At 41.1% G+C, this 71626-nt stretch overlaps 4 protein-coding genes across 5 annotated transcripts; 1 reads left to right on the top strand and 3 right to left on the bottom strand.

The window, feature by feature from the left end:
* Positions 1-19988: 19988 nt before the first annotated feature.
* Positions 19989-49451, bottom strand: ergic3 (ERGIC and golgi 3). 2 transcript variants are annotated; one of them, XM_078249245.1, is made up of 14 exons: positions 49267-49451; positions 48373-48443; positions 46082-46169; positions 45861-45980; positions 45325-45421; positions 43712-43877; positions 42175-42232; positions 37678-37692; positions 35687-35718; positions 35181-35277; positions 26778-26842; positions 23776-23912; positions 21173-21228; positions 19989-21012 (listed from the first exon to the last, which is right to left on the bottom strand). In XM_078249245.1, the coding sequence occupies exons 1-14, from the start codon at positions 49352-49354 to the stop codon at positions 20933-20935; spliced, it is 1170 nt and encodes a 389-aa protein (XP_078105371.1). In that variant the 5' UTR covers positions 49355-49451; the 3' UTR covers positions 19989-20932. The 2 variants fall into 2 exon arrangements, with proteins under 2 accessions (XP_078105371.1, XP_078105372.1); XM_078249246.1 differs by lacking the exon at positions 37678-37692.
* Positions 29229-32125, top strand: romo1 (reactive oxygen species modulator 1). The gene is made up of 3 exons (XM_078249247.1): positions 29229-29365; positions 31048-31178; positions 31869-32125. Exons 2-3 carry the CDS (start codon positions 31048-31050, stop codon positions 31975-31977), a joined length of 240 nt encoding a protein of 79 aa, XP_078105373.1. The 5' UTR covers positions 29229-29365; the 3' UTR covers positions 31978-32125.
* A 2824-nt stretch (positions 49452-52275) lies between the features above and the next one.
* LOC144516324 (homeobox expressed in ES cells 1-A-like) lies at positions 52276-56154 on the bottom strand. The gene is made up of 4 exons (XM_078247532.1): positions 56034-56154; positions 54380-54588; positions 54054-54155; positions 52276-52566 (listed from the first exon to the last, which is right to left on the bottom strand). Exons 1-4 carry the CDS (start codon positions 56152-56154, stop codon positions 52372-52374), a joined length of 627 nt encoding a protein of 208 aa, XP_078103658.1. The 3' UTR covers positions 52276-52371.
* A 3474-nt stretch (positions 56155-59628) lies between these two features.
* cyc1 (cytochrome c-1) lies at positions 59629-66194 on the bottom strand. Its single transcript, XM_078249244.1, has 7 exons — positions 66075-66194; positions 63761-63951; positions 62966-63092; positions 62575-62732; positions 62293-62453; positions 60707-60807; positions 59629-60317 (listed from the first exon to the last, which is right to left on the bottom strand). The coding sequence occupies exons 1-7, from the start codon at positions 66153-66155 to the stop codon at positions 60213-60215; spliced, it is 924 nt and encodes a 307-aa protein (XP_078105370.1). The 5' UTR covers positions 66156-66194; the 3' UTR covers positions 59629-60212.
* Positions 66195-71626: the final 5432 nt, after the last annotated feature.

Raw genomic sequence — 71626 nt, 5'->3', positions numbered from 1 at the left:
GGATACAATATACATGAAATAATAATAGGATAGAATACAAGAACAAATATTTAAAATATATACAAAACATATATAAGTTGGGAATAAAAAATGTACAATTACTTAACTAGTATTGATAAAGATGTAGATAAACCTATTGTGCAAGTTGCACTTAGTGCAGTTGTGATGTCCATGAGTCTTATCTAACAGTCAGTGATGAAGTGTTAAAAAGTTGTATTGCCTTCGGTAGGAATGATTTCTTGTAGCGGTCCGTGCGACATCGAAGCTGTCGGAGCCTCTTAGAGAAGGTGCTCCTCTGTTAATAGGCGTATGAATAGGCTATATTTGGGTCTTTTTCGAAACTTTCCCCTAATGGGATTCTTCTTCTGGGATCTTTTTTTTCCTTACTCAGGACATATTGAAGATACAAAATCAGTTGAGTTTGCTTCTGTTGCAATTTGGCCTACCTTTTTTCATAAAATGACTGGTCCATGGGTTTGGGTGTTTGGACGTGGGTTGTGGAGTGGTAACCCTAACCATGTTTCACTAGCTTTGTAGAGATTTTCAAATGTAGAAGTCTTTTAACTTGAAAGACTCCTCATAAAGATGTGAAAGGGGACTTGGACATGGGTTTGTATTTGAGACTTTCTGGAAACCCCATAATGTGCAACACAGGGCTCAGATTTAACAAAAAACATCTGTCAGCAGTCTGACCACAGCCGGGCAGACACGTGTACAGACTGTATCCTTGATATTTAAAGGATATTGAATGAATTTTTTTTTAAATATCCAAAATAGACATGTATGGTTTTGGAGAAGCCTGAACTTCCCTCCTCAGAGCTGTAGATGCCGGGCTGACTGACTCACTGCACTGACTGAGTCTGCTGCCTTCAGTTCCTCCACAAAAAAACAACAAATGAACAGGAGGAATTAAAGAGTCAGGAGTGACTCAATTCCTCATCTGTAAATATAAAACAGCGTGCGGTGACATTATGAAATGAAGCTTAGACTCAGCGGTATGCAGGTTAGAGTTGAAAGCTGTATGTTTCTTTTTGGCTCTTTGACTTTCACACTAAACATTTTACAAGCAAACCAGGCATTGTAAACAAAAGTTACATGACTGGCAAGGCAGCTCATTAACTGAAGAAACCTTCCACCATTGTCAAACTGAACGGAAGGGGGAGTTTTAAAAAAAATTGTTTAGACAGTGTTGCAGAGTAGACTGTATAGACTGTATAAACAGTGACACAATGTTAGACTACTTGTAACCAAAAATTAAGCCAGATTTATTTATACAATTTTACACAGCAACCAGGTTTGCATCAGAGCTTCACAGAAATTACAGAAAGAGGTAGGTGAAGAGCGAGCACCAAACTCACCAAAATCTACAGCACGTTTTCAGAATCAAAATGGGTGATACAACAGATACATGCACAACATCAGAGAGAGTAAAGCCTACTGTATGAATAAAAACATGCTTAAACTAAAGGGGCACTCGGAGAACGCAGACTTCCGCCAAGGCATGCCCGATTACAATGTTATTTTTTAAAGTGCCCATATTATGCTCACACTTCTATTCCATCTTTGTTGGGAGTCGCACATGCGCAGTAGCTAGGTAAGGACTACTAGCTAGAAGCTAGCGCTGTTAGCGGTTAGCCACCTCGTTCTCAATGGCAAAACACTGCTACAACACACACGAGTTCACCCTAATCTACAAAAGAAATTGTATAGAACTACTTACATATCCCTCGTCTGCAGGTATTCCACGCAAAGTTGGAAGTGCGCCCTCGTTTAGAAGAAGTCTCCCGGCTAATCCTGCCTTGTACTGACCGAAGTTGGAGAAACAGCTAGCTGATGTGGTATTAGCTAAAGGGGTTAGCACACACCAAATGTTTCGGCCAATGACGTAGACGGCCCTGCCGATTTTGAACAGCTCACCTGGAGACTGAAGGCAGGATACATTCAGAAACCCGTATCTCACTCAAAACAGCATGGCTGTTTGTATGCGTGTGGAAGCACCAAAGACACAAAATAACACCCCAAATCCCAGAAAAAGTGATTTTTTTTCATAATATGGGTACTTTAAATGAAAGTGAAAAATGATTTGTGTATCCGCATGGTGATTCGGATTCAGAGTCCTTCTTTGGCTCACGCTGAAGTTTTTCCATAATCCTGCTGATAAACGAACAAACTGAGCCAAAAACATTTTTGGATACCTGGAACTACGATACCATACACTTAACATACTGCCAACTGTTTTCCAAAGCTACAATAAGTTTCGAGCCCCACTATGCAGCTGGAAGTCAATCTGTTGGTCTTTCATCACATGTGAGTAAAATATATCAGTATTGGACTTGATTTGGTTTAGAGTTTAGACATTCATGGTCCCCGCCCCAGAGGATGAATACCCAATGCCTTTTTTATATAATGCCATCAACAGATCAAAATCTATCTATCTAAGCTGTTCTTTGGGCCTAAAGTTAACATAGCACTTTACTAGACATTTTGTTTTCTGGGGTGTAATGAGCATTACAGCTTCACAGGGCCCCTACATTTTAACAGCAAAACACACAATGTACTGTAGGCTTTCTTCATGATGCCCATAACAAAAACTCTTAAATTTGCAAATAAAAAACAGAGTATACTTTTTTGACTTAAACCAATGACTGAAAGGAAGGAAGGAAGGAAGGAACCCAATGTGCTACACTTTGCCAAACCACCACTATGATCCATTAAGCTGAGTTTTTGTCGTGATTTCCATGAGCTTATAAAACTCAGCCGTAGTGTGAGTCACAATGGATCAGAAGCAGACTAATGCCTGGAAAATAAATCAGAATAAAATGATGGTGGACTATTTGGTGAGTTTTGGTTCATGTTAGATATTTTCCATTTTGCTGCGGAGGAAATGAGCCATCTTCAGACAACACGATGAATCATGTCCAGATCTTCTCTCTCTGAGGGAAGTACGCTAATTTCTAAGACTGTCTGCATCCGGTTGGCAGAGGAAATCAGTACAAGAAGTTCATCGCTCAGTCACCATGTCCAAAATCATTTCAGTCTACTTCTGTTCCCTATTTTCTATTCAAACAGACCTCCATTGGGTTTAAGTGTGTGTGTCAGTTAAGCTTAAAAAGGGGCTGTCCATCTAACACACACACACACACACACACACACACACACACACACACACACACACACACACACACACACACACACACACACACCAATACATGAATACACCTGTGTTTTTTTGTTGGGTGGGATGAATAGGAGCACAATAGCTCATTTTTAACCTGCAGGTTCCTAAACAGTTTAATGTAGGGCCGGGTATCGCCAATCATTTCCTGAATGGTCACCAACTGCTCTTTTTTTTACACTGCATTCTGGGGATTTCTTAGAAAGCTAAACCTTCAGTACACTGGAATCATTGTCTTACTCTGGCGGACTGGAAAACCTCCATGTAAGCACTGAACTGGTCATTTTCATGTTAAAACTTTTTTTTCTCAATGTCTAGATTACATGTTATTGTTGTTTAACAGCATACAATCACTACATTTAAATCTGTAGTTAGGAGCTGCTTCACACTGAAATATAATCATTTACATTCCACAGAAACAACCGTTATCTGTGTCCTGGACGTCCAAAAAAATTTCACTTTTAAAACAAATGAAGTCCAGTTTTTACCTTTTTTTGTCTAGAAGTCTTCGGAGCTGCAAATCACCAAATATGTGCTTATTTTTGGGCATTTCAGCTCCTACTGAACCAGGGAGAGACACACCTAGAGTTCAGATAGGAGAGAAGATGAGGAGAACCTTGATTGATCACTGGCAGACAACCCTAACCCTTACTTACAAAGGAGTTAACATTACGTTTTAGTTCAGTTTAATGGACCCAGTCACTGTTCTGGTTTCAGTTCTGCTTCACTAACCAACACATCTGGTCAACATAACCACTGACTATGCCTTTTCCCTTTTCCTACCAGCAAGCGTGTGTGTGTGTGTGTGTGTGTGTGTGTGTGTGTGTGTGTGTGTGTGTGTGTGTGTGTGTGTGTGTGAGAGAAAGAGAGAGAGAGAGAGAGAGAGAGAGAGAGAGAGGGGTCCACTGTGTGTAAATCCCAAAGCTAACATCTGTAGCTGGTAGATCCCAGCTGATAGAGCAGCGGCTCGCACTGATGGCATCATAATCCAGAGACAGGAAGTAGGTAGATGAGTGTGTGAATACAGTGCCAACACACACACACACACACACACAAAGCTGACATAGAGGGAGAGTATGTACAAGCGGGCCCTTTAAACCTCAGAAGCGGTCATAGGTTTAAGTGGGTAGGTCCAACTATAATAACAATACTTAAAAATTGCAGTCCGTGAAGACAGCGATGTTATGTTGACCACACACCACAACAGAAACTCTTTATTATTGATACAGAGAAAAATTAGTGAGCCCGTTAATAAAGATGGACGATGGAGAAAAGCACTGGGGAAAGTCTGAGGGTCAGTGCAATCCGAAGTAAGAGTTCTTCCACGTAAACATTTGATCTTATCTCAGTTGTTTAAACATATAATTCCTGTAAGTACGTCAGCTTCTTGGAAGCTGGAGGAGTGCTGCCAGGATGGGAAAGTTCTCCAGTCTTACCGAAAGAAATGATTATTAAATGTTTATTTATTATGACTCTTAAGCCACTCCTCAGTCACTACACTTTGCATAAACCTGCATCCTGGACTATACACCTGCCAATTGCACATACTATGATTGTTTGTTTTTTGCACATTTTGCACTCAATCCATTTAGCCTCTTTTTTCTTTCTTCTTATGTTAAACAGCTATTTTGTATATATTTGTTTCAGTATTTATTGTATATTTCATAACAATGTTCAATATGTGTGTTTGTTTATGTATGCACCAACCACCAAGGCAAATTCCTTGTATGTACTTACTTGGCAATAAACCAGATTCTGATTTGGATTCTTCAGCATCATAACTGAGTAGTTGATGTAATTAGAACGTTTTCAGATATAAGAGGCTCTTTTTACAAGATTGCTGTGCGTTTCTGTTCTCTAAATTTTTTAAATGTTGCACAACAATTTGTGCAATCATCCTAGCGGGAAATGGGAGTTAGTATTTGGCAAACGGACAGAGTACAGCAATGGAAGGACAGAGTACGCTCAGTTTCCATTTGGGTGTGTTGCAACTGTGAAAAAAATAAACTCAGCTTAAAAGCCCACTTAACTCGCTTTTCCTGGTCTTTTAACATTGCACTATGAGTTGCGGCCAACAGCTACACCAGTTCTCCTCACTGTTAAATAAAACATGATTTTAATATCATAGCTCACGCTGATTTCAGCTAAATTGATAAATTGGTAGAGCTGGATACAGTGTGGCCAATCAGCCATGCTATCCAATTTCCCCCCAGAGAAGAAACAAAGAGAAATTCACCTGCAGCCCAAAAGAAGAACCTAAAGAACCTGCTTGGTAGACTAGTTGACACCAGACCCACTCTCAGTTGTAACTGAGAGTGGGTCTGGGCAAGGTTCATTCACAGCCGATTTCCAAATTGGCGTCACCAACAGACGCCGCTCAAATGCCTCTGGGCGCAATTGGATAGTCCTTCAACCAATCAGACCAACGATCCGGGTGACATAGCAGAGACAGCGGCATCAACGAGTTGCTGCGCTTCGTTGGCCGTCATGTTGAATGTAAACAAAAAGCTGCTCGCCGTCGCTGCGCTATTGTCATCGTGTAAACCGCTGAGGTTGTTGGTGCCTCGATTTGGAAAAAGTTGGAAAAGGGCTTGAATGGGCTCTTGGCAAGACTGACTTGCTAAGCAAATTTCAAATTTGCCAGAAGTTCGTCAGGGTTTTCCCAGGCTACCTGCTTGGTTCTTTTGGGGACTGATTGTTAAGATTTGCAAAGAATACGTTTACGGCATTTATTATCTAACTGGGACGTTTGGGGACCGATTGGTGGGATTGCTGTGGATGAAGTACCCATGGCAATACACTGGTAAGAGCAAATTGCATTTAACCATGTATCCAGCTAATCAAATAGCTTGCGTTACTGTTGTCCAGCAAGATAATGTGTTTTCAGTTTTGTTGCTGTGCAGTTGTATGTTTCACAGCAAAACAAATAATAAATCATACAGGAGAGAGAGGCAGACTGTGTCCTCAGTGGAAACACATTTATACTAGGTGATAATTGACTTCTGCATGTTGGACTAAAGTCAGAAAGAAAGTCAGAATAATGAACATGAGACAAGGAAAACTGAAATGAAAACTAATGGCGTTTTTCCATTACATGGTACCTGCTCGACTCTACTCGGCTCGACTCGGCTTGGCCGTGGTGCCCCGTCCTCCATTTTCCATTGCAGATTTAGTACCGCCTCATGCCTGAGGTGAGCGTGACTGGTCGTCATAGCGACGTCGCAGGAAACTGCCGTGTCCTAACGCGACGCATACACAGAACGTCGAAGGTGTGTTGTTTTTGACTCTCGGCATGTGGCTGTTGCCACAGCCAGAAGACAAATTCAGTTTCAAAAGAAGCTGGAGGCAGCAAAAAAAACACACCACTGGCTAAACTATTCAAAAATGGCGGGTTTGTTCAGGACACCCCCGTCTGTCGCTAGCAATGATGACGCAGTGATTAGTGACGATTGTCTCCGACCAATCAGTAGTCTGCAGGTCTTCACGTCACCTTTTGGTATCGCCTCAGCTCGCTTGGAACCTCGGCGGAGGTGGTACTAAAAAAAGTACCTGTTAGCAGGCACCAGTACTAAAAAAAGTACCTGTTAGCAGGTACCAGGGACTTTTTTTCATAATGGAAAACCAAAAAAGGCGAGTCGAGGCGGGGCGAGTCGAGCAAGCACCATGTAATGGAAAAATGCCATAAGTGGGGCTGGGTATGGAACCTCAGTACTTTTTTGGTACTGACTGAAATGTGTCCGTAGAGGAGTGTCAAAAACTTCCAAGTGCCGAAAGCTGGCCTTGAATGTCTTTCTTCTTTCTTTCTTTCTTTCTCCTTTGATCACATAGTTTCTGATTAAAGTCAAAATGTGCAAATTTTAATTCTGTGCAACTGTTAAACTTTTGAGAAGTTTGGTTTCTTTTATAAGGAGGTATTAAAGGTTCTGCTGAATAAGTAGGATTAAAAAAAAGTATTGTTTTGGTATTGGATACTGAAATTCAGGTATTCTATTGGCACCAGTACGGACAATTCAAATGAGGCCCCACTGAGAGCTGGATCCGTTATCTACATCTGTCGTTCCCAAACTTCTTGGCCTTGGGCCCCCTTAAAGCAATAGTTTGACATGTCAGGAATAGGCTGATTTGCTTTGTTGCAGAGAGTTAGATGAGAAGATCAAGACCATTCACATGTTTGTGCGATAAATATGTAGCTACAACCAACAGCTAGTTAGCTGAAAACAGGGGGAAACAGCTAACCTGTAGCTGCTCAGCGTGCTAATTGTCTCGCAGGTAGTCATGTGGGTGGAGCTGTCACATTATTGCAAATGTGAGCACCTGGGCCTGACACTCTATCAGCACTTCTACCTCTACCCTTCTACCCATGTGCTAGGGTTTGCTTTCTTCATCATTTTGCTCTCAAATGTTCACACACGCCACATTCTTCACATCACCTGACTCCACTTATGACCACATCCCATGCTTCAAATTGAATGCAGAGCAAACCTCAGACCTCAGCTCCTCCAAATCTCCACTCCAACCCTAACCCAAAGTCTAAATCCTGCACCCTCTAAATAAACCAGAATCCTCAACTTCAAATTAAATCTCAACCCTAACTCTAGGCCAAACACATTTTAAACCAAAACAACCCCCAGAAACGAACACAGAAACCAAAACCTCTAACCTAAAGTCTATCTCTAAACTATAGACCTTAAAATCATTACCCCAAACCCATTAACCCTCCACTCTAAGTCCAAAAAATAGACCCAGAGACCTAACCATAAATTGAACCCGACACAATACATTAAAAAAAGAAATATCTTTAAATCTTGAAACTATAAAGTAAACCCTGATCTAAGGTTGGATTTACATCCATAGTGCACTTAAAGTGACTATATGTAACTTTCACATGTTTCTGAAACTGTGTAATGTTCCATCTGATGATCATAAATGACCTGTATGGGCGCCCGGAATATATAATAATAATAATATAGAGGTTCACTCCTCGATGCAGCGGAACAGGGTTTGACTCCGACCTGTGGCCCTTTGCTGCATGTCATTCCCCCTCTCTCTCCCCTTTCATTTCTTCAGCTGTCTGTTCAGCTAAATAAAGGCCGAAAATGCCCAACAAAAGAATCTTTAAATAAATAAAAAATGAATGACCTATAACAAACGAGACTAACAGTGAAAAGAACGCTAGTTTTATATAGTTTTTATTAATGCCTCTGCCCGGGTCTGATTTTCCCCACGAAGTCCCAAAATTATTTACGACAGGTAGACGACGCTACAGTAACACATTCTGACCGTTCACAGATTTCGGTGTAACACCGGAAAAGCCTGTGTTAGTGTATCCAGCCAAGTAAAAGGTAGCAGGAGGTTTCTTTATATAGGCCTAATTGTATTCTAATGTTATTTTAGAAGTTATCTGCTGTAGTTGTGGCTGATACTGGGGCAGGACCATTACAGAAAAGAAGGAAATTAAACAAAGAACAACTAAAAGCTAAAAGGGAAAGTGACAGACGACGGCGAAACCTGAGGCACACTCGGTCGGGCAAGGGTGGACTGGCCATCTGGCATACCGGGACCTTTCCCGGTGGGCCGCCGTGCTTTTTGGGCCAACCGCAGACACTTTTTGTCCGGCCCATAAAAGTGGTAGGCCTAGATCGTTGGTCAAAAACATCACATAGGCTAATTTTTTTTTTTTTTTCCTGACAGACGCAGCCCATGAAACACGTAGCTCAGCGGCCCATTGGTTGTTTTCTAGTTGACACTGGGCTGGCCCAATCATATCTTTAAACAGCACCCTCTTTGGGATTTCTGGATTTCTGTCTGAGCAAAACATTTAACGCAACCTCCCGCTTACGCTAACTCAGTATTCTACAGTCAGCAATACAGCACCGTAAAGACCATTTACGACAGCAAGTCTGGTAAAAACACTACAGCTTTTGTCCAAAGCGGCCGCTAGAATCAACACAAACCTCCACAACAGCTCCAGGGGCATTGCATTGTGGTGGACCCTGACCTCGGGCCCCTGTGTAGAGTCATGTATGGACTGTTTTTCGATTTTCGATTGCTAGACGACAGTGGGCACAACTGGAGTAACGTGTGCAAAACTCGAACTACAGTCTGCACAGCAGCAGTTCATGTGGACCAAACTCTAGTTCGTTTTTCATTGCTTGAACACAGTTTTCCAAACTCTACACACCTATCCCATGACTTTAACCACAACCTGCACAACACTGTGGATTCACAGCACTTTGTTCAAAAGCTAACACACTGCTGTCAAAACTGTTAACCACACACTCAAAACAGAATGGATTTCAGTGTGGTGCCTATCAAACACTGCTGACTGCAATGATTTCCTGTTTTACACCTGTTAGTGACACATACTGTATATACAGTATATAGGGAAATCTCATAAAGCCTTTTTTTGGAAATAAAGAAACACCAAATAAGAAGGAAACAGTTATACAGTACATTGTACCGTTTGAGAGAAACAGCTAAAAGAGCAAAAGATACCAATATGTCCAGGTAAGATGTCTGAGGTTACATACACAGTTGTGAAAATTTGAAAAACACTTCCTTTACTATAGTAAAACTGCGCACTTATTGTTTATTGTTTAAGTAATGGAGGTATAAGCAATGGGAACACCCCGGTCATTTGTATTTCTAGAAAATGTAGGTTCATGGCAAGAGAAGACATCCAATTTACCTATTTACTGTAGGTAAGCAAACTGAGGATTTTCATTCATTCTTGTTTACCTCAAAACTAATACGTCTCCATAACAGCAGGCGGCGCTAATCTGTATTGCCGCCCAAAAATGAAAACCGGCAGCTGATTGGACGAGCGCATCACGTGGGTCTGGTTTCTCCGGAAATTCAAAGCCAGACTGTCATGGCGGCTTGTTCAGAATACGATCTCATATTTGACTAAAATAGTTCACCGAAACGTGTTTCTGAAAACATTTTAAGCGAGAAATAGGCCATGCAGTTGCTGAATCTGTCTTCATTTCAGATCGACAAAGGTCAGTTTAACAGATTTTCATCAGATTTTGAGAGACTCTAGTCACGCTTTCCGCTCCCCATTTCCGGGTTAGCACTCTACCAATCCGATTGGTCAGAGTCAGAGTCCGACTGCCGGCAGTGCCCGCCTTCCGATTCAACATGTCAAATCGGCCAAAATGAAGGCCGATGGCCCCTTGGACGGACGACGGCACGGAACACACCAAACAGACTCGAGTCACCGACCTCGCCAGATTATGGGCTTAGTGTGTCTCTGGCTATAGGCTCGTCAGGTGTTGTTTTTGATTCAGCCATGTCCTTGGAGCTCCACTCTAAACAATTAGTTAGGAACTGTTTCTTCCAACTGAGGAATATTTCCAAATTAAGAACATTAGAGTCAAAGGGTGAGTTGGAGATGATCATTCATGCTTTCATTTCCTCTCGTTTAGATTACTGTAACAGTCTCTTTACCTGTTTGAGTAAGAAGGAGCTTTACCATCTCCAGGCTGTTCAGAACTCTGCTGCGAGGCTTTTAACTCACATTATCAAAAGAGCACACATCACGCCTGTTTTAGCGGCACTTCACTGGTTACCAGTCCAGTATGGAATTCAATTTAAAATCCTGGTCCTTACTTTTAGAGCCCTGCACGGTCAAGTTCCTCCCTACATCTCTGACTTGATCCAGCTTCATACTCCCACCCGTAGTCTGAGGTCATTAGGTGAGAGGCTATTAGTGGTTCCCCGCACTCAGTATAAAAATAGAGGGGATCGATCATTCCAAGCAGTGGCTCCTAGGCTGTAGAATGACTTCTGTCGAATCTTTTAAAAAGCAATTGAAGACTCTGCTCGAGGGGTTTTTATGGTTGGTTGTTTTGTTTTCTATTTGTAATTAAATGTTCTTGTATTTTAATTTGTCGTATTGTATTAGATTTTATTGTGAAGCACTTTGTGATTTTTATCTGTGAAAGGTGCTATACAAAATTACTGTAGTTTGAGTTTTGCACATGTAGCTTCAGTTGTGATCACTGTCGTTTAGCAATCGAAAAAAAAACTGTAATGCAAAATTAAAGCTGAACTTAAAGTTAGCACGTGAAACTGTGAATCTGTTCTGACGTATTCTGTTGTCTACAACATGGCAGACACATGAAAACACTGTACTGTACTTAAGGACAATTTGGAGGTACTTTATTTGAGTATTTTCATGTTATACTACTTGTAATTAAAAGAAATATTGTATGTATATACTTTATTTATTTGAAAGTTGTAGTTGCTAGTTGCAATGTGAGACCAGCGGCAACATCACAATACTGATTACATTTTGATTCAACAACAACACTAATCCAGTAACATAACAACACATTATAACTCTCTGACATCTAATGAGTACTTTTTTTATTTTTACTTCACATTTTGTGGATAATACTTCTGCACTACTGAAGTAAAATTATGAATGCAGGACTTGTACTGGTAATGAAGTAGATTGTTGTTTTGCTTCTTTTACTTTAGTAAAAGATCTAGATCTTCCACAAACATGTAAATGTGTGACGCAAATGTCAGTGTGTAATGAACGGGATGATGTCTTCCTTCTCCTGTGAGGATTTGATATATACGAGATTTGATGCGATACAGAGCACTACGCCCCAGACAGATAATTACATTTCCAGTATCAAACGATTCTCTGTGGACTGTTCAATGCTGGACTGCTCAGCTTTGTGTGGCTCTGACACACACACAGGAAGTTGCTCAAGCCGGCTGTAATTTCATTCAGATGCGCTGTTCGCTCTGTGTGTGTGTGTGTGTGTGTGTGTGTGTGTGTGTGTGTGTGTGTGTGTGTGTTCAGACTATAGTAAGAACTTTGAACATGGTCGCCATCTAGTGGCCCGACGGGTGTCACTGCTACCAATTTCAAATTATAGAAGAGAACATCATTTATATGAAGGAGAAACTTTGATTTTATGTTATTATATATAACGTGTAAGAAAAACAAGTTACTACTCATGTTTTATAGAGCATGTGTTAGTTTGATTTGATTATCTGCTGCTTCAGACAATTCATTCTGAAATCCTCTGAAAGAAAATGAAGAACATAACAATGTAATGTATGTACCTGTAGAGCTATAGGCAGTATTTGGTTATGGTATTGCCCACGCCATTCCTGTATTCTTTATTGAACATGAGCAGTTTCCTTGTGTGTGTATAGGTGTCCATGAGGCAGCATTTGTGCTGCGCCGTATTGGGCAGGTCAGGTGTGACCATAGGATGACATCATTATTATATTATCCCCTCCATTTGAAGGAAATCTGGTATTTATAATTCTTTCTTTTTTGTAGGATAGTTTGATACTGTTTTTCCTTTTTCTAAGTTTATTTCCTATGTTTGGTTTAGCAAATACTCCACTTACTGTGTGGCATTGTCTACTCTGTTTGTGCCTTGTGAGACGAAGTAAGGTTATTCCAGTGGAAGACAGCATTTGGAACGGAGACAATTTCTTTAAAAAAAAAATATATATATATATATATATATATCACGGTTATTAATAATGTTTTTTACAGGAGAAACGAGTCATTAGGAACCAGGAACATCAGGATCCAGTGGTACCATAATAAATTCAGATAATACTGAGCTTCTGAGAAGCAATAAGGTACCAGAAGGGATTGCATCCAAAACTAAAACATATTCCTTTGGTGGTATAGGAATACTATACTTGTTCAGAAGTTCAGAGCATGACATCATTGCACCACTAGAATTAAGGAGCTGGTAACCAGATTTGTGTTTACATAATATGTCCAATATCTCAGTGTTTTCTGGGAACAATTTATACATTCTTGTGACATCCCTGGGGCATACTGTACATATCCTGATTGCCCAGGTTGTCCTAAAAAAAAAAGAAGAAAAAAAAGACGTCTATAACTTCATTGTGCATAACAGGGTTGAGGTTATACAAGCATTATTACACAAGGAGACCAGGTGAACCAAAGATTGGAAAAAAATGGCTTAGACCTCAGAGGGTTGAAGCCAAAAATAATGAAGAGGCAGACAGTTGAAGCTGGTGTATTTAACATTTATTTTCTGTCATTTTAAAAACGGTTTCAGGACAATCAAAATATAAATAAATTTTTCTCACACACACACACACACACACACACACTGCCACTGATTTAGATGTTAAAAGGTGCAACAACCAGCAATCAACAACTGCCTCTGAACTGAACTTTCGTGATCAAACGTCATCATCCAGATTTCAGAAGCTATTTAAACACAGAGAGAGAAGAAATATTGGACAGTTTTCATAATTGTCATAAAAGTGTCTCTTTACAGTCATAATACTCCTCTGGAATTGTTGATTTAACCTTCCACAGTCACAAGCTATAACCTCAGTCACAGATTCACACTGACCCAACATGTCTTCACCTCCTGGGTGAACCGTCGCGTTAGCGATACCTGCTGTTAAATACAGTATTGTCTGTAAGACGGAGGAGTGAATCTAGATAAGTTGATTAGTGTCAACAGTTTGGTCTAATTCTGCATGGTCTGACTGTCTCAAGTGTCTTCAAGCAGTAACCTGGCACATAACTGAATAAATCATTACTTGGACAAAATCTTCCAGCAGGCAGGACGTGATATATTTTCATGGTCGTTGTTTTGTTAGGGACAGACAGAAACAGAAGAAGTGGGAGCAACATTGGGCTCTCCAACACAACATCATCAAAACACATCACAGTCCTGCTGACTTTCATTGACAGACAGGTATTTTGTTGTTAAGTGTGGATTTCTGCATGTTTTAATCTGATTTATTTGAATGCAACTTAAAAAAAAAAAAAGCCCTTTTCAGCACTTTAAACTCTAAAAATCACAATAATAAATATTAAACTTGCTTAACATTAGACAATTTGTTTTTGTTATGTTGTTTGAGTTATATTGGCGTGGTGAAACAGGGCCCTTGGTGTTGGATTTGAGAATACTGAAACCCTCTGAGAGGTTTGAGAGCACAGCATTAGAAAACTTTAGAAATGTTGTGGAAAGAAATCCAACCAAAAGATACACAGACATCCTGTAAAGATGTCCAAAATGTTCTTAAACATGTTCCAAGAAACTACTAGCCTAGAAGTCTAGAAGTCTTCCCTAGCGGCAGCAAATGTAATTTGCAGCCAGGGTCAGTCTAGCAACTCTCTGTTGGCTTGCGAGCTGGAAAAACCAAACTCTAGTCAGGCCAATCACATCGTGTATAGAGTCGGTGGGCGGGCTTAACATAATGATGGCAGAGTTACAACGGTTCCCTGTGAATTCCCTGCTACTTAAAAACAAAGACGATGGCTGCTGCTGCTGGCGAACAGCGGTCTTTCGAAACGGCTTTGGCTGCGACTCTGGAAGATTTGGAGTTAAGCTTTTTTTTGAGAAAAGAACAAAGAACGGCACTGGAGTCATTCTTAAAAAAGGAAGAGGTGTTCGGAGTTTTGCCGACCGTATACCTTCTTCGTTGCTCTGCCTGGTTGTAGCGCTATCCTATTGCGTGCAGAGGGAATTTGAAAGACAATTGTTTATCTCGCCCCTCGGATTGAGCCCTGCCAATGGTGAGTTCCCAGACCCAACATCTTGATGTGGGTCTGGCTTGTCAGGCTAAGAAACTACAACTTTAACCAGAAAACTTTGATTGATACTATAACTGCCCAATCCCAGACTGCTGCTTTAATGCGACGGTATATAGCTGTCGGATTTGGAAATGGTGCTGCAAGAAAAACTGACTGACTCAAAATAAAGCCTTTAAAGTGCTCATATTATGCTTTTTCCCTTTCGTTTATTGTGTTATATATCTTTTTTGTGCATGTAATAGGTTTACAACCTTTACTTCCGTTGACGAACGTGCGTCACTTTGTAATGCACGTTAGAATGCTCGCCTAGATGCTAGCGTGGCACGCCCTCATACTCTGCTTCTGACTGGCTAATAGTCCTTACCTAGCTGCTGTACATGTGCCTCACTCTGTAGCTAAAACAGAGAGCTCAACACACAGGGTGAAAAGAGGAGCTGCAGCAATGTGCAGTACAACAAAAATATGGTGTTTTTTGAAAATGAAACCATGTAAACCTATTCTGGTACAACCTCTAAATACAATTATGAACCTGAAGATGAGAATAATATGAGCACTTTAAAGCTCAAAACTCAAACAAACATGGTGGTGGTGACTACCTCACAAGCAAACTTTCCATCTCATTTGGTAGTGTGTGGTGAGGTGGATTGTAGGTGAAAGTGGAGCTTTCAGGATCTGGAGGCTCTAAACAGTTCAAGTGTCTAAGAGATGACGCCTAGTGAGACTTAATTGGGAAATATACTCTGAAATTTGGGATTTCCAGTCCTCCTTGAACGCACCAATAATTAAACCTTTGCTTGCAACAGCATTAGCACGCGATGAAAAAGATAATATAAAAAAGGAAACAGATTAATTTTAAGCAAGTTTCAATCTGTAGGTTGACGTTTCTTAACATATTGAAATAAAACTGGTCGGCCGTGATGTAAACTATGCCCGATTTGTGGCTAGTGGGCCAAAACATGCAAAAACCACCATTGGGGTATTTTCAGAACAATTGCTTTTAACCAAACAATCTCACCCCGCCGGGTCTGTTTGTGTCAGTCTAACACTCAGAATAAACACAGAGAGTGACGAAGATCAACATCTGGGTCTCATATGGTGACTCAACACGTGAGTCAGGGATAAAGTCAGAATCAGGCACACGTATACACGCTGTCTTCTTGTGGTCTGGAGCTTCCTGCTGCCTCGCTGTCAGCCCTGTCATTAACCGGCAGTTTTTGGATGAGACTAACACGTCTGAAAGAAGCAACTGGTTGTGTTATAACCCTTTAAGATTCCCAACTCCCACAAACCAAATTAAAATAAAATACAAAAGCATATCGGTTAACAGCAGTCTAACAGGGCACATTTTGTTTACTGTCCCGTGGAAAGAAAGAAAGAAACAAGCAGAATAGAAGCAGCCCTTTCCCCTATGATAACATTTAAAAAAAAAAAAAAATCTAAATAATCGGAGCGCGTCTTTAACACCGACACAATGCAACACTATAGTGTTTAGTCGTTTCCTTCCGTTCTCTGAGACAGTGGTAGATGTGTGTACAAATTTACACTCCTGAATATTAAAAAAAAAAAAACACACACAACAGGTAAAAGCCTATCAAGAGTTAAGTCGAGCCAAAAGTCCGAAAGTCGGAAATACGCTAGAGTACAGAGTTAGGAAGTCGGACAACCTCACAGTACCCCAAGCTCAAAATACAAGATGGCTGCCCCGTGCATCAACAGTAGTGATAGCTGTAGTAACATACAGTTTATTAGCACTTCTGTCTTATTTGTGTCTCATTAAACCAGTCGTATACACAGTCCTGTCCAAATTCTATCTGTGGACATGTTGTTACGCTGTTTGTATGCACAAAATACAGCTTAATGTGTTGTTATCAACTGGTATTGCTAACAGTGGCTAACCTGACCAGAGCTAACCCCACAATGGAAATCGGACTTGTTCAATGGGACGCATTCAACTCGGGTGCGACGTCATTCCCAACTCCGGCTTCCGAGTTCCGAGGTACATGGAACACACTATCAGCCACGTGCTGCAAGTTTTGGCTATGGCTCATTGGGGTTGCCTCAACTGCCACTTAAAACACTGAACACAGCTTCTTAAATACCTGGCTCCATTCACACTGCATGGCCATGGCCTGAATCTCAACTTCTGATTATATAAGTCATTTTGTCATTTATTCAGTCTTAAAATCTGTCTCATTTTTAAAAAGCCACTATGTGTAAGATTTGAAAAGCAGACACTATGGCATACACACATTATCCATTATGGTCTCAGACCTCTGAATCACTGCACACATTTTTTCCTTTCTTTTTCTCACCGATTCTAACAGGTCTGACGTTGAGCTCACTGACTGTCTGGCTATGATCACAACCGAGCCAATCAGAGCTTTGTAATTGGGTTTAAAACTGGGGACGCTTCCTTCTTATGTTACAGCCTATGACAGGACAGCAGAAAAATTGGCACGAAAATACCCTAAGCCTTACAGACACGACTCTTGAATTGACGCGTCTGTTCGATCATCGCGAAAAATGTCAAGTTAACTACTCCCAGCAGCCGCTGCCACAGCTTTGCGTTGACTGAAAATGTCAACGGGTTTTTATAGCAGAGGGGCCCTGCCTCGCCTGAGAATTAACAGCACCTCCGCTAAAGTCAGAGGAAATTATACGTGTTAATGAAAAATAATATCAGGTTTAATAAACTTCAAGGACAACAAGCAGTGGCAACAGTAGTCTTGGTTTGATCTCTCTTGATTCAGTTCAGAAAGTTCTAGATTGATTCCAGAAAAAAAATAAAAATAAAAATTGTGATTGTTGCGGGCAAAAATCCTTGATTATGCGGCACGTTTGCTTAAAAAATGCGATGGAATATGCGACATATTTATGCAACTTTATGCGATGAAATTGCGGGAACTTGCAAAAACTGCGGTTTCATCATGGCTTCATCGCGGGGTTTGCAACTTTTCGATGATGTTCACGTCGCGTAATTATGTCACTTCATAACGTTCCCATGGCAACAGGGGAAAATGGTTGCTCCTGTGTGAAGTAAACGCAGCATTTTTCAACTTTCTGCTAAGATATGTGTGACTTTTATGCAACGAAAATGCGGGGATTATGAAATCATGCAAGCCCCGCATATTTTGCGCGGAAATCAGCGTATTTGAAAACATGACGCCCCCGTACAAATATGCGGACTTTGGCAATTATGCATTGAATTATGCGATCGCATAATTGGATTTTTCTGGAGGGACTGGATTACACCGTGTGTTCCCTTTGCAGTAATAAACCAGAGCAGCATCGTCGGTATGTTCGGAGTTTTTACAAGCTGGGAAAGTTGAAACTAACGGCCCAATCAGTCACCCAATCTGCTGCTGAACTGCAGGTCAAACACCAAGCTGAAGTTAGTTTATTAATCACCCAGTTGGACACGGGTGATACCCAACAGTCTGCATCGACTGGAAGTCAGTCCAAAGTTTGGGTTGACGAGCTAGACTTGTATCGTTAATGTCACGATGCCAGACTGAATAATCAAGTGAACAAAATTCAGTCCGATTATCAGGATGGACTAACGTGCACCCCGACACATCCGACACAGCGGCACAGATGAGCAGGCTTCTTTTTATTTTTTTTTTATTTTTTTTTTTTACAAACTTACAAAATCCTACACATAGTGGTTTTAATTTAAGTGAGGACAGAAATCTGCCTGTATAGTGTGTGTCTTTTAATTTTTTTAAGCTGTTTCAAAAGAAAATCAGCTCGTCTCAAATAGTATTTGTACAGAAAGCCTTTAAGGGAACACGTCACCCAAAATGTTTCGTATCAGCTACTCACAACTTGGTCCGATGGAGTACCGGATGGTTCCATTCTCACATTCACAGAGAATAGAGGTTCAACCAGTGGAAGAGGTTTCTTGTAAGTTCATCAAAGACTCAGAAATATGATATTAAAAACGTGTCAAACTACTTGTTTATACTCTTTTCAGAGCCTTCTTGGCTGTGAACATGGGTCTTCATCTAGCGCTCCACTTGTCTATATCCACGACCTTCCACTTTCGGGATTGCTCCGTTGCCGCCGGAAATTCCGCCGAATGTCTCTCTTTTCGGCTGGATGTCCATTACCTTCCGCTTTCTTTGTGTTGGCGTTCTAAACTCCGGTGGATTTCTGAGGACTATGGTTAACTGCTCCTCAGATCTCTGCAGGGTCAATCCAGACAGCTAGCTAGACTATCTGTCCAATCTGAGTTTTCTGTTGACTTTTAAACGTACACGTTCCACCAAAACAAGTTCCTTCCTGAGGCTATGGCTCCGTCAGGCGCTTAGCGCCGCCCAAGACGATTGTGATTGGTTTAAACAAATGCCAATAAACCTGAGCATGTTTTTCTCCCATTCCAGAATGCTGTGTGGACTAGCCAGACCCTCTTCCGCAGCGCTGTGGAGGAAGGTCTGGCAAAGCGAGACTAGTGCTCCACTAACTCGAATGGGGACTGATGATTTAATCGTGCGTCTTTTCTAGACTTTCCTAATGTTATCGGACCGAATGTATCAATGTATGGGCTGTGACGTTAAAAATAAATGTATCCACTGATTTACAGACGCGTCTTTCTAAGTGAGTCTATGGGAAAAAGTCTTTTGGGGCCAGAGGGCATCACGTAACGGGCTGGGAGTTGCAATTCCACTGTTTGACACCCGTATTACTGCTCAATCACCATCGTGTTACCCCATTCGGCAATAGATAGTGACTTAACAGACATTTATTTAAATGAAAATGTTTGTGATTATTACTCTAAACCCCAAATTCCTGACTAGTCTAAAAAAAAAAAAACATACATACAAAGTCTGTGGAGAGAACTTAAAGGAGAAGGCAGGTGATATTCTTTTGGGTTTTTTTTTTTTTTTTATTTGTCAACAAATCCCATGAAAAGTCCAAAACCAACCATGTGTCAGTCTGTCTCTCATTACTTTCTGATATCCCTAACCTGTCTGTGGCTCTCAGACCCAAGCCCATTGGTTCCTACTGAAGACTGATCTTAAAGCCTTGGGATTTTTTTCCCCCCAAAACAGCTGGTCAATGTAGCTTTTAGCAAACATTAAACAGGGATAAATAGTGCATTTGTTGGGGACTATTTTCAGCAGCGGACTAATCCACATTCGGTGCTCTAGTGAGTATATGTGACAGCAGAACGGTATATGTGGGATTGAGACAAAATAAACTACAGTGTGTGTGTGTGTGTGTTCATGGTGATGAAGAAACATGTCACCCAGTGCAACAGTGTTGCTCACTGATGTGTTTTTAATAGTATTTGGACAACAATTAAGCTCTATGGCACAGAGGAAGAAGATATATTAGGCTTTGCGTACACACACACACAATACTTGTTATTGTTAACAGTTCATAGTTGGATTTGGTCTTTTCATGGGATTTGTGGACAAAATATCACCAGATTTATCCTTGAATCCTAGGACCAAAACAATAATTTTCTGATCTCAATAAATGTATTACACTGAGATCACATAATAACTTCCTTGTACTCATGAGAAAACATTATCTATGTCTGTATTTGATTCTGTTAAAGGAAATGGGAGTACAAACAGCAGTCCAGGTTGCAAGGGATGAGAAACTAGAAAGAAAAAAAGTAAAAATGTTGGGTGACGTATTCCTTTAAAAAGTCTCCATGCCCTCTCACCCTCACCCCTCTGGAACAAAGGATCGACCACCGATCGTCTCACGAACATTCAGAGTAGCGATCTGAGCGCTGAAGAAGGACCGTTAACAGGAGCGAGGAAAGGAAGTCCCCCTTTTTCCAGGAAAAAGCACCTGGAGGCAGTTGAGGCCTCCTCCTTTCTGCTCGAGTTCAATCACAAAACGTCACCCGTCGTCGTCTGATTCTGACTCTGTCCTGTTGGCATTTAATTTAACAGAGAGCAGAATTCAAAAAGGACCACACGTTCCTCTCCTGTGCTTTTCCAGAGCGAAAAGAGAAACAGAGGAATTAAAAACGTGGCTAATTTAAAACCTCTCTGTCTCTCTCTCTCTCTGCATTTCTCACTCAATCTGACAGGAGAGAAAAAACAAAAACTACTTGATTCGGCTTCCAAACTTCTCCCTCTGTCTGTCTGTCTGTCCGTCCCTCTTCTTTCTGTGTCCGTGTCTTGGTCTGTTTTGCACCGTGGAGGCCAGTGGGGGGGTGGGGGAGGGCGCTGTTAGGAAGCCTTGCCCAGCTCTATCTTCTTCTGGATGACCCGAGCTGAGTGATAGATGAACGAGTCGATCAGACCGGCCACTGCAGGAGTCCAGCAGACAGGAAACAGAAGAAAGCAGGAGAAAAAGAGAGTCAGGTTTCATTTAAAATTCCTATTCATATCCACATTTCAGTCTTAGTCCGTATATTATCATCAGGTAACACACAGCGTCAAATGACGTGATCACGTGGAGGGACTGACCTGTAAATACACCTCCAATAATGGCACAAACTCCTGTTAGGAAGTGTGTGAATGATCTGAACAGAAAGAAAGAGAGGATATTGACTCAACAATAAGGTTAAACATTCTTCTTTTTTCGTCGTAACTGTGCGTCCTTATTAAATATGAGGCATTTAAATTGACTTCTTGTACTATGATATTGCCTTTAAATGTCCCTTAAAACCATTTCCCCTTTAAATTAGCCTTCTTAATACTAGTATTGCATTTATTAATTTGGCATCTGCTTGTTCCAAAATCTTGACTAAAGCTAGTTAAGACCATACATTTAAGACACTGAAAGCATCAGTGATGTATTCAAACCTAGAATACACCTTATTGTTCAACCAGTTGAACCATTACATTGAATGGGAAAAACTGCCATGTTAATAGTATTTTTTTTTTTTTTTTTTTTTTAAACATCAACACAAAACAAACTAGAAGGACAAGACCAAGGTGCAGTGTGAATTTTCCCAGTCAGGAACTTGTTTTTCCGATTATTCAGACACCACATGAATGCAGCACAAATGCCCTATTTTATATTGTTAAAGAAAGTGGAAAAAAGATTTGTGTATGCCACTCTCCATTGACAAGTGTTAACTTCCTTGAAGGAGGGTACTCTGTGAAGTTTAAAGAGAGGGAGTTAGATTTTTAAGTGGCATGTGGCACGTGCCAGTGGCATGTACTTCCAGTACTTCCGTATGCTAATGCGTGTGAATTGACGCCGTAGCAAGTAGTATGAAATGGCGAAAATCCGTTTAGGTATGTTGGTCGGGGTGGAGGATGGGTAAAACACAGGACTTTCACCCAGGAGAGGGAGGATCGAGTCCCGCATGTGACTGTGTCCCGCGATTTATATTTCCTTTTTCTCTTTTTGTTGTTTTCCTAACCCTAACCCCGTTATTCTTTTCCTAAACCCAACCGTTTCTTCTTTTCCTGAACGCAACCCACGTGTCACGTAGCCTCGCGATAACACGCCACGTGGCTTTAGAAAATGCCACGTATATTTTAACGAAATCTTACGTTATAAGTTATATTTTACGTCTTACGGTGAAGAACATGCCACTTCCGGCTGCCACATGCCACTTAAAAATCAAACTCCTACTGAGTTTAAAACTATTGGATCTGCCCAGAGCCACTCTGGATCTGCCATAACCAATCACTAACGTTTGGTCGTGATGTATGTCATGCGCATGTGCAACAAGAGGGGAGACCGACAACTATCGGCTTATATTTAGCATTAGCATTGCTAGCATTAGCCTTAGCCAACTCCTTCACCACTACCAGAGCAAGCTGGAAAAGCTAACTTTTCCCGAACCCCGTGGGGAGGAGGGCCACAACATCATGGCCACCAACACAACTTAGCAAAGATTGTTCTGTCTCGGGCTTTAACTTCTGGATATTCGGCAGTGTTGCCACAACGGACCGAATGGCTTCGCTCGCATCTTTCTCGCGTCATCGTTCTCAGCCACTCCCTCTGTTTGCTGCTTGGACTGCCAAATATTTGGCCAGAGAAAACCCAAGAATATACCGCGAACCCAGACGGAGTACTGAAGGGAAATGAAAATTGAGCAGAAGTACGTAGGAGGACGGAGCCAGGCTATGACTTGAGTACACTCCAAAATGTGAATGGGTTTACCTTGGCCAATGCTACACCCTTTCACCAAGTTTCATGAGAATCTGGCCAGAAGTTTCTTTTCTGTAATCCTGCTGACAAGACAGACAAACCACCAAACAAACCGAGCTGAAATCATTACCTCCTTTATGGAGGTATCAAATAATCTTTGAAACAGATCCCTTAGACTTGTGACCAAGATACAAACTGAGCATGTCAATTAAAATTAAAATATAAACTAAACCCGGACAATTTATCGGTCTATCTCGACTACTAGTTTGTGAAAATGTATTGTGAGAGTTCGAACAAAGCTCAGCTGCATAACATGCATTTGCAATTCAATTTTATTTATAGTATCAAATCATAACAAGAGTTATTTCAAGACACTTTACAGATAGAGTCGGTCTACACCACACTCTATAATTTACAAAGACCCAACAATTCCAGTAATTCCCCCAAGAGCAAGCATTTAGTGCGACAGTGGTGAGGAAAAACTTCCTTTAGGAAGAATCCTCGGACAGAGCCAGGCTCTTGTTAGGCGGTGTCTGACGGTGCCGGATGGGGGTGCGATGAACAGTGCAATTAGAGCTGGGTGATAGTTCCGACATTGTGTATTCACTCTCAGTGGAATCCTATCATGATGGTAGGATCACATAGGTCTTACAAAATGATGTTGAATAATGCATGTTCATTTACTAAGCTTGGAGCCATAATCTGTGCACAAGTTAAAAAAGCATCAAGGTCTCGTGCCAGTATAGTGTCAACACCAGCTGTCCAATTGGCACTTGGTATGTAATTTACATGCTAAAAGTTCAACACGGCCAAAAGCTAAAAGACTCATAACAGTCGAGAGACACTTCGCCAATTTTGAATCAGTTTGTGTGAACGAGACATCAGCGAAGTCAAAGGAAAATTGAAATGAGAGGGACATAACGTTTATAAAAGTGCTGCAACTGACAGCACTGTCTCCTACCTTTGTTTCTCTGTGAATTTAACCATCATGGGTGACAGCTCATATAAAACAAAGACCCCCGGCAGCCCCTGGTCTCCTATTAGCCCGTTGGCCACTTTCTCATGCCTGGTCACCGAGAACTGGTTTGTTTTTACCACCTGCAAAACACAAAATGACAACAAAACACGGTTTTGATGAGGTTAAATGTAGCCTGGTAAATTCAATTAAACATTAGATTAGATGGGGTAAGACAAACCCATTTGACAAGGAACTTACTAAAGATAATGTTACGAAAAGAAAAAGGATACGAAAAGGTTCTGTACAGCACCAACCTTTCATAAAACAATGAGATGCAACACTTTCTTGATGTGTTGCTTTAACATCTCTGAGCTAACCAATCTAGTTGTTTTTGTTGGTTTGATAAGGCTTGGAATGTAAGAGGAATTTTAGGGAACAAATGTAAAATTAAAAAAGGTCCCATAGAATGAAAATTTCACTTCATGAGGGTTTTTTTAACATTAATATGAGTTCCCCTAGCCTGCCTATGGTCCCCCAGTGGCTAGAAATGGTGATAGGTGTACAGTGGGGCAAAAACGTATTTAGTCAGCCACCAATTGTGCAAGTTCTCCCACTTAAAAAGATGAGAGAGGCCTGTAATTTTCATCATAGGTACACTTCAACTATGAGAGACAAAATGAGAAAAAAAAATCCAGAAAAATCACATTGTAGGATTTGTTAATGAATTTATTTGCAAATTATGGTGGAAAATAAGTATTTGGTCAATAACAAAAGTTCATCTCAATACTTTGTTATATACCCTTTGTTGGCAATGACAGAGGTCAAACGTTTTCTGTAAGTCTTCACAAGGTTTTCACACACTGTTGCTGGTATTTTGGCCCATTCCTCCATGCAGATCTCCTCTAGAGCAGTGATGTTTTGGGGCTGTCACTGGGCAATACGGATTTTCAACTCCCTCCAAAGATTTTCTATAGGGTTGAGATCTGGAGACTGACTAGGCCACTCCAGGACCTTGAAATGCTTCTTACGAAGCCACTCCTTCGTTGCCCGGGCGGTGTGTTTGGGATCATTGTCATGCTGAAAGACCCAGCCACGTTTCATCTTCAATGCCCTTGCTGATGGAAGGAGGTTTTCACTCAAAATCTCACGATACATGGCCCCATTCATTCTTTCCTTTACACAAATCAGTCGTCCTGGTCCCTTTGCAGAAAAACAGCCCCAAAGCATGATGTTTCCACCCCCATGCTTCACAGTAGGTATGGTGTTCTTTGGATGCAACTCAGAATTCTTTCCCCTCCAAACACGACGAGTTGAGTTTTTACCAAAACGTTCTATTTTGGTTTCATCTGACTATATGACATTCTCCCAATCCTCTTCTGGATCATCCAAATGCTCTCTAGCAAACTCCAGACAGGCCTGAACATGTACTGGCTTAAGCAGGGGGACACGTCTGGCACTGCAGGATTTGAGTCCCTGGTGGCATAGTGTGTTACTGATGGTAGCCTTTGTTACTTTGGTCCCAGCTCTCTGCAGGTCATTCACTAGGTCCCCACGTGTGGTTCTGGGATTTTTGCTCACCATTCTTGTGATAATTTTGACCCCACGAGGTGAAATCTTGCGTGGAGCCCCGGATCGAGGGAGATTATTAGTGGTCTTGTATGTCTTTCAATTTCTTACAATTGTTCCCACAGTTGATTTCTTCACACCAAGCTGCTTACCTATTGCAGATTCAGTCTTCCCAGCCTGGTGCAGGTCTACAATTTTGTTTCTGGTGTCCTTTGACAGCTCTTTGGTCTTGGCCATAGTGGAGTTTGGAGTGTGACTGTTTGAGGTTGTGGACAGGTGTCTTTTATACTGATAACAAGTTCAAACAGGTGCCATTAATACAGGTAACGAGTGGAGGACAGAGGAGCCTCTTAAAGAAGAAGTTAGAGGTCTGTGAGAGCCAGAAATCTTGCTTGTTTGTAGGTGACCAAATACTTATTTTCCCAAGGAATTTGCAAATAAATTCATTAAAAATCCTACAATGTGATTTTCTGGATTTTTTTCTCCCATAGTTGAAGTGTACCTATGATGAAAATTGCAGGCCTCTCTCATCTTTTTAAGTGGGAGAACTTGCACAATTAGTGGCTGACTAAATACTTTTTTGCCCCACTGTAAACCAAGCCCTGGGTATCCTGCTCTGCCTTTGAGAAAATTAAAGCTCAGATGGGCCGATCTGGAATCTTCCCTTATGACGTCATAAGGAGGAAGGTTACCTCCCCTTTCTCTTCTTTGCCTGCTGCCCACAGCTACCCAGAGAATTTGGCCCACCCATGTGGAAATAGAGCTACTGTCACTGCCCGATGTGAGTCGAGTGCAGATGTGAGTTGCGCATGCGTCACTTTGCGATAAGTAGCCTACAAGATGGTAGGCTACAAGATGCTAAAGAGACTTCTGTAATGTCAATACAGTAAAAATGGACCTACAACGAAGTTCGTTCACTGCTAGCTACAAGTAAGCAATCAAACACAACAAAGGCTGTCCCTTGAATGGCGTTTTGAGCTAACGTTAGCAATCAAACAATCATAGATAGCTAAAACGTTTTTGAAATGATTTCCATCTTCTGTTATTGTATGTAAAGAGAAAAGTTTATTATTTTATGGATTTCACAAATTTCAGTATGACACGTTATGCCGTAAACTGTTTAAATCTGGGCATGCGCGACTCACATCTGCACTCGACTGACATCGGGCAGTGACACTACAACCGTGGCCGCAAGCTGGTCAAGGCCACACCCCCACTCTCCACCTTGCCCCCCCTCTCTCCTCCTCAATAGCATTTAAAGCGACAGACACAGAAATGGCACATCCTAAGGAAAGCTCATTGTGGGACTGGCTCTAGTGGCTGTAATTCTGCACCAAGGCAGAATTTCGGGAAAGAGACTTCAGATACAGTATTAGGGGACCACTAAGGCCTATATAAAAGCATCCAAAAAGCAGCATGTCATAGGACCTTTAACTCACCTCTCCATCAGTTTTCACGTAGATGGTAGGAACAATTTTCACAAAATACTGGTACATCATTGATGCTGTGGGGAGAGAAAGGACATCCTTGTTAAAACTAAAAACACACAGAGGACACTTGAGATCAACATGATTGGTAATAATCTTTGATGTACCAAACGGAATCAAACGGTAGGCCAAGATAAAAGAGGAGGAAATAAGGAAACCAATGGGTATTATCAAACATTACAGAGCAAACAATTATCAGACCAGAATGTAAGAAGTTGGATTTTAAGTAAGATCATTTGGAATATGAGGATTATTACAGCAGTAACGCGTGTTAAAAACAGCATTAAAACAACTTGCAGTATATTCTACTCTAGTTCATTCTACACTAATAAAACAGGAGAGCTTTAGCATTGTCTCAGGATCAACCGCTATCTGATTAACTTAACGTACGTATTAGGGATGCACCGATCAGACTTTTTCCAGTCCCGATACCGATGCCTGGGCTTTATGTATCCGTCGATACCCGATACCGATCCGATACTGTTGTTGAATTAATAATACACTGTATACCTTTTCCACCTTATACCTTCCTTCCACCATGTGGAAGAGACTAAAGGCACCATACTTTCCTAACTAAACATTACTTTTTCTAACTAAGACAAAATAACATAGATGTAATGTATTGAATTCTTATTTATTTGTTATTTAAAAAACAACTCGAAAATCGAAATATAATCGAAAATATAATGTAATCAAACTTCTTAAAATACATTTAAATAAATAACAATAATGGGCCTTTATATAGGTTTATAATGACTTATTCTACTGTTTACTAAAAGCTTTGATTACTAAAGGGTTTGCTTGGCTCATCAACATTATACAATACCGTTAATATGAAGGAGAATCCATAAAACAGTTACAGAATCTAAACTATTTTTTTTCTGTAAACTGCAAAGTAGTAAAATAAACTCAATTCGAATGAATACACATACAAAATTTTAACATTGTTTCCCTTTCAAAACAAAATAGTTGTAAGCTAGTTGTATAAACACTACCTTGGCCACAGGTAAGTTAGGTTGTAGTGTGGTTGTAGTGGGCGACTGAACGTAGCTCCGCTGTCAGCCTCCTTCGCTGTTTGAATAATGTTTGTAGGTTGGCGGACAGATATTTCAGCGAGGCAAGGCATCTTAAATCCAGTGTCTTTCTCAACAGTCTGTAGCGGGACCGTAGTTGGATTGCGTTCATAATGTTGCTCCGCTGCATGCTTGAAGTGACAAGTCTTTCACGTTAGCACTGTAACGTTAGCACGGCCGAGTAATGTTAGAGCGACGGGCAACAACAGTGGCTAAATTATGTCCGATTTTTTAGAAACAAAAAACCTTGCAACAACAGACGGTTCTTCTCTTGAGCATACGTTGTTCTGGTGTATCTCCGTTCTTTCTTCACCCTCTAACTTTCTTCACTGTTCTTGAATGTGCAGTAGTAACAGACTGTTATGCTACCTGGCTAGCTGGCAGCTATAATGTTACCCAACATGCCGTTCGGCGGTGTAGCTACATTTGTAAATGTAAAATGATTAGTGTTAGAAACTGTTTAAGTCACAAATTGTTATGTGCTATGGTGTTTTATCCTTTTAAAGAAAGTTAGTTGTGGGTTATTAATTGTTGTGTTATAAAGTTACTACCATGAGTGAGAAGGGTACACAGTTAACAGGGGTCCCAGTGCTGCGACGGAGGAATAAAAAAAAAAATTGGATCGGCCCGTGGATCTGTTCATTTTTCCGATCCCCAATCCAGCCATTTTGTCAATATCGGGGCCGATATCCGATCTTAATATCGGATCGGTGCACCCCTAGTACGTATGTTCGATTTTAAAAAGTGGGCTGAGAAAGTCAGCGGTAGAAAATAACTGAGTACATTAACTCAATTACCGTACTTAAGTACAATTTTGACATACGTGTACTTTACTTGAGTAAGTACAGAGTTTCCATTTTCTGCTAGTTTATACTTCTACTACATTTACTCATTTGATAGCTATAGTTACTTTTTACATTAAAGACACATATGCTTACATGATATGATGCAGTACTATACTAATCTATCTAAATATCTACATCTTTGCTCAAAATTGACAAAAGACAACATTAGAATGCTCTTTGTGATAAAAACAGAATATAATATTCTACAATAATAGAACCGCGTGAAAGATGTCATTCTGCATAATGAGTAAATTGACTATGTACGTTTTGCTGATAATACAAGTAACATTATGTATGTGAACTTTTACTTGTAAAGACGTATTATTTCTACTTTTACAAATGATGGGACTGGGAGTACTTTTTCCACCACTGGCTCTTGAATGCAGTAAATACTTAAAAGCTAAATAATAGCAGTAATAAAATCAACCACAGGGTGGCGCTGTTTCTTTTTGTCCTACATCTTATAGCCCCTCGTTATCTGTCTCCTCCGTCCTTCTCTCCTTCCTCTATCCGGTTATGGAGGTCTGCTACAAAGGCATTTAAACGCAGCTGTGCTCCAAACTACGACAATCGTCCAGTTAGGAACCGCAAAACCCAGCTTATTTTAAACACATAGTTCAAGGTAAGGTCGATTTCCGACGAATCTTCCAGAAGGTGTTGATCAGAAAGACACATGTTGTCGGTGTAAACGTGCCGTGTTTATCTGTCAAGGCCACAGTCGACGTTAGCCTGTTAGTTAACGTGCATTAAACCCATAGACAGTAAAGGAAATAAACCGGTCTGTTGGAATAGAGTGTGAATTTGACAGAATTAACGTCACCATGGTATTGTATGGTTACCGTTTAAAGACTGCATCTAAACAAGCCGCTGGTTATTCCGTCTGCAAACGTAAACCCAAGTGTTCTCGCTAACGTTAATGCAATAACGTTACCACTGATGAACCTAAAGTTACAGGCTTAGCAACACAACTTAATCATTAACCAGCAGCTTAACTAACGTTACCAAATGTCTTTAGTTAAAGGAACACGCCGACTTATTGGGATTTGAATTTATTCACCGTATCCCCCAGAGTTAGATAAATCTATACATACCCTTCTCATGTCTGTGCGTGTCGTAACTCTGTCTGACGCACTCACCGCTAGCCTCGCTTAGCACAGATCCTGGAGTTAACCGGCTCCATCTAGCCTACTGCTCCCAAGAATAGGTGACAAAATAACTCCAACATTTCCCGTTTACATGTTGTGATTTGTATAGCCACAGCGTGTACAAATAACAAGGTCACATGAGACACAGCCATCTTCTAACTTATGGTTAGAACCTATGGTTAAAATTTGTAACCTATGGTTTGAAGATGAGAATAATTCTCAGAAGGCGAAGCACTGCTACTTGGGCGGAGTGATTTGCTCGCAGCACCTGAGAAGCCCCGTGGTGAGGAACAGATAGTTCGCCTGGAGTTCCAAGTAGCAGTGCTTCGCCTTCTGAGAATATAGTTCCCAGTATGTATACGGTTAGAAGATAGCGGTGTCTCATGTGACCTTGTTATTTGTACACGCTGTGACTATACAAATCACAACATGTAAATAGGAAAATGTTGGCGTTATTTTATCACTTATTGGGAGCAGTAGGCTAGATGGAGACGGCTACCTCCAGGGCGCATCAGGCGGTTATGACACGCACGGAGATGAGAAGGGTATGTATGGACTTATCTAACTCTGGGGGATACGGTGAATAAGCTAAAGTCCCAATAAGTTGGCGTGCAACGCTAGTAGCTAGTTAGGACGGTCAGCTTGGTAAGCATTAAAGACTGGTTAGGTAGTAAAATAACTGACTAGTAGCAAGATCGATACAAAGGTCAAACACTAAAATATGAATTTCTTAACTTGCACTGTGTATTGAAAGCATTAGTGGCAAAGTGGCAAAGAAAAGAAAGTATACTCCCAAAAGTCAGTAGGCCTACGCATAAGGTTACTAAAAAATATGATTGATTTTGAGAGTGTGGTTAATTCACTGAAATACACAAAGGAAATAAGCAGCTCAAAGCTGGAAAAGGTACAGGCTAACCTATTGCAGGTGCTTTAGGAGAACATACTCCCATACAAACTTAAAAAAAACAAACTACTTTGGTGAAGCATTTCTTTGTCTTCTGGTGATTAAGCCATGACATTAATAATTAAATCACAGGGCTGGGCTCTGAACCTTCAGACCTGCTCAGTATCTGATACTATCGGAGTATGTTGTCGTCATCTACTGATCCATCCATCCATCTCATCTCTAGCCTGTCTTCTCTCCGTCTTTCCTCTCCAGATGCCAGTGGCTGTAGGTCCGTATGGCCAGACCCAACCCAGCTGTTTTGACCGGGTCAAGATGGGCTTCATGATGGGGTTTGCAGTGGGAATGGCTGCTGGTGCCATGTTTGGCACTTTCTCCTGTCTCAGGTAACTCTGCACTTAGTGTGCACCCAAACTATTCTGTTCTTAAAGAAACGGCAACTGTGTATGTGGTGAAATTTGAAAATGTGGACCTGGTGTCTATTAAGACAAGCGGTTATAGTCCAGGAGCAGAATAATGTGAACTTTCCCTGAGTTTGAGACCTGGTGTGGTTGGGGGTTCCGATTCCTTCAGGAGTACCTGTCTGTTTCCCAAGACCTACCAAATATCATAAATGGCATCATCAAGTAGTCGTTTTGTGTGTGTTCTGTACGATTCTGAGTAATGTCTATAAACAATGTTAAATGACACAATGCAAACATTGGAAAAGGTAAATTGCATTATTAGTTATAGCTATTGCTGGGAGTTTTTTATTTTTTTTTATTTTTTATTTATTAACAGAGGGTTAATTGGAAGAGTACTTGATTTGGTGATAGACCAAAAGGATCTGCAGAGTAACTTAAAAAGTTGAAATAATTTACCAGATCTCTAACTCACTGTCCACATCAGATATTTTATCAGCAACTAAAATAGGTCTGTTGTTGTGCTGTTCCCCTGATTTCAAACAAACTGGGCCAATCAAGCGTTTGTAGGAAAACAGGCTAACATGAACAGCCTGATTAATGAAGTGAAGCAAAAACGGCAAGAAACATTTCAGTTGACACTTAATAAAATCAAACTGTCACTTCTGTCTCAAGGATTGGAATGCGTGGCAGGGAGCTGATGGGAGGAGTGGGCAAGACCATGATGCAGAGCGGGGGGACGTTCGGCACCTTCATGTCCATCGGTATGGGCATCCGCTGCTGAGGAGGAGGAGGAACCTCCTCCTCTATACGACTATACAGCTATGGGACTTTTCCAGTAACTACAAGTACAGCTCTCTGTCTGCTCAATGCTGTCACACTCTCAACCGACAGTCTAGTTTTGTCAATAAAAGTTCAGATGACAAATGGTTCTCAGAGTGGATGTGTTACACTTTCTGAAGCTGCCAACATCCTGCCCAGAGTGGCAGACGCAAAACAGCTCATTTAATTTCAAAGGAAAATTCCACCTGCAGACGCAGCGCACTTTGTAAAGTATCTATCCTATGCAGGGGTTGCCGACCTTTTTAATATGAAGTGCCATTTTTTTAAATGTTCTTGTTAATCAGTGTGCCATAACAACGTTAAGTCTGCCATCATCTACAGAGCCCGCTCAGGCAGTGTTATTTTTTTCCTTCTTGCTGCATTCTGTGAAGAAGGCAACGCGTACTAGCCAATCAGAGGCAGAATAGGGCAGGTCTTCACATAATGTGGAAAAAGTCAGTCAAATTATCCTAAATAACCAATGGCTGTGAAGGAGGTCATTTGGCATGTGGATTGCCAGTGGTGGCACACGTGCCTAAGGTTGCTGACCCCTGAGGCTTGTACTACGAAGCAAGATCAACATGCCCTGGATTTCTTTCAGTTACCCGGCTTCACTAACCCTAACCACTGCTGTCCTGCATAAGCTGTGTCACGACGCTGGTTATCAACTAGTTCAGTCAACCCAGGGTTTCCCAATCCAGCGGTGCGCACGTTCACATAAAAGAGGCTGTTTGCACAGCACGACCAATCGCAAACATCTACCAGAGCCACATATTTTATATAAGAAGGGCAAACTATAATTCTACATAAATATGAAGAACACAGACATGGTTTTACAGGCAAAACGCAATACAGTCGCTGCTTCCTAAAACGGGAGGAAAGCTGGCAAAAAAATAGCCGCCGCTGTAAATAAATAAAACGCTTATTTATCAGTCCCTCCAGAAAAACGTGATTATGCGATCGCATAATTCAATGCATAATCAGCCAAAGTCCGCATATTTATGCAGGGGCCGCATTTTTTTTCAATATTGATTTTATATATTTCCGCGCAAAATATGCGGGGCTTGCATGATTTCATAATCCCCGCATTTTCGTTGCAAAAAAGTCACATCTTAGCAGAAAGTTGAAAAATGTTGCGTTTACTTCACACGAGCAGCCATTTTCGTTATGAAGTGACGTAATTACGCGACGTGAACATCATCGAAAAGCTGCAAACCCCGCGATGAAGCCATGATGAAACAAAAAATTTTCCCGCAATTTCATCGCATAAAATTGCATAAATATCCCGCATATTCCATCGCAGTTTTTTAAGAAAACGTGCCGCATAATCAAGGATTTTTGCCCGCAACAATCACAAAAAAACTTTCTCTGGAAGAACTGATTAATATCACTTCCCCATCGGCCAAGATCTGACCATAATTACACTTGTGCTTTCCATAAAGTGTCGTTGCTTTAGCCTAGTATTTCAGTTGCAACCCTGGCAGTGATCATGTGCGTGTTGGCAACACACGGCTCAAGAAGCCGACAAATACCCTATACGTAATTCCCTCTGCTGAAAATCTATATCTTTCATAAAAATACCCATCAGGGAATGTTAACGGGGTTGTCGGTCTCTAAATGTTTTAACTTTTCTGAGCGCACCTCTCTCTCTGCGCACCGAGCTCCGCCTGATCTTCTAAGAACGGTGACGCCGTTATCGATCCGGTATTGATTGGTCAGTAGGCGGTGCTTTTACACCGGTTGATCTCTAATCTCCAACTTAACCTGCTCCCGAGCAGGTTAGGTGTTCAGCATAAGTTACCACAGCGATTTAACCCGGTAACAAGTGATCCACCGTCGTGATACCCAAAACCCTGGGTTGAACCTGAAGTTACCTCGTAAATGCCAAATCTTGTTTCGTAGTACAGGCCCCTGATCCTATGTATCTTCTCTCTGATTTGGTGCAAAATGCAGCTAAAGAAAGAAGCTCACTCTCCCATTCTGAGGGTCTGACAAGAAAAACCAAAGGTTTAGTCTATATATGTTTGAAACTGGTTGAGTGAAACCAAGGTGGGCTTTTGTTCTACTTGGGTTCAACTCTGAGCAGGTAAATTCAGCCCTTGAGCCAGTCGCTGAACCAGTAACTACTTCTTCCAGGGTCCGGTGCAAATGTGCATTGATTGTTAAGGATGCTGTTACATCACTGGTTGTAAACGCCCTGTAAAAGCCCTTCCTTTGTTCCTCACACAGTCATTGTTGGGTAGTGCATCGACGTCCACACAGCCATGAACAGATGAAGAAAATTACATCATCGGCTATGACGGGGTTTTCAAACCCAAGATGTAAAAAAATTCTGGCCGAAGCATTGACATGATTAAAAGGTAAGAGGTAATGGAAAAATGATCCATTTATTTTTGAAGAAAACATTTAGTTTGAACACTAAGGGCCCTATCTTGCACCCGGTGCAGCGCAAAGCTCGACGCAAGTGTCTTTGCTGGTTTAAGACCGACACAGTTGTCAATTCCCCGTCCAGCGCCCGCGTCTTTTAAATAGCAAATGCACCTGCGCCCATGGGTGTGCTGGTCTTACAGGGAGGTGTGTTCAGGTGCATTCTTGGTTTATTGCTATCTTGACGCAGCGGGAAGTGATCGCACCATTGACCAACAAAGACCTGGTCTAAAGTCAATAGCGCAGCATTTCATTGTTATTTCAACAGCAAATTAGTAAAATGCGTCTAGGCTTGGGCACAGCGCGCGCACATTATGCTTGTTACACACACACAGGGAAGCGCAGCAGTATACAAACACGCAAAAGATTACAAATAAAAAATATTAAGGTGCAAATCCGCCATCATAATAGCAATGCGCCAAGGTCCAAACGCGCCCGGCTTTTAAAGGGAATGGGAGATGACACTGATTGGTTTATAGCATGTTACGCCCAAAACACGCCTATGAATTAATGAAGTCACTAAGTACAACCCTTTTGAACCATGCGCCTGGCGCACGGACCCTTTTTTCTGCCGTCAAACTAGCAAAAAAAAAACGCCCTAAACGCACCTGCGCCAGACGCTTCACGCCGTGCGCTTAGATCGTTAAAATAGGGCCCTAAATGTTAAGTGTTACTGATGCTTATAGTGTTATTCCTGCCAGCATCATATTGAAAACAGTAAAAGCGTGAAATACTGACCTTGTGGCGCTGTGACGTCCGTCTCGTCCAGAGGGTTAACGATGCCGGGGTAGTCTTTACCAAACGACAGGTGTTTTATCAGATGGGTCATGTTTATCTGAAGGATGACAGAAAGATCAGAAGCTGGCAAGACTTTAACAACCTTTCAGAGTAATTAGCAGCAAGCAGGTTTTTCTATACAAAAAAAATGTCTTCATTCCCAGCTTTTTGTTTTTGTGACCGATCATAGTATCAGAACTTCAAACGCAAAATTTGATTTAACAGTTTGTCACCTCAAAAGCCATTTCCTAATATCATTAATCAAGGGTGTCGTGAACTGTTTATATAGTATTACTATGGACAATTTAGAATATTACAGTCAACTTGGTTTGGTCATGATTTTTCTAAAGTTATGCAAATCATCTTTAAATAAGCAAAGAAAACATCTGTACAATACACTACTCCAAAAAACAGTAGTTGCAGAAACTTTAAACATGAAAGAAAATGTCATCAGTTGAGTAACTTACGTTGTCTAAGCCGAAACTCTGTAGGTCGTGAACTGCAAACACAAACAAAGCCCATCACTTAATTTGTTAATTACCAATACTTCAAATACACAGTAAGAAAAGGAGTGTGAATGGGAGTTATTGGTTAGTTTGTGATTGATTACTTCCCATTGAATCAGCTGTTCAGTCTGAATAGTTTACAGATGTGAGGCAGCAAATGCAGCTCGCACAACAGCTGATATCAGAGTGAGTAGCTGGGTGTCCCATCTGGTCTCAGGGTGCTGAGGCTCGGACCTTTGGCCTCCCTCAAATGTGCCTTGTAATTCTAAACGTTCATGTAGTATAGGGTTTGAGACATCTTTCACTTAACTTGTTATCACTAATTCGGAATGACCTTTTAAGGAGCAGGTGGTGTTGTGAAGTTTTCCCTTCTCCCTGTACCTAAAATCTGATTGGCTGCAGATTCACACCGCACAAACCTGACCAGACTTGAATATTCCAATAGGTTTGTAAAAATACAAAAAAACTGGAAAGCTCAGATTTAATGTCAGACTGAATATGTCTGCTGAAGAGGTTGGAATATTAACGACACTCAACTTTAATGTTTGTTAACATGTTGGAAAGTACTGCAAATGCACAATAACAAAGTGTCTTCGCACAAAGGACATTTTCAGTCTGTAAAGAGGATGAAGAGTAAACAAACTGAAACACGGTGGATTTGTTTGCCAAAAACATACAGTTGTGGTGTCAGTGTGAACTTAAATGAAGTTGGTGAAGTCTCGCCACTGACCAAACTATGACTGACACCATGAAAGGTTCAAGCTCAGGGCGCCTGCTGGATGAGAAAAGTTAGTCTTTAATCATTATTTCTAACTGGAAAGAGTCAGCTTTCTTCAGCCCTTTGAGAATTGCATTCCTTTGCCCAATCATATGCTGATATTCCAATATTTAGGTACGTTTACTGATTTAATGTGTAGTGTGAATTAGGCCTGCACGATTAATCGTTTCAAAATCGCGATCTCGATTCACCATTTTATTTTTAAATAACTTTATTTTAAAAGGACTTCGACTCTCATTTCATTTTACGAGCCGACTGCATCACAAACGCTACTACTTTCTTCTGTGAGTTTTAAACCGACTGTATAAAATAGGTTTTAAAGGGCTCCCAAGCGCTGCAATGCTATAGGTGAAAAAAAAAAAAAAATCTGCTTGGTACTGCCAATTTGTTTTGTTTTGTCATGGTTCATGTGTGCAATAAACATTACACTTCGTGAGAAAGAAAATCATGGCAGAGAATCATGATATCAATTCTAAGCTTAAAAAAAAAAAAATCATGATTCATATTTTTCCCCGAATCGTGCAGGCCTCGTGTGTATTGAGAATTAGTGTGTATTGAGAATTAGTATGTATTTAGCCATATGTGGGATACTAACTACTGTAATATCTGTTATATTTAAAAAAAAAAAAATTTAAAAAGGAGACAAATGCTCATTTTTAGGTCCATACCAGTACTTCTATTTTGGGTTTCTACTAGAACATGATACATGTTTTAAGGTTTACATGCTTTAATCCTGAAAAGCCCAGTCTGCTCTGATTGGCTTGTGAGAAAAATATGGCACACCTTTACAAAAGGTAGTTCTTAAGCCATGTGTGGAGATACTCAGATACCTGCATGTGACAAAGGAAAGGGAGCCAAATCTGAATGGCTTTTTGGATCCTATGTTTTCTGATCTAGGCAGCCCACAAAAACAACATACTAAATTGTCTTATTTCACAGTTTGTGGGTTGGTAGGGACTCCAGATACCCAAATGCATCTGGCTTGTAAACTGGATTCATCCAGTACTTAAATTTAACATTTTTTTTAAAACCCAAGTCATTTTTTACTTCATATTACAAAATTGTATTCTTGCAATACTTTCCCATATATCAATAAACAGGTTACTGTACAGGAATGGGGCCGTTTTTAGGTATTTATAGATTTAAAGATCTTTGAAAATAAAGATGGACTTACTTTCCACAGCGTGCACTGCAGAAAGAAGAGAGAAGAGTCACTATGATGATGCAGGTAGACAACAAACCATGGCATATTAATGTGTAGGAGGGGTGCCAGTAGGGGCTGCACAACACTGACAAAACATTGTTGTATTTTGTATGCTCCGTATCTTTTTACAAATCTAAAATGATATTGGCGCATGAGGACACCGTTTTTAAAACTTACCTCAGGCTTTTCTGCTCGGGATTTGGTTGGTTTCAAAGTATTAAAAGCTCAACTCCAATATACGAATTGATTTACAAGCTCGAGATTTTACACAACAGCTGAATGGGAATTGGAAAGGATTACATTTTCTTTCTTTTTTTCCAGAGCCAAAGAAAATAAGCTTTAAAAAGAAAAATGTTTTTAGAACTTCTGTCAGGGTGATCGTGCAGCCCCAAACACATGACGCAGCATTTAACACTTTAAGGTCAGTCCGGACTAAAAAAGGGAGTTTGGGACCAGAATGAGGGTGAGGCCGATTTATTTCTGCCGCAGCCTCATTTAAAGTCAAATCCTTAGCACAAGTGATTCTTGTCTCTTGTTTCTGCTGCTAAGCATTCAAATATAACACCAAACAAAATGAATTACACACATTCAACCAGAGTAATTTAGCTCACGTCGCAGAGCCAGATCAGAGGATGCTGTTGTGTTCAGGGTAGGAAACTAGCAGTGGAAAGTGCAGCACAGACTTGAGCCACTTGCATTATTTGTAATGCATATTCATAACAATACAGATTTGCATCACAGCGCAGTATTTTCGACTGATGCTTGGGCGCCTGAAGAATAATCCAATTTAGTGGCCATGTTCTCCATTTTAGTAGCCATGTTTTGTCCAGATTATTGTGGCACTCCTGCTGAGGTGGCCGTTAGAGATTTATTTGAGCATTTGATGGCTGGCGACTGTTAATTTCCTTCTCTGGTTAAATGTGCAGAGTGCAGACGATGGAAACTTTTAGCAGGCAGGCAAAACAGGACAGTTCAGTCAAGATAATAACTAGGACCAAAATAGACACAGTGATGGCAGAGCAAATGTCGGCTAACGCACTCAAAGGAAATAAAGATGTAGACACATGCAGAGGAAAGGAAAACAATGTAAGGGAAATGTTGCTTTTTTTTTTTTTTTTAGAGTTATGGCGTTTTTCCATTACATGGTACCTGCTCAACTCGACACACTGTGCGTCCGTTTTCCATTGCAGATTTTAGTACCGCCTCAGCGTGGCTGGTCGTCTTATATGCCGGCTCGACGCACAAGTATAAACATCAGGCCACTTGGGCTTGTTTTACAGTTCTGCGGAGGCTCCACGCAGAGCTTTCGCCTATGTAAAAGTGGCCTGATGTTTATACTTGTGCGCTGGTGTGTGCGTCGAGCCAGCATGTGTGTGTGTGTGTGTGTGCGTAGGCTACAGCGAAAGCTGGAGCCTACGCAGAACTGTAAAACAAGCGGCGCCGCAGTAAACTGCCGTGACCTAATGCGACACACACACAGAACGTGGAAGGAGTGTTGTTGTTGCCACAGCCAGAAGACACATTTAGTTTCAAATGAAGCTGGAGGCAGCAAAAAAAAAAAAAAACAGCTGGTTAAACTGTTTAAAAATAGCGGGTTTGTTCAGGACGCCCGTCTGTCGCTTTCACGTCACCTTTTGGTATCGGCTCAGATCGCTTGGAACCTCGACTGAGGTGGTACTAAAAAAAAAGTACTGGTACAAGTACAGGTACTTTTTTTTCGTAATGGAAAACCAAAAAAGGAAAGTAGAGTCGACTACCACATAATCAAGGGTGTGCTGATGCATCAGGTGATCACGTCCTTTGCGTTAACAAAATAATCTGCCAGTCAGAGCAGACACAATAAAGAAACGGATTTTATTCGTCAGCTTCTGCAAAATGATGTCATCAGTTTGGTTTCAGTGTAGTCAAAAACTAACGCCCCTTCACAGCTAAAATATGTTTCTGAGGCTTTTTCCCTACAGACAGGAAAACACTGACCTCAAATTGTCAAATGTACACTAAAGAGAATATTGCATGAATCAGATAGCACTGGCATCAGCTTTAGAAACCGTGTGTCAGTCAAACTCTACTGCACTGTGTAAAAAAGAAAAGAAAAGAGGAATGACACGTCATTATGTAACATGCATTCATCTTCCCATTGAGGTATTTTTTTGTATTCTTAGTTTTATTTTGAAACCAAAATACACTCCATTCTCTGATGAAGACAGTAAGATGCCGCTTCAACCTCCAAAAAAAAGCTTTTGGACCTTAAGCAAAGATTATTTTGTAAAATACATCGGAAGAAATATTTTTTGCCTGCAGAATACATTAAACATTTTCAGAACCACAGACCAAGGCTTTTGCAACCAACTTCATTTTCCAGTGAAACACTAGTAAAATGCAGCAAACAGAAGATGAATTGCATTATTCCTTAAACGGTGAAAAAGCAAGCGACTAATTGCAGCGCTGCTGCCGCGTATTTAAGCAGCGCGTGTCCTGATATTGATAACTTTTGACTCGCACACTGAGGACTTGGGCTTTGACCTGTGAACTTAAATCAACATCAGACATCTGCTCCAAAATAGACCTTTTTCACAGCAGACATTTTGACTTGTCATAGGAGGAAAAGCACGATGGCTCAATTCCATCAAGTGTTCCAGTAAGCTATTTCAGAGAGTCAGCACGCACAACACCAGGGCCTCTCCTAAGTGGAATGCAGCCATCATTAATGGTTTTGAATAGACCTGTGCTTTTCCTACTATGACATGTCAACATGTCTGCCGTGAAAAAGGTCTATATTTGCCATAATTTGTACCGGATCAACTGATGAGTTAATAACAACATTTGTAAGGTTTGAAAACGTATCCAACAACACAACCTTTAACAGAATAAAGTAACCCATCAAACAACAGAGAGCTGAACAGGCACGCTGACTGCAGGGCTGCACAATACAATACTGTGTCCCACACCCACATCTTCATGATTTAACAACAACAACAACTGGTGTTGACCAAATACATCGATATTGCGGCGATATTGTAGGGTTGACGATCGGTGCTTTCACAAAATATTTACACAGTGAGATTTTTGATAAATAATCAATAATGTGGATATAATGACTTTTCTGCCTACTCATTTCTTGGTTCTCCTACTCAATAAACAACATAAAAATCAAGGAGAGGGTTACCTTTTCCTGCTACAGATTTCCAACCGTGGTCAGAATGCACAGGGAAGACACTTTGTTTCTCCGGTACTCGCTCCGAAGCTAATCACCGTCACTCTCTCACTCGCTCTACCACACACTCCCCACGCACAAACATGCCGGCCCTGCTGTTAGATCGACGCACAAACCAACGCACAAGGATAAACTTCAGGCCACTTACGTAGACTAGGGAGAAAGCTCTGCGTGGAGCCTCCGCAGAACCACAAATCGCGCTTAAGAAAATAAAAGAACAGCTAGAACAGTCTGGTACGTAAAGAAAATCACTTTACTGTAATTAACCTTCAAATTCAGGAAAATATATTGATATAATATTGATTTATTGCCCAGCCCTAACTGACAAGTTGTCAAAGCTTATGTCATTTTTTGTGCACAAACAGTGGAAAATTTCTAATTAATTGTTTCTGGAAAGTCTCAACGTGCAACCAGAAATGATTGTGTGATTAATGGATGATTTGTTAATGGATGTGGTGGGTGTGGATGTATGTATCTATGATGAGGGATGATGACTGAACAGAAACTGATAAACACAGTTAGCAGTCAAACGTTTCTGAACAACCCTTTATTTTAGCATTGTGGGGTTAAGCAATGCACTCATTGTAAATACCCTTAACTTGGAAAATATGAGTTAGGAGTACATCAATGTGAAATGAGACCTAAATCTGATCAGACTTTAAACTTCAGAAAGGTGTTTTTAAATTGTTGAAAACAACAGATTTAACTGTAACTTAAAAAGGGATACTTTGCCGATTTCAAGCCAGCTCTGTGTCATCTTAGTGTGGACAGTGTGCGCAGATGAACAGTGTTTGGCTTCCTTCCGTGGCACCAGCGCACAGAGCCAAACGCTGTTCATCTGCACACACTGCCATGACACAGAGCTGGATTTAAAGTGCGACTACCCTGGACTACTGTGCCCGACTTCAGCTCTTTGCCAAATTTATTCTCGATAGTTGTGTAGTGCGTCTTCCCCAATGAAAAGGTTCCGACAAAGACTGAAGTTGTTTTATTTAGGGGCTTACTGCAAAGTCCTACATCCAAACAGGTCTCCAAAAGCAGCGTTTTCCTTAAAGGTGGTTTTAAAAAAAGGCAAAGTATTCACCTTGTATATGTTAGAAACATGTAGAAAGGGCTGGTGTGTAATCATAGAACAAATATCCAGTGTCTCTGGATTTTGCCTGACACAGGAAACTAACACAGGCTGTTCAAAAACCTTTGAATGGTTCTGTGTGACTGTGTTTCGAGTAGAGTGGATGAACAGCAGGTCTTACCATGGACATGAGACTGCTGGAAACTTTTTCCTGGAGCAAAGTGGAAATTCCCTGCCACCTGAGACACAAAGAAGAGGAGAGGGTAAATAAACAAAAAAAAAAATCAAATTAATATAGTTTAAGGGCCATATAAAACATGATTATGGACTGCAGTCACTTTTCCAGTGTCAGGGATACAATATGTACAATATATTCTTTTTCTTATACAATTATCTCATTATTTTCATAATATTACAACTATTTCTTGTCATATTATGACGTTGTGTCCTTGAATTACAACTGCACATATCACAACCTTTTTAAAATATTTCAACTTTAATCTCAAAATGTCACATTTCCTCCTCCCAGTGAAACATATTTCATTGTGATAAGCAGTCTGAGGAAGAGTTCAAGTATGTTTCGCGATTGTTCTTGTGAAGATTTTCTTTTTAAGGAACTATTAAACAATTTCTAACATACACTGCCAATAAACAACTAACCGTACGTACACACCGCCGCCGACTTGAGCTTCTAAAAGATACCGGAAGTCATTCATTTTCAATGGAAGCCGGCTTCTCTCAGCTGCAAGGAGCGGCAAATCTGTCGGCGTCGCGTTTTGAGCGATCAGAGCGTCAATCAAGTTGAAAGTTGAAAGGAGGTCAACTTTATGGTAATGAGCTATGACGCGGTTCAGCGGCAAACGCCAGCAACCAATCGGAATATAGACGTCCTTCGCGCTGGCCGAAATCCGAAGAAACATACGATGTAAACTTTCGTTCCTACAAAAACATTAGTTCCGAGAAAATGGAGGAAAAGCTCATCATCGCCGTTGCTGGGTTCCCTATCATTTATGATATGACGTTGTTTGCGTATAGGGACCAGTTAACGTCACCTGCCGGTCACATCGTCTCTAAACAGTCCGCTCACGGTGAAGTCCTGCACGGATCAACAGCGGGCGGCTGCTCGCTCTGCCTGCATGCTGCTGCGGTTCAGCGGCTAACGAGCGGGTTAACTGCTAACAGACACCGCTGCGACCAACAACCAATACAAATTCTGTCATTACATATGTAATTTATAAAAGGTTTCTAGTGTCAATGTATTGGCCGTGCAGTGGCTGCTTGTGCTTTTTCCATGATCGAATGCTAGAATAGATATGCTGCTACGTCAGAGCGGCCAAGGCGTCAAACAGCTTCCCCGTACTTTCTGACAAGCGTCCTTGACCGGGCGGCCAGAGATCCTTTGCAGCTCAAGTCGGCGGCGGTGTGTACGTACAGTAAGGGGTGTACACTTTCTTCAAGGTCAGCAAATCCAGGCTGTTATTTGTAGATTTCAAATTTAATTTTGCAGCTTTATCGAAAGTACTATTGACAGCCAAGTTCTTCTTGTTGGCCAAGGCATTACATATCACTACATTTTCAAATCTTCACGTTTTCATGAACATTTTTCCAAACCCACCGGATGTCCCCCAGACAGAAACAAAGCTGCTGCCCTGTGTTGAAAAAAAAAAAGTGATATTTTTGAGATACCAACAATCATTCACAGATAAGATTTGGAGTACCTTGTTGACTTCCAGGAAGCCGTAAACCTGGCAGCCTTCATTCTTCTGCTCCTGCATCCTCTGTGTGAAGCCCTCCCTCTTACACTGCTCGATGGTGTCGGCATTTTTGAACGCCCAGCCTCGCCGCCGGTACGCCTCCCGCACGTCATCACAGGTGTTACAGCATCTGCGCACACACGGCAAGCAGAAGCAAGGCACGTAAATAACAAAGGTTATACAGAAACACGCAGAGAAAGACAAGAGCCTGTGTGTGCATGAAGGGATGGGCAGTATTTGAATTCAATTTAGTTCAAATGCGTATTCAATTATTTTGAGTATTTTGTAATTTGTATTTTGCTGGACAGAAGAAGAACACATTTGAAATGTTTTTGTGTATTTATAAATACTTAAATTACATTATTTAATATGAAATTTTATTCTCACCAGGTTTAAACTATAGAAGAAAAAAAAAATCATTAATTCAAAAATCACAGTCTTTGGCTAAATGCAAGTGTATCACGTGACATGTCCTCTCTCATTGTGAACTAGCAGATTTAATTCATACCTGCAAACTCCGAAGCGCTGAAAAAGGTGATAATAGATTATACTGTTGGCAGATAACAGCACTTCCCTCAAAACTAATGTCAGTGATCGTGATTGGCCAAATGACTCGCGTGACGTATCACCAAAGATGTTTTATTGTGAAGAAGACCGCAGTAGGTTTTTTTAAACTCCCGTTTATGGGAAATTGACCACAATTCACGTGGATGACATTTTCCCATCAAAACGGTGATTTTCGCCGAAAAACGACTAGTTTGCAGGTATGTTAATTTGTGTTTCCCTGGACTGCAGTGTTAGGGGTTACATGAAGAAGATTTTTTTTTTTTTGGTCAGTTTGTTGTTGGTATTGGGGGTGGGGGAGTGCTTCTCTTTCTCTTCTTCTATTTTGTACTGTATCACACTCTTCTGTGATGGTGCTGTTTTGTGTCTTTTGCACTCGTTCAACTGGTTGCTTATAAAGTTTTTATTATGCGTTTTTATTATTTGTTATTATTATGTATTTATCGCTCTTCAAAAAGACATCTGCTAAATGCCCAGTCTTATAAGGTAAAGGTACCTTATTGTCATGTACATGTAGCGAAATTCATTCTCTGCATTTAACCCATCCCTCAAGGGAGCAGTGGGGGGGGCGGAGGAAAAAAAAGGCCCGGTACGATCAGGATTCGAACCCAGAACCTTCTTGCTGTGAGGCCACAGTGCTAACCATTGGGCCACCACGCTGCCTCATGATCGTCATCTCAAAGAACAAGTGCATGACGGTGGTCTAACTGTTCACTACCCCCAGTTGCATTGCATTTCAACTGGCTGTTCATTCGTTCAGTCAATGGTGGCTTTGACTGACAGACACCACCCAGCATGCACCCCTTAATTCGCAGCCTCCCACCTCTAAGATATCCTGATCGGCCACTTCAAATCTATGATGTGGGAAAATAGCAGAGTTCATCTTTTAAAACAAAACATACAACTCACGACATAAACACATCACTCCCTGTCTGAACCCCCCACTCGCCATCACCACCTGTGTGTGTGTGTGTGTGTGTGTGTGTGTGTGTGTGTGTGTTTTGGGTTCTTACTTGAGGTCTTCAGTCTCAGCTCCGTAGCAGCTCTCACATCTGTTTGGGTCCAGTGAACTGGGGTCAAACACTTCACCATCGTCGGCCATACCAAGGTCTACACACGAAAACACTAAATCATGATCTAGTTCGACCCTTCATTCTCAAAATTCGTTTTAAGACGTTCAGACAAAAAAACAGAAAAAACTAAAACAAAGGCGGGTTCATTTTACTTCTGCAGCCATCTGTTAGCGTACTGTGTTGACAAATGGAAAAATTTGCACCCAAACCTTCCAGTTAGGCTACCTAGTAGTGTGTAGCTTTCAGCGTTCTGCAAACTCCACGGTTTACCAAAGGAAGAGGAGCAAACAGTTGCTGCCTGTCTCTGTGCATTTGCGTTTTGATGTCATTGATGTATCACCTTCCTGGATCATATTTCTACTACTTGCGGACTACTTACTTTTAAAATCGGAGCACTATTTTGGCCTGAATGCCTGCAAAGAGCAGCTGTCAATCATCGTTAGTTAGTCAAATGTCAGAGTGAACTCAAAGGTTACCATGTTTTTCTGCCTCGAGGGTGACAGCTTTCAGGTCTTTGTCCAGCCGCTGTTTGAACAGATTGTGTTCAACGTCCAACTGCTGCTCACCGGCCACATCCATCGCATCTATACTGAGATCTGAGAGTGAAAAGAAACAGATAGGGCAAGGCGGAGTACAATTAACATGTGTCATTATTAGCAGGTCGCTAAGCCAGCGAGGTAACAGCGGTGCTACTTACAGGCGCAGGGCATGTGAGGGAAGATGACGTCGATGTTGATTTTCAGTTTGTCTCCTCGCGACGTGTCGACGTACAGCTCAGGGTGAACCTGCAGGGAACAGCGGGTGTTCATTTGAATTCAGTCAAAAACTAGGGATGCACCGAATCCAGATTTTTGGGGTTCGGCCGAATACTGAATCCACTGGTTACGATTCTGCCGAATCCGAAACCGAATACCGAATCCTATTCCCATCCTCACACGAATGGCTTTGGCTCGTGGGTGATCTGAGTATCTGAAGTTGCTGCATTTGGGCTGCTGTCTGTAGATTCCTTCATGCACGACTCGTATTCTTTCCGATGTTTCATACGCAAATGTCTTAACAGCGGTGATGTTGTGTATTGTTCAGGGTCCTTGCCACCACGAGACAAATCGGCATTGCAAATTGAACATGTAGCTGGACTTCAATCGCCTTCTTTTGACTGAAAGTTCTGCCAAACACTTTTTCTGCTCACGAGTTCCATTTTCACTTTCTCACAGCCTACTGCACCGGTCCACCAATGTGAACACCTTCCCGTAATCAACGGCGGCGTCATTACGTCGACCAGCGTAGTGCAAGCGTAGGGTTCGGTTCGGTGGAAAAAAATTCAACGCTTCGGCCGAAAGCGAACCCCGTCAAAAAGCCCAATATTCGGCCGAATGCGAAGCCGAATTCTGGATTCGGTGCATCCCTGGTCAAAACACAAACTTGTCTGACACTGATGTATGGTACATTTAACTGAAAATATGTGACAATGTGTGACTAAACAATGCATCTCCCCTTTGGTGAAATGTTTTGCACCAAAGCAACAGAAAATGAAGCTTGCCTTATTTTCTGTAAACCAGAATTGCTGCTACTCATTTTGTAGTCTCAAACCTCTGGATTCAATATAAAACTGTGCAATGCAAACATAATACTTCTGAATCTTGTGAGTTTGAAAGGTGAGTGAAAACACGTCAACAATGTTAAGGACTGGTGTTGCGTTCACAGCTGTGTGTCGTAACTTTTAGCCTTCAGCATACTGAAGTTTGTGTGACTCGGACCGGTCTGACAGGAAGGGGACTTTCAAGTCAAACCTGATGAGAAGTCTAAAGAAAGAGCATCTGCATCTCCATGACAACTGAGCAAACTCCATGTGCTAATGAAGAATGAGTGATACGGTCTAAAGCTTGGGAAGCTGGGAAGTGGACCTTGAGTTGGGATTGTTTAGTCAAACCAGTACAATGCTGTCAGTGTTCAAACAGTTAACTGGTACAGGGTGTCTGCAGTGTTCACTAAGTTCAATTTAAGACTTTATTCCCACATATACAATACTATATAGTATATTACAATACAATTATTGCATTATACAACAATTAGGCCTAGAATTATTTTATAAATACATGAACTTGACATTTTCTATCGCATTTCCAGCACTTCCCAGCTACATATATAAATAATTCCTAGTAATTTATAAATATTAACGTGACCTGAACCCAGATAAGCAGCAGAAACTTGATCTATTGGAGTAAACAATAAAAAATAAATCTATGCAAAAATTGATGACACATTCGCCCATGAGTCAATGAGCTTCCTAGCTACTGTGGCTAGCAGGGTTAGCAGTGACAGTGTTTGCAGCCGTTTGCTCCACATAACAGGCCTCCTGTGTGCACAACCCCACCATTATGGCGTTTTTCCATTACATGGTACCTGCTCAACTCTACTCGCCTTTTTCGGTTTTCCATTATGAAAAAAAGTACCTGCTACCTTTTTATATATATAAAAGTACCACCTCCGCGAGGTAAGTGTCAAATTTCATTTCTATCAGGGATGCACCGAATGTTTTGACGGGGTTCAGTTTCTGCCGAACCTTAGAATGTTTTTTCCACCGAACCGAACCCTACGCTTGCATTACGCGCGCTACGTAATGGTCGATGTAACGACGCCGCCGTTGATTACGGGAAGGTGTTCACGTTGGTGGACCGTTCAATGCAGTAGGCTGTGAGAAAGTGAAAATGGAACTCGTGAGCAGAAAAAGTGTTTGGCAGAACTTTACCATTCTTTCTTTTCTTTTTTTTTTCTTTTTTTTTTATAGTTAAAATAAAATAAAATGAAAAATACACTGCTGTGGTCGTTGTTTACTTCATTAATGTGTTTACTGTGTTAATGGACTGAGGATGGGAGTAGGATTCGGTCTTAACCAGTGGATTCGGTATTCGGTCAAACCCCAAAAATCTGGATTCGGTGCATCCATAGTTTCTATCTCAAATGATGAGGTGATGTGGATGAACTGACCTCTTTAGTAAGATAGTACTGCAGCTCAGAGACAAACAGGATCAGCATGATGACACCGCTGATGATAGTCACTGCAGAGACACGGAGGAAGATTGTATGTTAGACATCAGAAGAGTTGTTTTAAATCCTGGTTCAAAGTTTAAAAAGGAAAATCCCTTAAAACCTTTTCTGCTGTTAAAAAAATGTTATGCATCATAACCAAGAAATGAAATATGAAATGCTATGCTTTTCTGCTATGAAAATAGCAGAAAATGTATATACTCAAGTAAAAGTATGTGAAAATAAAAAAACAAAAAACAAACAACAAACAAAAAAAAGAGTTACAGAGTTACTTAGAGTTACTCCACCACTAGCTCTATTACCTCTTAGCCTGTGTCTGTGCTGCTGTAACATGGAAGTGTTATCTTATATTAAATATAGGCCTACCTCCAAACTAAACCAAAGCAACAAGGTTTGTAAAACTAACACCAGTAACGTTACCATTAATGTAAAGTGTTCATGGTTTATAGCAAATGGGCTAAAACATGCAACACCACTGGTGTTATCCTGTACAGAAAATACAGGGTAAAATATCTGAAAATTAGTATTATCACAAACGTTTCTTGTAACAATATATCTCCTGGTTATGTATATATTTGCATTTTTATCACTAGCCTAGTTGATATGTTGCTCTATTATTTAATTGTAACTGTAAAATGTGTCAATTATGCTGCTGTTCAGGCTCACACAGCGTTATAAAGGTAATGGTCACACTGTAACTGCATGCGTTGTTTATATTGTATCATTAAAGGGAGAAATGCTTCAGGTCCTTGTTGATAGCCGCAGCAGCTAACAGCCAGGGTGTCTGAATGGCTGCTGCTGCTGCTGCTGCTCGGGTAAATTAGAGCCTCTCACCGGTCGCTCCTCCCCACGTCTTCACTCGGAAATCTTCCAGAGTTTTGGGATAAGCGTCAAACTGTTTCAGTTTATTTAACGTGTCCATTTTCTAATCCAGAAAGCCACCGCTAAACACAAATGTTACCGACAGGTTCCTGCACTCCAGACATACATCAGTCCTTCGCTTTCACTTCCGGGACACGCAAGGCGGGGGCACTGCTAAGCCAATCAGCGCCGGCCGCGTAATTTAGACTTCTTTTTTTTTTTTTCTTTTTTTCTTTTTTTTGAATAAAAAGTGAAAATACACAACAACAAAAACATAAAACAAAGATAAAAAATTTTTTTTATTACATTAAACATCATGAAGGTAGAGGTGGAAATAGTAGCAATATCGTGGAATGCCAATATTAAATGCCTATGAAATACACCCTAAAATAAATAAAAGAGGGAATAAATATGTAAATAAATGTAAATATAAATAAATGAGTCAATATAATAGGTTTTTATTTTTAAAGCGACGTTATTTTTAAAAAGAGTACTTTTATTTATTTCAGAGAACTTTTATTTTATAATGCCACATTTATTTATTTCAGGGGACTTTTATTTTATAATGCCACATTTATTTCACTGCTCTTTTTATTTCCATTTCTTATATTCAAATAAAGAGGGCATGCTTATCTGCAGTGTTGTAATGTAACAAAGTACAAATACTTCGTTACTATTCCTAAGTAGAATTTTCCCGGATCTCTTTACTTCGTTATTTATATTTCTGGAAACTTTCACTTTTACTCCACTTCTTTTCCAAAATAAAATGTATACTTTTTCTCAGATACATTTCCCCTCAGCATCTTTGTTACTCGTTACTTGCAAGAAATGTTTTCGTACGTTGGAGAGAAAGATTCTTTCTCACAAAAAATTAAAATTCTGTTTCTGTTTTTTCCTCTTTGTTGATGTCAGACTTTGAATTTGATGTTTAAGAAGGTGTGGAAACACTGAATATTATGCTTCACTATAAGGAAGCCACAATAAAGTTAATAATCAAAGTTTTTCTTTAGAATAAATTATAAAATGAGCTACCAACAATCTATAATATATAATATATCATATTGAATGGCTGCTTGTCTGAAACTATTAAAAGGTTGGGTGACTCTTTGGCTTATTGTGTCTCCAGTATTAAACTGTTCATATTATGCTCATTTTCAGGTTCATAATTGTATTTAGAGGTTGTACCAGAATAGGTTTATGTGGTTTAATTTTCAAAAAACACCATATATTTGTTGTACTGCATATTGCTGCAGCTCCTCTTTTCACCCTGTGTGTTGAGCTCTCTGTTTTAGCTACAGAGTGAGACATCTCACTTCTGTTCCATCTTTGTTGGGAGTCGCACATGAGCAGTATTAATTCAATTCAATTTTATTTATAGTATCAAATCATAACAAGTTATCTCAAGACACTTTACAGATAGAGTCGGTCTAGACCACACTCTATAATTTACAAAGACCCAACAATTCCAGTAATTCCCCCAAGAGCGAGCATTTAGTGCGACAGTGGCGAGGAAAAACTTCCTTTTAGGGAAAAACCTCGGACAGAGCCAGGCTCTTGGTAGGCGGTGTCTGACGGTGCCGGTTGGGGGTGTGATGAACAGTGGCAATAATAGTCACAATAAAGATAATGGAACTATGACTAGAAATAGTAGTTGTTGTGTATTAAGGCAAGCACTACTAGCCAGTAAGAAGCATGAGGGCGTGCCATGCTAGCAGCTAGGCGAGCATTATAACCAATGGGGTAAGCGAGCATCCGCAAAGCGTACCTCCTATGGAGCTATTTTGATGCTAATAAGCCATCACCTGCCGTTAGCATTCCATTGACTGCCATTCATTTTGGCAACACAACTTTACATCTGAAGCGTTTAAAGACTTTATTCGTCCATTGTTTATTTCTAAAGAAACACGACAATGTATAAAAGGCTCCATTACCTTGTACCTCACGTTATGGCTCTGTAGCAGATGTTTTTGTAAAAATAGGCTAACGATTGTGTCATAACCACACGACTTTCTGTCGCATAGTAGACAAATTACCATATAGTCAGGAGAAGCTTGCAGGCAGTTTCGACTTACATTAGCTGTTTAAGTTTAATTACTTATGTTAACTAGCATTTTAGTTAGCAATAATTAGCCTGTGTCCATGCTATCTCCTTACATATACCTACGCTCTCCATCTCTGCAAGACTGGGAATGATTGAGATTTCTCTTGGCACAGCTACCAGAAGACTTCCAACTTTCAGACAGGTTGCTCACGTCACATCTACGTCTTCAAGCTCAGTTGGAGGCTGCGCAGTAACGCTCAGCCATCACCGGAAAAGTGCTTCTAATAGCCTTCACTGGTCTCCATGGAAGTTTACGGCGTCGCTTTGTCCATTTCTTTAACTGTCTATGATTATAACGTGTGTTACAAAGTGACGCACGTTCGTCACGGAAGTAAAGGCTGGACTACAATCGAGCTGTTTGGAGCAGTTTGTGAACAGTGCTTTCTGTTGGAGATGGTAAGTTCCTTGGGGGTGGACTTTGGGCTTTTACACTTTGTAACCTATAACGTGCACAAAAAGATATATAACACAATAAAGGAAAGGGAAAAAGCCAAAAAGCATAATATGAGCACTTTAAAAACAGTGTCAGAGATCTAAGCAGTAAAAACCTACATAAGAACCATGAAACTGATACAGTCTTATGACTTAATGTGTACTACAGTGAAGTCATGCAAGAAACACACAAGATTCAAATACTTTAATTTGTTTTAATTAGACTTTGTACAGTTTAAAGAACAGAAACCTATTCACATATTAAGACACAAACTGATCCAGAGCAGATCTCATAACACAGTCTGATCTGTAAGACAAGAGACGGCATACTTCCTCAGTACGCTTGATAGAGGAAGCTATTTGAGTGTAAACAATAAATCCTGTGTAGGCTTTGTAAGCAAACTGTGACTTTCATTTGTCACCATTTGTGTGCTACGGTTGTCTTTTTGCGTGACATTTGGCAGGACGAAAGAGTAAAGACAGAAGCTGGTAGAAACAAATGGAAACAATCCGGGGCATCCAGAAACAGGGCGAGTTCATCAGCATCACTCCTCCTCTTCCTCCACCTCAAGCTGCAGACGAGAGGCGAGCCGCTGGGCGAGCTCCAGGTCGCCTCGCACACCCCCCTCTGCCTTCAGTTGACCTATGACCCCGAGGTCAGCCACGGCTGTCTGAACCAGCTGCAGACGGGTTTCTCTGAGGGAACGCCTTAGCTTGGCCCGCCGATTCTGAAACCAGATCTGAGAGAGAGAGGAAAGTTAATGTGTCTGTATCCACGACGTTCCACTTCCGGGATTGTTCAGGTGCTGCCGGTAATTCCGCCAGTAGTTCCGCCGGATGTCACTCTTTTCGGCCGAATGTCCGATACCTTCCGCTTCCTTAGTGTTGTAATTCTAAACTCCGGTGGATTTCTGAGGACTATGGTTAACTGCTCCTCAGATCTCTGCAGGGTAAATCCAGACAGCTCGCTAGACTATCTGTCCAATCTGAGTTTTCTGTTGCACAACTAAAACAACCTTTGAACGTACACGTTCCACCAACACAAGTTCCTTCCTGAGGCTATTTTGCAGCGGCGCCGTGGCTCCGTCCGGCTCTTAGCCCCGCCCAAGACGATTGTGATTGGTTAAAAGAAATGCCAATAAAGCAGAGCATGTTTCTCTCCCATCCCAGAATGCTGTGTGGACTAGCCAGACCCTCCTCCGCAGCGCTGTGGAAGAAGGTCTGGCACTGCGAGACTAATGTGGCAGAGACAGCAACAACATGTAGGACTTTCTTTTTTTTTTCTTTCTCAGACAGAATTTTTACTTTATTTTTTTGTTGAAGGAATTTCTGTGACACAGTCCTAAAACTGTAGAAAAGGCCATAATATTGTCTCTCTCTCTCTCTCTCTCTCTCTCTCTCTCAAGACGCTCTCTCTCGTATGATCGAGCCAATCAGCGACTCGTGCCCTTCTGTCAATCATTTGCTTAGATTTTCAGAACCACATCCAACTTTACGTGTAACTTCATGTTCAACTTCATGTTCAGGTTGTCATTCATCTGGCATCTCAATAAATCTGCCTGGATCTCAAAGTCAGTCTTCTCTGGTTCAAGTTCTTACCGGGCACCCTGCCAGTTTTTCAGTACTTTTTACAAAAATCCCCCGCTTCTCCACTAAGCTACAAATATTGATAGTACGAGTCACGATATGAACGGGGACAACACTATCTTCACTCATGAATCCCACAGTTTTACTGGTTTTGGAGCACTGTCTTCTGCACCCTTTTACACCCATTAGATGGAGGCGGGATCAAGAGGGATGTAATAATAAAATGCTCAAAGGTAAAAAGCAAATTCGTTTGCTTATTTAAAATACTGAATGATAAAATGAAGTGGGACTACAAACACAGAAATACTAAACATATGTCCTGGGTGGTACGGTATGTTTTTATATATTTCATGGCTGGTGGCTTGTGCATTTAACACACATTATTTCCCCCAAAACTCAGCCGGGCATTTGGTTATCTTGGGTTTAAACATCCACAGTGGGTTAGCGAGGTATAAGACGTGAAACGCAGTAACAGCAGCAGAAGCAGCGGAGCTATCTTCATTTCAGAATACAATTTCAGGGTTAAATTCTCAGTGTGTGTGTGTGTGTGTGTGTGTGTGTGTGTGTGTGTGTGTGTGTGTGTGTGTGTGTGTGTGTGTGTGTGTGTGTGTGTGTGTGTGTGTGTGTGCGCTGTATGAACCTGTATTCTGTCCTCGTCCAGGTCCAGCCTCCCTGCCAGCTGCTCCCTCAGCTGGATCCCTGGATAAGGGTTCACCTGAAACACTGTCTCCAGCACATTCACCTGCACACACACACGCACACGCACACACACACACGCACACACACACACACACACACACACACACACACACACACACACAGAGAAAGAGCGAGATTAACAGGCATGTCCTTATTGTTTTTGTTTTATTATAACTGAACTCAGTGTTTGAATGAAAGACAGACTGCCAGACTGATTGATTGATTGATTGATTGATTGATTGATTGATTGATTGATTGATTGATTACCTGGCTGTTGGTGAAGGCAGTGCGTGGTCTGCGTCCGATATACCAGTTTGATGGCGGCCTGGGAGAGTTCGGCTGCTGAGGGTGATGATGACGATGATGATGTTGCTGCTGTTGCTGTTGTTGTTGTTGCTGCTGTTGCTGTTGTTGATAACAATGTTGTTGTTTAGAGCACATACTGTTTCCTCTGTTCTCCTTCTCCGCTCCGATCTCTGGATTCACGGGCAAAAATAAAAGAAGAGCAGATCCCACATTATGCGCCTCTCATAAGTAAAGTATGACAAATAATCAATTATCATTAAACTGAAAGAAGGAACATATTAAACTGCATTGTATTGTATTGTATTAATATTAGCCTTGATTGTATATATTACAGTGATCAGTTTAATATTCATTCCAAAAAAATTAATAATTTAATTGTTACCTATTGTGTGCTTTATCCCTTAAGTGTGTGAAACACAGATTTAGTTCCTTTAGTGTTTGTTTAGTTTACAGTTACAGAACTATCGATAGAGACACCAGAGAAACTGAATGAGCAAGAGTTTGTTTAGCTGGTTCCTTTTTTCATCTGTCCTCCCAGAACAGCTTCTATAGTAATAACTATTTGTTTCAAGAAGCTGCAAAGAATCCAAATTTCCAACAGCCACGGGTTGAATGATAGGAGGGCTGCAATTGGATTCTGCTTGTCCTGAACCAAAATGTTAATTGGAACATTTCAAGCAGGATTCTTTAAGACAACAGACAGCATAAGTCCTCAGTACGCTTGATAAAGAAAAGTAAAAAAATTAAATAAAATCCTGTGAAGGCTTTGTAAGCAAATTGTGACTTTTATTCGTCAACATTTGGCAAAGGAAGATATTGGAAAACTGAAAATGACTGTAAGTGAATGTACTAAATATAGCAGCTATGTTAGGGAAAATTGGGGAAAATACCAAAACAATACTGAGCTCAGAAGTCTTATAATTACACAAATGAGATGCATTTATAGAAATTGACTGCTTTCCAAAAAGCAACTTTTACTCTGAAATGATTTAGAGCCTCTAAAGTAGGGTTTTACATCACAAATGTAACCTTCATATGCAGTTACAGTACTGGACGGGATATTGTGTTGCTCTGTGTCATATACCTTTAAATCAAACTAAATAGTGTCAATGTCTGCAAAAATAATCTTTCTATTTTTATTTATTTAACCAGGTAGGCCGTTGAGAACAGGTTCTCATTTGCAACGGCGACCTGGCCAAGAAAAAGCGTAAGCGTACAAGACAACATACAGTTTCACATTCAATATAGTGCAAGAAAACAGAATACAATAAGCTACAAAGGTACAGATTAAGTAGGCAGTTCAAAGCCGGTGCAAAGTGAGGTGCAAGTAAGTCGATGGATATGCGAAAGTGGTATGGTGATAACATAATATACATGAATAGACAATCTGTAACATTGCTGAGATGTAGTAAAGAGTCAGAATACAGTTAGTGCAAAATTGAATTGACCACTTGAAAATTGTAAATGCATGAAAAGGAAATAATGGGTCAAATCTAGCTAATCTAATCTCTATAATTATAAATATTTGTGTACCACTGTAAAGATGCATAATGATTTATAGCAGACTGACAGTTGGTGCTTCATCAATAAGAAACTAACTTATTTTGCTCCTCACCTGCCCAGGGTCGGTGGAGTTTCAGGCAGTTTCCAGGTCTTTCCAGCTCCAAACCAAGAATCCGCTCAATGGAGAACGCCGGCCTGCTTTCTGCCCTCACGGGAGCTAGAGTGGACGCCATGATGATTGATCTGCCTAATTGATAAATAAACAGCCCTGAGAGCAGAAAAAAGCCCCCGGTGTGCTAACAAAACTACTGACAACAACCAAAACCCCCAAAAAATCGCTCCATGAAACGATTCTCTTTCAGTAAAGACGATGATACTATCTACACTGTGGACCTGGGGTCTACTATCAGCGGAGAAGCGGAATGAGTCTGAGGTACATGTGAAGCAGCAGGAAGACAAACTGCTGACTGCTGGTTTGAATGGGAGTCGAGGATTTACACTGGCCACCAATTAGAATTAAGAAGCGGTTTTCCATGTGAATGAGATTCCCCGAGGTTCCATACAGCAGCTAATCTCTGCTCTGTGTGTGTGTGTGTGTGTGTGTGTGTGTGTGTGTGTTACTGAGAGAGAGCTTACATGTAAATGTATAGTTTACTTAGTTTAACAACTCTGCAAAAAGAGAGTATTTGGCAAACTATGCAGGAGACAAAAAGCATCTTGTTGTGTGTGTGTGTGTGTGTGTGTGTGTGTGTGTGTGTGTGTGTGTGTGTGTGTGTTTTCCCTCATGTGAGACACTGTATGAGTGTATGTGTGAGATTAGGATGGGGAGCCTTTTTTAAAACTGTCACCAGTGTCACACAAACACAAAGCATCATTTTATCCTTTTCTTCTGAATTACCAAAGTAGAAAATCTGTTTAGTTTTCACACTAAAAATCCACCCTTCTGTTACAGGTATGTGATGGCTTTAATCAAATAATAATAATAATAATAATAATGGTGGCAATAATGATGATCCGGTGAGATCCACTAATACTATTAGCCTAATCTGTGTGTGTTGTGATGCAGATGAAGCTCGTAGCGTCTGAATGCAGGTTGAAGCAGCGGGGAGGAACAGCTTTTCAGAGCCAGATTAGCTCCTAAGGAAGGCCTGAAGCATCTTTAAACTAACTGCACACTTGTTTATTTATCTCCCAATGAAAGGAAAGATGGTATGTAGGGATGTGATGACTACAAGCAGAAGGGGAGGCCATCTTAACTCAGCTTCACTGTGATGGTGTGTGTGTGTGTCGTCCTCCCGGGGCCAAAACCCAAAAAAATCCACACTTTTTCTGACGTTTTTGTCCCACTTTTGGCATTTTTTGTTGTTGCCGTTTTACACTTCTTTTCACTACCATGTGTAAACACCACGAACGCCAACTTCTTACTAGTTTTACACTTCTTTTTGGAATTCATGGTCAATAAACCTCATTTCTAGGAAATTATACCTAATCCTTGAGTTAAAAAAAAAAGACTGATATTGAAGGAAGGATAATCACAGTTGGGATACTGTTTCCAAACGTTTCAATGAAATTAGAGATCCCATCTTTTGTTGTACTTGCGAAAGCGCGTTGTATGGAATCATCCATGTTATTTTTGGTTAATTAAAATTAGGAAGTTAAAAAGAAACCCATATTTCTGATATAGACATTTAGAAAGACAACACAATGGTTAAATGCATTGTGTTAAAATGTAATACTTGGGTCACTTTCTTTCTGAGACTGAGATGATTAGATGGCTATCAATCTCATGTCTGTGTGTTCAGAGCAAAGCTGGTGCAGCAAAGGTGATTACTTTAGCTTAGCGTAAAGAGTGGAAGCAGAGGGAAAGAGCCACACCACCCAACACCACTAATTAACATGTCGCGTCTACTTGACCCATACATTAACAAAAAGCCTTCTGCTAACTGCAGCTGTGAGCCTTTGGTTCAGTTAGCAGAGGGCCAGTCTGAATCAACAGAAGTACATTTCCAGGATAAAGCCTGTTATCTGGCGCATGGCTCGCGCGCAGTACCTCTGAAAATGGAAAATGGCCAAGTTTTGAAGAAAATATGGATCGTGCAACAAGACAGGCCTGCTTGGTTCTTTCATGAATTGATTGTAAAGATTTACAGAGCCTATGTTTAAGGTATTTCCTCTCTAACTGGGACGTCTTGGGACCGATTGGTGAGATTGCTGTGGACCAAGTAGTACACACAGCGATACACTGGTAAGAGCAAATGACATTTAACCATGTATCCACCTCAGCTTACTGTATTGTGTGACCAGTTAACTTCATTTAATATTGCACGTGGCGTTTTCTTTTGCGGGGAGCAAATGTACCACCAAAACAAGTTCCTTCCCGAGACTATTTTGCAGAGACGATTGTGATTGGTTTAAAGAAATGCAACCCAGAGCCTTTTTTTCTTCCTATCCAGGAATGTATGTGGGATGTAGCCAGAGCTGTGGAGATAGGTCTGGCAATGCGAGACTAGCAGAAGGCTAAACTATTAGCGACACGTTCTCGCTATCTCTGAAATGCTTTGCTGCTATTGACGTTTTTTTTTTTCATTCAACTTGAATCAGAGTTTGTCGTCTCACATGAGTGTGCACATGCCTGTGCTTGGGCTTTTCTTTCGCCTATCCCAGCTTTAAAAGCTCGGTAACAACTAATAATACACTCATTTTGTGATGTGTTAATCTCCACTTAGTTATAAGGGCTACGTTTTAAAGGGAAGATTCAGGATAACTTAACAGCTTCACAAGCAGCTTGTACATCTCTCCAACATGATATCATGACTTCGTGGAAACATACACACCCACTTTCTAAAGCCAAGTCGCGTGTTATCTGTACGCATTTTGAGCTATCCGCGTGTATGTGTGTCTACACTGTATACAGCGGACGTAAACATACACGCCACTTTCTACAAGTGTTATCACGTGACACGCGGGTTGGCTTTAGTAAAAGAAAGCGACGGTTGAGTTTAGGAAATGTGACAAGTGGGACACGATCCCCGGTCTCCTGGGTAAAGTTCTGTGTTACCCGTCTACCACCCCGACCAACCTCCCTACGCGGATTTTCGCCCTTTCATACTACTCGCAACGGGGTAAATTCACACGCAATCGCAAGGTAATGCAAGTCAATGGAGTGCAAACGGCGTTGATAAACACGCTAAAAAGCGAGTACGCGTCTTTATAACACGGCAATAACGACATACGAATTGGCGTGTCACACATACGCCACTTCACGAGATCAGTCTGCTAAGTCGGTAAGGTTGAATTGACGGTGAATGTCGTGTGTATCACGGATAAGGATGAAGGCTGGAAGTGTCAAACTTTATGGAAAACATTCAGAAACTGAGAACTTGTTTTGGGAATTATTTTTCTGCTTTATAGTTTTGTAAAAAAAATAAATAAAAAAATACAGGGGGGGGGGGGGAACAATGATCTGATTATTTCGGACATTCTCAAAGGACTAGCGATTAGACGATTCATTCTGAAGGTCAACAAACAACCTCGTAAAAAAAAAAAAAAAAGTTTGTTCATTCGCCACTTTATTAAATATTTACATGACAAAAGCACAGAAGCAGTTTGAACGCCTCGGACAGAAACCATCACGACAAGGCAGCGTTTGAAAAGGTGTTTGTGTGTATACCGTCTACTGATGCTAGAAACAAAACAAAATGCCAAAGTTTCCTTTAAGATAATTTATTTTGTACAGTAAAACAGAGGTTCAGAGGTTGCATTGCATCCACTGAGTGGCTGTGTGGAGACGAGAGGAGAGGGGAGGATGGATTTACACACACCCAGGATGATACAAACTTTGACGGCAACCATTTCTCAGCGCTTGTGTGATTATTGAGTATCTTACAAAGATCAATCAACTTATCGGTCAATTGTGACAAAGTGTCTGATACAAGGTGTCGAGAGCTGAACTGCTGCCAGTAATGACTCGACGCAGATCAAGCCAACTTAACTTTGCGGAGGGTGCGTTCAAGAACGCCACAACTCTGACACAAACTTGCACATTATTCCAGATATAAGAACATGTGTCACATAATCTGTTCTACCACGCCAACAACTAAAAAACAGGCATTCTTCTGTAGAAATAAAACAGTGTATATACTCTTATTTCTCTTCCCGCTGTTAAAAAGGCATGTGTGTTTGTCAGTTGTTCTTTGTCCGTATGATCATTGTGAGGTGAGCGTTGTGGGGTCGTTGAACGCAGCCCTCTCTGGTAGGTTTTAGGCCCAGGCAGGGGTGTGTTGCTTTCCTTTTACTTGGGGGGCCTGTAGGCGATCTTTCTGCTCTTCAACACAGACCACCTGTGTCTCTTCATGTAATAGAGCAGAGGGATGATGATGCCGGAGCCCAACAGCAACTGGAAATAGAAGAATTTAGAAAAAAAAAAAGACTTATTCCACCGTGTCTCGGTGCCGAGGCTACATTCGACAGATTCCTTCATCGACACAGAAAACATAAAATTAAAAAAGGGGGGTTTTATAGGTGTCTAGCCTAGTTGTAGTAACAAACGTACTACAAAACCAGACAAACAGGATCAGCTGGCAGCAAATGTTCTTGTCAGATTCGTTATCTTATTTACTTATTTTGTAATGTAAAAACAACTGTTTCCGTGTTGGAAACCAAACTAAGGTAACATATTGGAGATAGCATCAGTAAATCTTTCATTTCAGTTAAGCTCAATTGCAGATGCTGTGTGTGTGTGTGTGTGTGTGTGTGTGTGTGTGTGTGTGTGTGTGTGCGCTGTACCTTCAGTCCCATGCGTTTGCGTTGGTCGTGCTCTGGCTCGGCGGCCCACCTCAAGAACGTACAAACGTCTTTAGCAACCTGGCTCATGGTGGCAGGGGTTCCTATGGCAACAGACGCACAACACCAATCAGCCCCAAAGACTTATTTCAGCAAACTGTAACGCACTCTCAGAGACACGGTTAGTGTGGGTGAAAAGGTTAAATCTTCTATTGCAGTATTTTTACAATTGTTTTCTTCTAATGCAGTGTATTTAATACCTGTAAAATGCCTGAAAAACTCTTGCTTTTACAGTACTCAGGGTACCCTCAGGGTCCTCCAACTTAAAGTCAAGGCTTTTTAAGACCTTTTTAATACCATTTCAAATGAAAGTCAATGCCAACTTCGTACCCATTCTGACAGAAGTATGCGGGGAAAATGTCAAATCTGTATACGTTTTTCAACCCTAGAAAATAATGACGTACAAGTAAGCTACTTGAATTAAATAAAACATTTTATTTAAATGGTCATATTTAATACAATTTATTGGATTATAATATAATCCAATAAAATAAGATATATTACACTGCATAATGAGCACTTTTACTTTTGGTACTTTAAGTATATTTTGATAATACTTTTGTACTTTAACTTAAGGGAGATGTTGAATGCAACGTAACTGTAAATGTAACTGACAAGTAATTTGTTCCTCTACAACACAGTTTCTTTCTACTTTTACTGCAATACATGATGTGAGTAAGTCTTCCACCTCTGTAAATCACCACCAACAGTCGTGCATGAATACCTGCAGCAGTGTTTGACACTGAAAACACACAGCTCAGTTGGGCGTTTACTTGCAGCTCTGCTACAGTAGCAGCTAACCGTTAACGTTACCTGCCGGTCACATCGTCTCTAAACAGTCCGCTCGCACTGAAGTCCTGCACGGATCAACAGATGTTAGAGTCCGACGGCTGCTCGCTCCGTTCGTTATAAGACGCACACCGAGCAGATGAATGCGCTCACAGATCCAATCTTTGCAGTTGTTACCGCTCGGTGTTTGGCTAGCTAATAAGCCGTTAGCCTGTTAGCTTGAGCTTAGTCTGAAGGCGCCGAGCGGCCAGCCAGGCTCCGAAAACACCGACACATTCCGCACATCCTCTGCTCAGTTTAACCGCTAACCCCCCGGTACCGGTCAGAGAGGCGTGTTTACTTTGTGTCTCGGTCCTCCGGTGCGCTGTTTTTAATTAGCCTACATTAGTAACAGTTCATTTTGTTACTTAATCCTAGGAAAGGCAACAAATATAAGACCTTTGTAACGAAATCCAAGACTTTGTATAACAAATTCAAGGCTTTTAAGGCCTTAATTTGAGATTATCAAAATTAAGACTTTTTCAATGCTTTTAAGACCCCGCGGGTACCCTGAGTACATTACCAAACGTTTTTGTGTCTCGGGACAAACTGAAAACGTAATCTACATACAAGAAATACATGCGACGGGCTACCAGCAGCTGTTTGAGCATGTTCTCCCTTTCGGCACACCTCAACTGTGTATTTGTGGGACCAGTCAAATCAAAACAGCAGATTAAGCACATGCGCGCGTCTTTACTTACCGTCCTCAAACTCCAATATCTCGTTGTAGATGGGCGGGGCCATGCCGATGGCCTGGCCCGGGAAGTATGGGTTGTAGTAGAGTTCCTCTCTCACCGTCACCCCCGCTGGAGGATCGCAGTATCCCGTCAGCAGGCTGAACACGTAGTCCTCTCCTCCATGTCTGAGGGGAGCAGGGGGCACACAGCAAGTGAACACAGAGGGCATGTGGATTGAAGGTGGTTTTCTGGCTCTCTCTCTTTCTTTCTTAACCGTGTAGGTTGTCTTTGTCTTTCGGGAGTTACCTGGCATTGACAATGTAGCTGAGATCTGGAGGCAGCGCTCCGTTGTTGGCGACCCGGGCTGCCTCGGGGTTGGGGTAGGGCTTTGGGAAGTAGTCCGACAGCTTGCCCGGCCGGGTGAACATCTCTCCACTCTCATCGGGACCATCCACTACCTCAATCTGAACACAACACACAAGACGGCGCTTTAAAAGTACGGCCGAGGATGTAACAGCAGATACAGCCGGGTGTCACCACCTACTGGCAGAATGAAGTGTTGAAATTAATCAAAAACAGTGACACCGTTTAGTTTTTTTTTTTGTTAAATGTGTATACTGTAAAACACTAAAGACAGTGTTATGTGATCAATTTGAAACTCCATTTCATTCTTACACACACACACACACAGCCTCACCTCCTCAGCGAGGGCCTTCACCTCCGCCTCTGTATGCGACACTCCCACCAGGTTTCTGAAGGCCAGGTACTCCATACTGTGGCAGGCTGAACACACTTGCTTATACACCTGGTAACCACGACGAATACTGCGGGGGCAGACAGAGCGAGAGACAAAGAAAGCACAGAGACACTTAGTGTGAAAAATGCTGCCATCCTCTACAAAGTGTAAGACGTAAGGGACGGTTTTTTCCCCAAGTGATTAATCAGCGCGTCAATACGTTTTGATACATTTATTTTAAAAACGGCTGGTTTTGCCGTGAGTACTTTCACACAGAACACGAACATTACGTGGCGATGGTAGCGTAAATTCTTTTTGGAAGGCAGATTTTTCGGAGATTTCGCAACGCAAATAAGCACATCAACCAATCACGTTGTGTTGTTTTAAGTATCATGAGGATTCGAATGATAGAACAGGAGGCCGTCGTCCAAACCATAGACTGTATAGGCATCCGACTGTATTACTTCGTTCAACCTTGACAAAGGCAGTGTTTGCCAGACTTACTGTTCTCACCTTTCTCAAAATTGCCAAAAAACGGAGAAATTTTGCATCGCTGCCGTTTGATGTGAAATATTCGCAGGTCGAGCATTTCACATTTTTTACGTTGTTTCTGCATCACACCATAAAAAGGTGCCAAAACACAACAGACTTTAAATTAAAAGTTCTAACAAAACAGTATAGAAACGAGCGATTGCATTTGATAACTGCAGACCCTGGTTGAATGTGTGTGCGTGCGTGTGAATCCGTCTATCACACCTAGCGTGGTCCAGAGAGGATAGGGGTCCAGCGTGGCTCCAGGGGTAGTTAGGGGGGTGGAGCTCCAGGTCGGAGGCTTTCACGGACTGGTGCAGCATCAGGGCGAGCCCCGCCCCACCGGCTGTGACCACACCTAGCGTCGTCAGGGCGACTTTCTTACTTCGGGGCAGGCTGGCGAACGACATTTTAGCCTATGGAGGAACAGGAGCACAAGATACCAGTCAGTCATTTCATCCCAGTACAAAACTATACAAGTGGTTATTCGAGACAGTCTAATTACAGCTAAAACTTTGAATCTATTTGTTGTTCAGCACAAAATTAAGCTTTGAATCTCTTAAAAGACTTTTTAGGCCTTTATTTCTACAGGACAGCTTAGACTTGAAAGGAGAGAGAGAGGGAATGACATGCAGCAAAGGGCTGAGGTCAGAGTTGAACCCGCGGCCGCTGCGTCGAGGAGTAAACCTCTATTCATGGGCTCTACCAGGTGAGCTACCCAGAGCTTTGAATCATTTTATACGCAAACCCCAAGAATTTACCAAATGTGAGTATATGCTGTCTGATGGACACTGATGGACATTTTAATTGCTATTTTCTGAAATTTCAAAGACCAAACTTATAATTGAGAGATCAGCATCCCTCATCTTGGAGACTTGTAGCTTAAAATCTGGATTGGTTGTGGCTGGGTTGGGTCAGTGGGTAGAGCAGGCGCACATGTACTGAGAGGTTTATGCCTCGACGCAGAGGTCCAGTGTTCAAATCCGACCTGAGACGATTGTCTTCGCATGTCTTCACCCCTCTCTCTCACCTAGCTGTCCTGTCAAAAATTAAAGGCAGAAAAGCCCAAAAAAAAAAATCTTGGTTGGTTTGTAAAAATAAAAAATTAAGTATGGTGAAACATATGCTTTTTTCTTTTTCTTTTCCCCCCCAATTTCTGAAAGCCCAGTGTGACATCTTCACCTTGAACGCTTTGTCCCACCAACAACGTTTTTATGATGATTTCTGTCACACAAGACAAAGAGAAGCAGCGAACCCTCGTATTTGAGAGGCTGGAACAAGGTTCCGTTTAGCATTTGGCTTGAAATTTAAACAACAGATGAATAGATTATTTAAAATTGTTAGAATTGTCCATCGACTAATCGTTTTAGCTCTGTTAAGTAAGAACAAAGATTTTAAAAGTAAATGCTCAGGACAGCAGAGAATGATTCTTGCGTGCCGACAGTAACAACACGTTCACATCCAGACACAGTTTGACTGTATGGATACTATTTGCAAAGTGCAGATCAACATAATGCCTTTGCTTATACGGTGTTCGCTGGTCGTCCTTATCACACTGCCCTTCACTAGTGCTTCTGTAACCAGGCAGCACCACGGCATCAGGAAACACACACACACACACACATCTCTAGCCTGAAACCAAGCTACACTCAGAAAGGGCAACTATTTATTACAAATTTGGGACTTTTAAGTACATTTTTTAATTTCCCCTTCCAGGATCAATAAAGTACATCTTAATTGAAAAGTCTCATATGTTGGGGTATTTAGTAACCTAGTGACATATATAACATGTCATTACTTGTCTCCACCTCTAATAAATTAGAATAATTTAAACAACATTAACAAGCTCAGAAAAGCAGGAGTCTACATACAACCCACATAGTATATATCCTGAACTTTTAGCCTACCGCTCAACATTTTAGCACGTCCTGCACAATATCACACAACCTTATTTTTCTTTTTCGTGCAGTCCTTCACCGGAAGTCCTTTCAGTCCTTGAAATGCTAACTTCTTAGCAAGCCGATTAGCTCAGCTACTTTAGCAACTGTTTCTGACCGAATATGCACGCAACGTGACCTAAGAAGAGATTGGAACGATTACTAAACAGTATCATCACATACTCTGGTGTACACATCCGTATCTTTGCACCGTTAGCTAAGGCAGACGTTTTATTTTAGTGAACCTGCCCATTTGCCGGGTGGTTGACACGACTTCATGAATTAAGCTAACCAGCTAGCTTGGTTCGTCCAGCGACGGCTATAAGGTTTTCTATATCTGTGGCGTTTGTCGTCGCAGCTATTGACGCCATGTCGACCTCTACATTTCAAGAGTGACACAATATCCGAGGAGCTACTGCCACAGCCGTTGCCGACATCCTAAAATGAATGGGAACACGAGTGACCTTGTCTCAACCCGCTGACAGCAATCAGGCTAACATTAGCTCGGTGCCAGGACACTCAATGTTAACCCAATTCTATTAAACTGTTGTTCTAAACGTACTGTCCTGGCTGATACATACAACACTCATCTATCGACCTACCACGGGGGTCTTGATAGATTTTGGTGTGTTGAGGAGGGCTCTCCCACTCCCCGATAGCACCACGACTCGTAGCGCCGCCATCTTCTCTACGGTGTTCTCTGAGTGAGCTGTAAAGAGAGAGAGCAGCCGCGAGACACAGGCTCCTTCCGGTTGGAACCTTCAAAACAAAAAACGGCCTGCGAGAAGTGATCCGTATTTACATAAGTCACTGTCAGAATAAAACCACTGAGCCCCATTCCAATCCCATCAAAACTATAGTGTGCAAAATGAACATATAAATATGGTCCCTGTACGTATTCATTTTTTTTTGTTTTCTTTTAAATCGAAAAAAAAAAAGGAAAACCAAAGTTAAATAACAGGCCAGGTTTGTTTTTTTTTGCTAATTCTTTTTGATTGTTATTCCGTTTAGAAGTAAAGACTGAAGACCGACATGTGACCATTACTTTCTTGAGATAAATTTATATAAATTAACCGTGGCATCTCTTGAAATTTGCAGATGACATGGTTGTAGTAGGTCTGCTCCAGAATGCAGATGTCGATCACGGGCCAGTGGTGACAGATTTCGTGGAGTGGTGTGACAGCCATATCCTCAAGTTAAATGTTCAAAAAAAAATATAGGACATGGTTATTGAAGTTTAGAAAAACTCCACATCCACCTCTCCCTACCACAATCAAGGGCAGATGGTTTAGTCCTGTAGGTACTTGGGAACAGTGATTGATAACAACTTGACCCATGACCTCAATGTATCCAAAATCTGCACAAAAAAAAGGCCTGCAGAGATTGTATTTCCTGCGCAGACTAAACTCTGTTAATGTGGACAAGACTCTGATGGTTTTATTCTACAGATCTTGTATTGAGTCCATTATAACTTTTTTTTTCATTCTATGGGAACCTTACAGTCTCTCAAAAATTGTCACAAAACCAGCAAGATAATCGGCATGCTGCAGCTCTCTCTAGCAAAAATCTTTGACAGACAAGTTTTGCTGAAGGCACGGTCAATCTCATCAAGCTCTGACCACCCACTCTTGGAGGAATTCATTCCTCTTCCCTCTGGTCGGAGACATAGGCTCCCTAGAGCAAAAACAAACCGGTACACATTTTCTTTTATTCCTTGTGCAATTAAAGCTGTTAACTTGCACAACTCCTGAACGCACAGTGTTTATTAGTGTCACTTTTGGTGGATTTTTCTGTGACACCCGTAGAAATCACTATTACTGACCATCTCAAGGGATTTTATTTGACACTGGCCACTTTTTAAGTGATGAAATTGTTCTCAATTAATCTGTTGATTGTGTGCTGCTAGGATGTTTGATGTTTTGTGCCTTGTTTATTGTGTTATTGTTGTTTTTGTTGTTTGTTGTACCCTACCTCCAACTGCAAATCAAATTTCCCCTCGAGGGACAATAAAGAACTCTGAACTCTGAACTGAACTGATTAGTATGTCTCTTAAATGATATACAGTTTATCCTTTTTTTGTTGTTGTTGTTGTTGTTCAATGGACCTAATAGGGTACAATAGTTTCCTTTTCCCTTTCCCCGTCAAGTTTTCTGCTCTTATTTTGAAGGTAGCCTTCACCTACCGACCGGATCTACATATCGGGCCGATTCTTGCTAACTTGACGCAAACTTTATGCAACCTGGATTTTTACCTTACAACCGTTAGCAGTGTTAATTAACATATTACATATTATTATTAAAAAAGGCGGCAGACTGCAACTCAACTTTAGCATTTCATAAGTAATGCCAGAAACCGTTTTATATACGGCCAACGAGATGGTTCATGTTGTTTAACACTGACATGAGGACAAGGGGACATGAGGACAAGAATAGCCCAGTCCTTACTGCACATTCAGCCCTTGACCTCTTTGTTGACCACTTCTGCCTCTTCACAACTCACACTGGCCAGATCTTCAGACAGGATGAATTCTGGATGAGCGGTGTTTTGGATCCAGAATCACAGTGTCTAGGCCAGGAAATGGGCATACTGTGTATTAGGGCTGCAGCTATCGATTATTTTAGTAGGCCTAATTGACTATCTACCGATTATTCCATCGATTAATCGACTCATCGGATATGAAATACTTTTGCTTTATAGTAAACAGCAATATACAAAAGAGAGGTTTCCTTTTTAGAAAAAGCAACATGTTCATGCCTAAATTGCAAACAATAGGGATAGATGCTAATATTTTTAAGCACTGGCTGCACGGGCCACCAAGCCCCTTATTCTGTTGGCCAAAGGTACATTTTTGGTGGCCCAAATGTAAATCTTTTTCGACCCCTTTCCCCTTCATGCCAAGAATTTTGCATCAAGGATTTTTTGTAATCCAATTATTCAAGTTACTCAAGGAATCGTATCAGCCCTACTGTGTACATGCATCTTTAAAAAAAAAAAACAACAACAAAAAAACATTCTCCATAATCCAGACATAAAGGCTGTGCCTCTCTTTCTTTGGACAGTCTCTGCTGCTACACCCAGAAACCAGACTGTACTGTCTCCAACCTCAACGTCCCAGATGTGAGTCCCGGAGTCAAAGCCCTCAGAGCCCAGAACAGGGTGAAAGGAATCAAACCTCTCTGGGTTGTCAGGAGGCTTCTCTGTCTCTCCACATCTCACACTGGTCAGATCTTCAGACAGGATGAGTTCTGGATGAGCAGAGTTTGGATCCAGAATCACAGGAGTGTAGGAGACCCTCTCCTCCATCTTGTTCCAGATGTTGAAGCTCAGGTTGCCCAGATGTTTGACCACGTCTATCAGAGCTCCTGAGATCAGCTGTGGATCATCCAGCAGGGGCCGCTGCTGGACTCTTTCCACTGCAGCCTTGTAGTTCTGCAGCAAAGAGACGTCTTCAGCTCTTTCTCTCCCTCCTCCTCTGTTTTAAATGGGAGCTGAGTTTCATGTGATGACTTTTCTACTCACTTATATTCCACACAGGTATGAAATATGCTCGGTGCCTACCTTTACTGTAACTGATTAAGCATAAAGACTTCAGTAAAAATAGGAGTTTAATGCCAACATGGATGTGGTGACTAGTTACTCAGGACCAGCAGCCAGCTCTACAGTGTAAACTGAAACCATGTCCGCACATCCTAAGATGAAAAAAGAAACTTAAGTATATTTTCTGAAAGTATACTAGGTAATAGGACTTATTAATAATTGTACTTTTTTTATACTGAGTAAGGAACCTACCAAGATGGATAACATCACACATTGCATGATTCATTGTAGCTTGGATCAGATTATTTTACAACTTTATTATATCATAGGTCTAATATAAATAATACATGATATAATAGACAGTAAGGGGTAGATACTGTATGAATTCATTGGATATGTACAGTAGGGCTGTCAATCTTCCTCTATAATACTATTCGAATTCCATTTGTTATTTTATTTAATATTCGAATAATATTCGAATATTAAATGCTCAAATTCATTCTGTTATTAATATTTACGATATTACACAGGCTTATGGATCGCCAATGGCACTATCAGCATGTGGTTGTTGTTACACATTCTGTCCACTAGAGGGACTACTAACATTACAAAAAAACTTTTGAAAACAGGTGATCGATTTCTTATTAACAATAAAACAGCGGGACAAAATGAATGACTTTAATTTGTCAACTTTAATGTACCTTGGCTCAAGCTCGTGAATAAAATATTTAAATCCAGACCCCTGCGTGATGTTGATCGGTCTCATATCATTACATTTGAACCGTGTCAGTTTGTCCGTTATCGCCTGGCGGACAGCTGGTAAGCCCCGTGATGAGGAGAGAGGCAGAAAAAAAGTCATTCTTGCCCGTTTTTAGCGGCAATTCCTCGGACAGATCGCCTAGCTTGTCAGGGTGTAACGTTGTCAGGTGTGCCATCAGGTCGCTTTCCGCCATTTTTGATAGTATTGTGATGATGATACCGCGTAAATGTATGTATTAAGGGAACATATACGATTGTGATACGATTCAAAAACTTTATTGTTCATCAGACTAAACAAAAGCATTTAATTTTCACATGCGTGTAGGCCAAGGCGACGAGAAAGGCAAGATTGCATATAAAACATTTTAAAAAATTCACAAAAAAGCAATATTCGAATAGTAATTTTAGCATTCGAATAGTATTGATTTTTTAAATATTCGAATTATATTCGAATTTCGGAATTCGTTCCAACAGCCCTAATGTAGCCTACAGTACTAGCAGTATGGACAGTGGGTAATGACAAAACACTAGGAGATGTATGTGTTCTCTTCTCATTGGTTGTTTTATAGTGATACGATATTTAACAGACTACAATACACACAACATATTCATTCAGATTCAAAAAATAAATAAAAAATATCAATCATACATACAGCAAGAGCTTTAAAACATGGTTGGTGAAACTACACAAAGTTATAAAATACATTGTCTGTTAAGTAATTTAATAAAAGAACATATACAACACAAGTGCTCTTTACATTTAATAACACTCAGTAGGGAAACTTGCCCACAATGTGTAAATTATAAAGTGACAGTATTTATATATTCTGATTCTCTGGAGAGGAAAACCGATGATTGAGTATTGGATTCTGAACTTGGCATTACTTAAAACTAGGGATGCACCGAATCCAGATTTTTGGGGTTTTGGCCGAATACCAAATCCACTGGTTAATATTCTGCCGACTCCGAAACCGAATACCGAATCCGTTGTCTGGTTAACACAAGTTTTTAGCTGTGGCTGTCCTTCCTTTGCCGTACCTGAAGTTTGTGCGTATAGTGCAAGCGTAGGGTTCGGTTCAGTGGAAAAAAATTCTAAGGTTCGGCAGAAACCAAACCCCATCAAAAAGCCCAATATTTGGCCGAATCCGAAGCCGAATCCTGGATTCGGTGCATCCCTGCTTAAAACACACATTGACTGAAAGGCCACCAACTGCTGCTGTATTACTTTACTTTAGCCTTTCACTGGTAATATCTTTAGTGGCAATTCTTTGTTTGTATTAAAGTATGGAAACAACTTGTCAGTGAAAGTACGTTTCAAGGTGTGCATGTGTGTGTAAGTATCACAGTCTCTCCTTTATCCCAGTCCAGTTTTACTCTGATCCTCTGGAGCTTCTTCTGCACTGAGAGAACAGTGTCTGGGCCAGGATATGAGCATGCTGTGTATTCATCTTTATAAAACACTATTCTCCATAATCCAGACTTTGAGGCTGTGCCTCTCTTTCTTTGGACAGACTCTGCTGCTACACCCAGAAACCAGGCTGTACTGTCTCCAACCTCAAAGCCCTCAGAGCCCAGAACAGAGATGAAGGAATCAAAACCTCTCTGGGTTGTCAGGAAGCTTTTGTGTCTCTCCACGTCTCACACTGGTCAGATCTTCAGACAGGATGAGTTCTGGATGAGCAGAGTTTGGATCCAGAATCACAGGAGTGTAGGAGACCATCTCCTTTATCTTGTTCCAGATGTTGAAGCTCAGGTTGCCCAGATGTTTGGCCACGTTTATCAGAGCTCCTGAGATCAGCTGTGAATCATCCAGCAGGGGCCGCTGCTGGACTCTTTCCACTGCAGCCTTGTAGTTCTG

Source organism: Sander vitreus, chromosome 4 (genome assembly GCF_031162955.1).
Source record: "Sander vitreus isolate 19-12246 chromosome 4, sanVit1, whole genome shotgun sequence".
NCBI lineage: Eukaryota > Metazoa > Chordata > Actinopteri > Perciformes > Percidae > Sander > Sander vitreus.
Note: the sequence above shows the minus strand (reverse complement) of the source record. Positions and strands in the feature narration are given on the sequence as shown.

What these genes read in the sequence shown, in the direction of transcription:
- romo1 (XM_078249247.1), top strand. Translation starts at nt 31,048, where the DNA reads ATGCCAGTGGCTGTAGGTCCGTATGGCCAGACCCAACCCAGCTGTTTT. An exon ending in GGCACTTTCTCCTGTCTCAG is followed by an intron (nt 31,179 to 31,868) that starts GTAACTCTGCAC and finishes TTCTGTCTCAAG; the next exon opens with GATTGGAATGCGTGGCAGGG.
- ergic3 (XM_078249245.1), bottom strand. Translation starts at nt 49,354, where the DNA reads ATGGACACGTTAAATAAACTGAAACAGTTTGACGCTTATCCCAAAACT. An exon ending in CCTCGAGGCAGAAAAACATG is followed by an intron (nt 45,422 to 45,860) that starts GTAACCTTTGAG and finishes TTTCGTGTGTAG; the next exon opens with ACCTTGGTATGGCCGACGAT. An exon ending in AAATTCACAGAGAAACAAAG is followed by an intron (nt 21,229 to 23,775) that starts GTAGGAGACAGT and finishes CTTTCTGTTCAG; the next exon opens with ATCATTCACACACTTCCTAA.
- LOC144516324 (XM_078247532.1), bottom strand. Translation starts at nt 56,154, where the DNA reads ATGGCGTCCACTCTAGCTCCCGTGAGGGCAGAAAGCAGGCCGGCGTTC. An exon ending in CTGCCTTCACCAACAGCCAG is followed by an intron (nt 54,156 to 54,379) that starts GTAATCAATCAA and finishes GTGTGTGTGCAG; the next exon opens with GTGAATGTGCTGGAGACAGT. An exon ending in TGGACGAGGACAGAATACAG is followed by an intron (nt 52,567 to 54,053) that starts GTTCATACAGCG and finishes TCTCTCTCTCAG; the next exon opens with ATCTGGTTTCAGAATCGGCG.
- cyc1 (XM_078249244.1), bottom strand. Translation starts at nt 66,155, where the DNA reads ATGGCGGCGCTACGAGTCGTGGTGCTATCGGGGAGTGGGAGAGCCCTC. An exon ending in GATATTGGAGTTTGAGGACG is followed by an intron (nt 60,808 to 62,292) that starts GTAAGTAAAGAC and finishes CTGTTGCCATAG; the next exon opens with GAACCCCTGCCACCATGAGC. An exon ending in GCAAACGCATGGGACTGAAG is followed by an intron (nt 60,318 to 60,706) that starts GTACAGCGCACA and finishes TTCTATTTCCAG; the next exon opens with TTGCTGTTGGGCTCCGGCAT.